The sequence below is a fragment of the Osmerus mordax genome, chromosome 17 (genome assembly GCF_038355195.1).
Source record: "Osmerus mordax isolate fOsmMor3 chromosome 17, fOsmMor3.pri, whole genome shotgun sequence".
Taxonomy (NCBI): domain Eukaryota; kingdom Metazoa; phylum Chordata; class Actinopteri; order Osmeriformes; family Osmeridae; genus Osmerus; species Osmerus mordax.
Genome location: NC_090066.1, coordinates 705,103 through 772,572, shown reverse-complemented (window position 1 = coordinate 772,572; position 67,470 = coordinate 705,103). Strand labels below are relative to the sequence as shown.

The 67,470-nt window shown below is 49.9% G+C and overlaps 4 protein-coding genes across 5 annotated transcripts; 2 read left to right on the top strand and 2 right to left on the bottom strand.

Annotated features, from left to right (window-relative positions):
* Positions 1-34,799: 34,799 nt before the first annotated feature.
* On the bottom strand, positions 34,800-44,206 carry brd1a (bromodomain containing 1a). The gene is made up of 14 exons (XM_067254510.1): positions 43,898-44,206; positions 41,190-42,466; positions 40,815-40,975; positions 40,507-40,666; positions 40,264-40,395; positions 39,990-40,118; positions 39,594-39,906; positions 38,904-39,176; positions 38,076-38,744; positions 37,458-37,635; positions 37,116-37,249; positions 36,923-37,032; positions 36,257-36,411; positions 34,800-36,136 (listed from the first exon to the last, which is right to left on the bottom strand). Exons 2-14 carry the CDS (start codon positions 42,447-42,449, stop codon positions 35,953-35,955), a joined length of 3,858 nt encoding a protein of 1,285 aa, XP_067110611.1. The 5' UTR covers positions 42,450-42,466; positions 43,898-44,206; the 3' UTR covers positions 34,800-35,952.
* Positions 44,207-44,925: 719 nt separating this feature from the next.
* On the top strand, positions 44,926-51,403 carry zbed4 (zinc finger, BED-type containing 4). The gene is made up of 2 exons (XM_067254844.1): positions 44,926-45,142; positions 46,513-51,403. The coding sequence occupies exon 2, from the start codon at positions 46,718-46,720 to the stop codon at positions 50,558-50,560; it is 3,843 nt and encodes a 1,280-aa protein (XP_067110945.1). The 5' UTR covers positions 44,926-45,142; positions 46,513-46,717; the 3' UTR covers positions 50,561-51,403.
* A 591-nt stretch (positions 51,404-51,994) lies between these two features.
* Positions 51,995-56,209, bottom strand: alg12 (ALG12 alpha-1,6-mannosyltransferase). The gene is made up of 9 exons (XM_067254535.1): positions 56,050-56,209; positions 55,771-55,903; positions 55,239-55,412; positions 54,755-54,949; positions 54,423-54,528; positions 54,062-54,283; positions 53,124-53,293; positions 52,703-52,778; positions 51,995-52,604 (listed from the first exon to the last, which is right to left on the bottom strand). Exons 1-9 carry the CDS (start codon positions 56,206-56,208, stop codon positions 52,364-52,366), a joined length of 1,476 nt encoding a protein of 491 aa, XP_067110636.1. The 5' UTR covers position 56,209; the 3' UTR covers positions 51,995-52,363.
* A 343-nt stretch (positions 56,210-56,552) lies between these two features.
* On the top strand, positions 56,553-60,359 carry creld2 (cysteine-rich with EGF-like domains 2). Of its 2 annotated transcripts, none has more exons than XM_067254506.1 (10): positions 56,553-56,901; positions 57,075-57,157; positions 57,674-57,784; positions 57,899-57,990; positions 58,161-58,337; positions 58,463-58,561; positions 58,655-58,738; positions 58,969-59,064; positions 59,307-59,444; positions 59,947-60,359. In XM_067254506.1, exons 1-10 carry the CDS (start codon positions 56,761-56,763, stop codon positions 60,012-60,014), a joined length of 1,089 nt encoding a protein of 362 aa, XP_067110607.1. In that variant the 5' UTR covers positions 56,553-56,760; the 3' UTR covers positions 60,015-60,359. The 2 variants fall into 2 exon arrangements, with proteins under 2 accessions (XP_067110607.1, XP_067110608.1); XM_067254507.1 differs by having other exon boundaries at positions 59,307-59,464; positions 59,961-60,359.
* The last annotated feature ends 7,111 nt before the right edge of the window (positions 60,360-67,470 follow it).

Here is a 67,470-nt window from a genome sequence, read left to right as displayed (position 1 = left end):
TGTAGACAGAGAGAAGGCCACATACTGTCAAGATGAGTTCATGCAAAGAAAAACCGGACATGTTTTAATTTCTGATAAAAAATGAGGGAAGATGTCATTAAATGTATTTTGACAGGCTGAAAATTATATATTTACCAGTTTTGTATAATTATGGTACTTTCTAAAGACCAGCTGTGTTCATGTGGTGGGATAGGACCCCAGCTCCCCTGTTCCATGGCAGCTGATTGTCCAGCTCTGAATACTCTCAACCAATAGCTGCTCTCTTCTTACACTGGCCATGCCCCCTTTATGACTGCTGTCTTTCCACAACTATGGAAACAACAATGGAGTATCGCTATCAGCCAATCGTGTCTCACACAGGTCCAAACAGCTGTTGAACTTTCTCTGTGGTCGGGACATGAAGAGAACAGCTGGTCTCCAAGAAACTGATCTCTAATTAATTTACGTGCTCGTGTTTGCTGGAAAAATGTTGATCTTTTCAAGCGAAGAGGAAGAGATGAGGAGGATGAAGGGGGGTGGAGGTGGAAGCATTTACATGAGACACTTTTATAACATGAAGTATTTTAAGAATAAATTAAACGTGAAAAAGATTGTGGGTTTGAACAATGCAGGAGCTTGCACACCTGCATGACACACACACTCCATCACACACACTCCATCACACTCATACTCACACACACACACATACACTCAGTCATACACACACACTGATACACACACACACACTGATACACACACACACAATGAATGTGTGTGTGAATGTGTGTGAATGTGTGTGTGTGTGAATGTTGTGTGTGTGAATGTGTGTGTGTGCCGTGTGAAGGTGTGGTGTGTTCTGCGAGGGTGACAGCCCAGTGTCTCAGTTCCTCTGAGAGGATGAAGCAGTCGACCAGTCAGGATTCAGCAGGAAGAGCTTGCTGAGCCTTGGTTACACAACTCATGAATATGCAACATGGGTTCGCCGCTAACAGACGGTATTCCATGGGGATCAATTAGCTGAACCTGTGATTGGATGAGAGCCATGAACATACTGCATGTATGAATGTTTTGGTTTCTGTATTCATACAGACAATTTATGAAGGCAATTCCCCAAAAGTGTCAATGATTCAACATAAAACACACACACACACACACTCACACACACACACTCACACACACACTCACGCACACACTCACACACACACTCACACACACACACTCACACACACACACTCACACACACACTCACACACACACACACACACACACACACACACACACACTCCAGATAGCAAGCCCCTCAGGGCTCTAAAAGCTCTTCCCAACACAGCAGGAGACCTGGGAGGGGGTAGGAGGGGGGAAGAGGAGGGAGGGGGGGGAGTAGGAGGGTGGGTGGGGGAGGAGAGGGAGAGGGGGCAGGAAAGGGGGGAGGAGGAGGGAGGGGGGTTGGAGGAGGGGGCAGGAGGGGGGGGGAGGAGAGGAAGAGGTGCAGGAGGGGGGAGGTGAAGGGAGGGGGGGGAGGAGGAGGGAGAGAGGGGCAGGAGGGGTGAGGAGGAGGGAGGGGGGAGGAGGAGGGCAGGAGGGGGGAGGAGGGAGGGGGAGGAGGGAGGAGGAGAGGGGGGGGGGACAGTGTAATGAATGTTTAACGGCTAAAAGACGTCACAGTGTGAGGAGGAAGGCATCAGATCTGAAGACTCATGTGGGGGGGGGGGGAGGGTGAGGGTGTGTGTGTGAGGGCAAGGAGGGCTGGATGAGGGTGTGTGTGTGTGTGAGGGAGTGTGTGTGTGCGGGGGTGTGTGTGTGGGGGGGGTTGGGTGAGGGATGGAGGGGGAGGTAGGGGTGAGAGGCTCTGCCTGCATGTGGGGGGTGAGTGTGCTCAGCGGGGGGGGTGATGGGGGGAGTCGTGGGTGGGAGGGCTATCTCCTTCACATCGGGACAAAACCATGTTTGAGATGTTTTAATCAAATCCTGCCGGTTCATTAGTCTAACACTGAGTCTGGAAGAGAGATGTGTGTGCGTGTATGTGTGTGGTGTGTGTGTGTAATAGCCCAAGATTCCAGAGTTTAAATCAGCTTTATGGTGTTATTATTTCTGTCTGTCTGGGTATTGATCAGTGGATTAAGACAAAGATGATCTCTCTCTCCTCCCCCCTCTCCCTCCCCCCCTCTCTCCCTCCCCCCATCTCTCCCTCCCCCCCTCTCCCTCCCTCCCTCCCCCCCTCCCTCCCCCTCTCTCCCTCCCCCCTGTCCCTCCCCCCTCTCTCCCCCCTCTCTCCCTCCCCCCTCTCCCTCCCCCTCCTCTCTCCTCCCCCCCCTCTCCCTCCCCCCTCTCCCTCCCCCCTCCTCCCCCCCTCTCTCCCTCCCCCCTTCCCAAATGTACGACATCTCGATCAGACTGCTGAGCTGATCCCTCACCCCTCTACAGACTCCGCTAACACGTCCGCTAACACCGTCCGCTAACACCATCCGCTAACACCGTCCGCTAACACCGTCCGCTAACACCGTCCGCTAACATTGTCCGCTAACACCGTCCGCTAACACCGTGTCAATACAGCAGCTGTTTCCCCGCCCCTGTCTGAGCCCCCCGGTGCGTCAGCCTCTCTCAGCCGTCTCTCGCCGTCCGTCTCCCCTCCCCTCCTCCTCTCCCTCCCCCCTCCTCCCCTCCCCTCCCCTCCCCCCTCCTCACCTCCCCTCCCTAATAGAACTCTGCAACTTCTGTTAGAACTCTGCCACTTCTATTAGAACTCTGCACTTCTGTTAGAACTCTGCACTTCTATTAGAACTCTGCACTTCTATTAGAACTCTGCACTTCTTTAGAAACTCTGCACTTCTGTTAGAACTCTCGCTCCTTGACCTACTGCTGAACCTTCTGTGGCCGTTCTCTATCTCATGTCACTTTAGATAGAAGTGCCTGCTGCCAATGGACATGTCTTGGAAGAAAGCTTCTGCTAAATGAATTACATGTACTATAAATATAATATGTGCGTATGTGCCTGTCTGTGTGTGTGTGCCTGTGTGTGCCACAATCACACACACACAGGCACTGTTACTGACCTTTGAGTGTTTGGATGAGGATGATGCTGCATGGATGATTACATGACTGTACACTCTCTGACCTTTGACCTCTCTCTCCCCCTGAGAGAGAGAGAGAGAGAGAGAGAGAGAGAGAGAGAGAGAGAGATGAAAAGAGAGGAGAAAGAAAGAGAAAGGGCTTGAAAAGGGTAAAGAGCCTGTCGAATATCAGAATCAGTGTGTGTGTGTGTGTGTGCTTGTGTGTGTGTTGGATCTTGCAGCTCAGCAGAGGAGAAGGGGTGAAGGCAGCAGCACTGTGGGGAGACACAGCCTGAGGGCTACAGCAGTGTGTGTGTGTGTGTGTGTGTGTGTGTGTGTGTGTGTGTGTGTGTGTGTGTGTGTGTGTGTGTGTGTGAGAGAGAGAAAGAGAGAGAGAGTGTTTGGTGAGTGTGTGTACGTGTGGGTGTGTCTGTGACTGTGCGTGTTTGTACACCAGTGGAGTGTCTTTCGTCTGTGTGTGTGTGTGTTTATTACTTTCTGTGTATGTGAGTGTACGTACACACACGTGTAGTGTGTGTGTGTATGTGTGTGTTCCTCATGTTGAGTGAGCAGAGCGCTCCTCCAGTACAGAACACATCCATGCATAATACATGATCCTGCATTGAGCCATAATCTGCTCACCATGAACTAATTTAATGTTTCTTTTTGCTTCACTGCAGTTTATTAGGATCAGGATGAGTGGGTGATGGAGGAAGGAGAGAGAGAAAGAAAGAAAGAAAGAGAAAGTGAGAGCAAGAAATAGAAATGGCAGGGAAGAGAGAAGGGATCGATCTCTCTCTTTCTCCCTCACCCTAACCCTGGTCTCTCATCTCTCCCTCTCTCTTCCTCTCTCTCCTTCCTCGATCTCTCCCTCTCTCTCTCCTTCCTCTCTCTCTCTCCTTCCCCTCTCTCTAGACCATCTGCTAATCTGAACCCAGGCTAGTGTCATCCAGCTCATTAGAATTTGCAGAAACTTCTTAGAAGATCTGAAAGTTTTTGAAAGGTCTGCTGAATGGGACCAGACACCGAGAAGAGAAAACAAAAACACTGGTGTCAAGCTGGCCCACCTCTCTTATGATAACCTCCTACACTGGGAAAATGAACTGGAAACATTTTAATCAAATTGTCATTCCGTCCAGACGCTGTGGAGACACGTCACAGTAAGCCAGTTTATAGTATTGACTCAAGTTTCAGCTAAAACTTCAACTTTTTTATTTATTTGACTTTTTAATTATATTTTCTTTTAGAAGGGGCTTTTAAGAAGAACATACTTTTAGCTGCCTGTGTCTCAGAGGGGGTTGAAGTCAGAGTTTTTGACACATCCTGCAGCCTGCTTTCTCTTCACGCTAACGAGAGGTAATCACCCAGGTGTGTCTGACGCTACCTGCTACAGACACACGGCTGAGGAGCTGAAAACAGAGACAGTTTCGTTACAAGCAATTTCTGCAACCAACCATCTGTGTGTCTATCTTTGGTTCAGACCTCGTCTGCTGCGAGCCAGTGAGTGTTCCTGGTCTGGTCCAGAACCTGAGAAGGTTTTAGGCCAGAGTATTTCTAGCTTCACACTAACCCGACCCGATTGCTCTCACCCTCCTCCCTCCCCTGCTCCCCCGTCCTCCCCCCCCGCGCAGGAAGGACAGTCCCAACAGCAGCTGTGTTCCAATTAGAGCGTCCTGACTCCCATGGCCTGCATTAGCATTCCATTATCCACCCCCCTCCTCCCCCCCTCCTCCCCCCTCCTCCCCCCTTACCTGGCACCACCGTCTACAAGCTGTGGATGACCACTGAGCAAAGAACAATACCTCTCCCTCCCTCTCCCTCCCCCTCTCCTCCCTCCACCTTCCTCCACATCTCCCCCTCTCTCCCTCCCTCCCCCACCTCTCTAATTGACTCTCTCGTTCCCCAGGTGGGCAGGTGAGACAGCACCACATCAGTTCTCATTACCGACCCCAGAGTTCTGAGGGTGTAGTGTGGGCCCCTAACTGGGTTACACCCTGTCGGCCATTTTGTCCAGGGGGGAGGAGGGGGGAGGGGAGGAGGGGAGGACAAGGGAGGACAAACATGAGGGGAGGCTGATCTGTCCTGGGAGGAGAGGAGAGAGACCCCTGTAGAGACAGGAGGGACACATGAGTTCTCCTTCATCACTATGACACACACACACACAACACTCACCACGCCTCTACACACACACCACACACACACACACACACACACATCACACACACAAACCCCTCTACACACACACCACACACACACACACACACACACAACCCCTCTACACAGACACACACACCACACACACTATCATAGCCTTAGAAGCTAACTGCAATTACAGCCTCAGCTGTTAGTGTGAGATGATCCTTAGCAGTTGACTGAGCAAACATAATTCACAGCTAACACAGCTAACAGACTCTGTAGCTAACAGCAATTATAGCCTCAGTAACTAACAGATAACAGCTGGTTTAGCCTCAGCAGTTATCAGTAATTATAGCCTTAGGACTTTACTGAGCTAATATGCTCAGCAGCTAGCTGTGATTATAACCTTAGGAGCTAACTGAGCTAACATGCTTGTGCATTTGCCCTAAATGGAATCACTTGGAAGCGTGTCACTAAATTAAAATCATGTTTCTTCATCCAAGAAAAAAGAGCAATTAGCCTAATAAGTAATAAGTGAGCAATGATAGTATTATATGTTATGATTCCAAGTGGATTAACATTAGTGTGTATCAGTACAGAGAGTATTCTGGCAGCCGGGGGCTGCGAGAGTAAAGTAGCACATCATAACATATAATGTAATACAGCGTAGCATATTGTAGCATAGCATTGTGTAGCATGTCATAGCATTGTGTAGCATGTCATAGAATTGTGTAGCATGTCATAGCATTGTGTAGCATGTCGTAGCATAGCATTGTGTAGCATAACAAAGAACAGTTTACAATAACATTGTGTAGCATAGCATAGTGTAACACCGTGTAAATAACTAATTTAAAATCTAGATACCCTTTAGCTGTGAATCCAAATTATAGCAAAAGCTGTCATGATCAACCATGCAAATGGAAATAATTGTGGGAGTGGGAAACACCAGTTATCTGTCGGGGACCATTAAGGATCACATGTTTTAACCCCTCTGGGGGTGCATAAAGGGTTATTTTATGTGAGTCAATCAAGTTAAATCTATTTGCTGTTAGTGTATTACGAGTTGTAGAAAGTAGAAGTTACTGTTGTGATGTTGTTACGACACAATCCCAATGATATCAACACACACACACTCCAGGGACTGTGTGTGTTTGTAGAGTTCATGCAGGACAGGAAATGAATTGTGGTGTTTCCTGTCGGGGCGGCCTTTCGTCTGGGAGCCACGCTGGAGATGAAGGTTTGATGTAGGGAAGAATTGTTTAACCCGGACAACATACCTCAGCCCTGGGAGCTACACGCACTCGCCCCACACACACACACACACACACACACACACACACACACACACGCACACACGCACACACAGCGACACACACACACGCACACACACATTCTGCTGACACTATGCCTCAGCCCCGATGCATCACTTCTTTATCTCTCCTCTCTCCTCTCCTTCTCTCCCTCCTTTCTTCCTCTCATCTCCTCCTCTCCCTTCTCTCCTCATCTCTCCTCTCATCTACTTCTACCTCCTCACTCTCTCCTCTCTCTCTCCTCTTCCTCCTCTTCTCCTCTATCTCCTCCTCTTCCTCTCTCCTCAGTTCTCCTCCCAGGAAGAGAAAGAAGAGACACGCCCCCCTCATTTGACAAATCAATGACCCTGTCACTGCTTCCTAAGGTACCGCCCCTCCAATAACAACACATCTGATTGGCTGAAACGTTAATTTAGCTCTTGGCCTTCCCTGACCAAGCCTGTGTCTCACAGCGCTCATTAGCCAAACGAAGCTGTAATGGGGGATTAATCTCACCCGGGGGGGGGGGGGGGGGGGGGGGGGGGAGTAACACCTGCACAGACACAGTAAACAGTAAACAGCAGTTTACACTTAGAGCTGGATAGTCATTAGTTACTGGGCCTCTTTATACACCAGAAATAGGTTGACCACTTGATTTATTTGTGTCCTAGTAAATATAACGAACACTAATTAATGATGGTGCTTCTAGCCTCTTGTAGCCTCTCCTCTCTGCTCCTCCCTCCTTCCACTCCTCCCCTCTCCTCTTCCTCTCCTCCTCCCTCCACTCCTCCCCTCTCCTCCCCTCTCCTCTTCCTCTCCTCCTCCCTCCACTCCTCCCCTCTCCTCCTCTCCTCCTCTCTCCTCCTCCAGTGAGGAGCAGAGAACTCCAGCCAGTGTTCCAGTACCAGCCACCATCATCTTCTCTTGTGTCACATAATCATTCCTCAGGAGAGGCAATTATCCACCAGGCCACATGACAAGACACGGCCTGCACACACACTCACACACACGCTCACACACACGCTCACACACACACTCACACACACGCTCACACACGCTCACACACACGCTCACACACACGCTCACACACACACTCACACACACGCTCACACACACGCTCACACACACGGCTCACACCACACGCTCACACACACACTCACACACACGCTCACACACGCTCACACACACGCTCACACATGCTCACACACACGCTCACACACACACATGCTCACTCAGTAGTCCAGGTCCAAGGAGAGCCTGGTTAACAGAAACAGAGAGAAGAACAGACACCCAACCAAGTAAATTTAGATATTCAATGTAATCATATAAATGTCCCTCATTCTTAATTTATATGTATATACTGTATTTACTCATTTTACATATCAAAGAGAGACTTCAAAAGAAAAGTCTTAAACAAACCAATGTCCATTAGGGGTTTGATGTTATAAAAATACAATATTTAATATTTCTGGCCTCAGCAAAAGCAAGTTGATATAACAACACTGTTGCAGCTCTGATTGTTGTGTTCACCAGAAACTTTTCTGGGCTGGAATAATTATCTTTTGTGTCGTTTATTTTGTTGTTGTTATTTTTTAGTTTTGCGCCTGAAGAATCCATGCAAATTGATGCCACGTTTGAGACATGGCCTAAATGTGTCATGTAGTTGTCATTTGTGTTGGGTTCGGTCAGGACTTTGCATAACACTCAAGGCTGATCAAATCTCCAGCAACTTGCTAACTTGTCACATTTAATCAGCTCACAGTTATCCCATCTCCAGAGAGGGTCTACAGCCAAAGTTCGACTGTTTTGTTCATTAAAATGGAAACTCAGAGAAGACATGACAGCACCAACTAATTGAAAAGTCTTAAAAAATATCTGTGTTTTTGAGCTGAGACAGACATTTGGCTGTTTCTTTCACAGTTGCAAGCCAGCGCTCTGTGATGTCATCACGACCTTGTGTGGTCGATGGGGTGTGTCCTGTGTGATGTCACAGTGATGTCATAATGACCTTGTATGGTCCTTGCAGGGGCGTGTCCTGTGATGTCATCAGGTGATGCAGCCTGGTCCACGTTCTCGTGTTTCTGATTAAAACAGGAAGGTCATAGGTCACCTCCACCTCCCTGACCTGGAACACACACACACGCACACACACCACACACACATACACACATGCACACACACAACACACACATACACACATGCACACACACCACACACACATACACACATACAGAAACACAGAAACACACACACAATGACACAAACACACACAGATGAAACACATGCAAACACGCCTTTCCGAGGCCAAGGAACACCTCATATATCACACACGCAATCTCAATCTGACACACACACAGACTTTGTTGATTGGAGCTTGTGTGTGGTTTATGGATGCAAGGCAGGAGATGTGGAGTCTGGTTCCTGGCAGAGGGATCTGGTGATGCATCCGTTCACCGGGCGTGCAGCGACGGTGTGACATTCTCACGGCCGTCCGTTAAATGTCACGAGGAGAGCTGGCAGTTCTGCTCCTAATTACAGGATGAAAGTCACCCTGAAACGTCCCTTATTCTCACTCACGCAGACGACCAAACCTGATCCTGCTCCTTTCTGGTCTCCCTCCCTCCCTCCCTCCCTCCCTCCCTCCCTCCCTCCCTCCCTCCCTCCCTCCTTCCTTCCTTCCTTCCTTCCTTCCTTCCTTCCTTCCTTCCTTCCTTCCTTACTTCCCTCCCTCTCTCTCTCTCTCTCTCTCTCTCTCTCTCTCTCTCTCCCTCCCTCCCTCCCTGGAGAGAGAGATGGAGAAAGAAGTGAATGAAAAGGTCTTCCTCATCCTTTCATGGGACCCAGATACAAGGCTGTTATGTGTTCATGGGTTCTCCAGGGTTCTCCAGAGTTCTCCAGGGTTCTCCAGGGTTCTCCAGGGTTCTCCGGCCTGAACAGTGATGTCCCACCAGGGTTCATTTATTATGGGCTGTTGGGGCATTACTATAGCAATGGACACATGTTTAACAGGTAACATTCACATGATGCATTAAAGTGCAGTGGTATACATGCAGTAAAGGTGAATGTATAGTATGTTGCATTAAAGGAACCAAAGATATGTGGTGTGGGGAGGAGTGTGTGTGGGGAGGAGTGTGTGTGTGGGGAGGAGTGTGTGTGTGGGGAGGAGTGTGTGTGTGGGGAGGGGTGTGTGTGTGGGGGGGGGCTGAGGTGTTGGGTCTGTAGGGGATGTGTGTGGGGGGGGGGGGTACATATGAAGGGTTGAGATTAATGACGTAAGGAAGACTAGAGTGTGAATGTATTCAGGAACACACGTAGGAGTGGCTGGCTGTGTTGCATGTTTGAACGTGAATGTTTGTGCAGTCCTGTTGTACTGTGTGTTTGTGTGTGTGGGTGAGTGTGTGTGATCTATTTCTCTAATCCTTATGCCTCCTTTTTCCAGGCCTCCCTTCCCCTCACTCCATCCCCCATCCCTCCATCCCTCCATCTCTCCATCCCTCCATCCCTCCATCACTCCATCCCTCCATCACTCCATCCTTCCATCCCTCCATCCCTCCATCCCTCCATCTCCATCCCTCCATCCCTCCATCCCTCCATCCCTCCATCTCTCCATCCCTCCATCCCTCCATCACTCCATCCCCCATCCCTCCATCACTCCATCCTTCCATCCCTCCATCCCTCCATCCCTCCATCTCTCCATCCCTCCATCCCTCCATCCCTCCATCTCTCCATCCCTCCATCCCTCCATCTCTCCATCCCTCCATCCCTCCATCCCCCATCCCTCCATCACTCCATCCCCATCCCTCCATCCCTCCATCCCTCCCATCACTCCATCCCCCATCCCTCCATCCCCCATCCCTCCATCCCTCCATCCCTCCATCACTCCATCCCCCATCCCTCCATCCCTCCATCACTCCATCCCCCATCCCTCCATCACTCCATCCTTCCATCCCTCCATCCCTCATCCCTCCATCTCTCCATCCCTCCATCCCTCCATCTCTCCATCTCTCCATCCCTCCATCCCTCCATCCCTCCATCCCTCCATCACTCCATCCCCCATCCCTCCATCACTCCATCCCCCATCCCTCCATCCCTCCATCCCCCATCCCTCCATCCCTCCATCCCCCATCCCTCCATCCCTCCATCCCCCATCCCTCCGTACCTGGGGGCTCCCTTGAGTCTCTCCCCTCCCCTCCTCCCCTACTCTCCCCCTCGTCTCCTCCCCTCCTCCCCTACCCTCCCCTCCTCCCCTCCTCCCTACCCTCCTCCTCCCCTACCCTCCCCTGCTCCCCTCCCCTCCTCCCCTCCTCCCCTCCCCTACCCTCCCCCTCCTCTCCTCTCCTTGTCTCCTCTCCTGGCTTGTTGTGGTCTCTGGCAGGAGAGAGATGGACCCCAGATGGATTCTGGGTAATCCAAGTGTCAGAGTTGGAGCTCAGCTCCATTTGTCAGAAGTTTATGACATCACCAGCTGGGAATATTAACAAGCACATTCACACAGCTAAATAGAGACTATCAGGATCTCACTGCTGTACTTAGCTATCATGAGGAGCGGAGGAGAGGGGGAGGAGGGGGAGCAGGGGGAGGGAGGGTGGAGGAGGGGTGGGGATGGGGCAAGAGGGATCTTACTGTGCTGTACTTAGCTCTCATTAGGAGAAGAGGAGAGGGTAGAAGTGGGAGAGGAAGGGGAGAGAGGGAGGAATGAATGAAAGAGGAGAAACAGATGTAATAGAATAAAAAAGAGGGAGGAGAATGATGGAAGAGAGGAGAGACAGGATGAAAGAGAAAGGAGAGAGGAGGAGAATGATGGAAGAGAGGAGAGACAGGATGAAAGAGAAAGGAGAGAGGAGGAGAATGATGAAAGGAGAAAGGAGAGAGGAGGGGGAGGGGGATTCAACTCCCAGATCTGCAGTTCTAGAAAAATCACCTCTCAACAGCAGAGGGATAAATGAACGACCCAAAAGATAAATGAAAATAGTTTTATGTGCTGTATGGAAATGTGTCTGATGTCATTAACATACTAATGGGTGTTTTCCAACATTAGTGATCCACACTGGGTTGTGATGCATGTGTGCACTCCTGAATTACACAAGTAGGTTTTCTGAACATGCATCAAGAGATCCATTTAGGTCAGATTTTTCATGAATAAAAACAAATGTACTGATCTCAGACACTCTCTAAGTGGACATATTGTTTTTATAAATGGAGGGATGGAGAGAGAGATGATGTTGAGAAGAGAGAGTGGGGTGAGAGGAGGGTTCCCATCTGGCCTTCGCCTGCCCTCTCTCTCTCACCCAGGTGAGAGAGAGGATGGAGAGCCAGGTGGAGGGGTCAGCTCACCTGCTGGAGGAGGAGGAGGAGGAGGAGGAGGAGGAGGAGGAGAAGGAGAAAAGAGGAGGAGGAGGAGGAGGAGGAGAAGGAGAAGGAGAAGGAGAAAGAGGAGGAGGAGGAGGAGGAGGAGGAGGAGAAGGAGAAGGAGGAGGAGGAGGAGGAGGAGTAGGAGGAGCAGTAGAAGGAGGCTCTGAGCTGGAGGAGGAGCAGTAGAAGGAGGCTCTGAGCTGGGCTGTGATCCCAGTGGGGACCTGAGGGGCTCAGGACACGGAGAACTGGGTTCACACCCCTTGGGCCAGAGAACTGGGCCATACACACACAGACAGAAGCACACCCACTTACACACACACAGACACAAATACACACAGAGACACACACACACACATTTACATGTCCTGCTTGTGTTAGACAGCTTTACCCAGGCCCTGGGTCATCATCAGAGAGGGCTGTCTCTGCCATCCATCATTAGTGACACCGAGAAGGGGTGAGTGTGTGGGTGTGTGTGTGTGTGGGTGAGAGAGGGTGTGTGTGTGTGTGTATGGGTGAGAGAGGGTGGGTGTGTGGGTGTGTGTGAGAGAGAGAGGGTGTGTGTGTGTGTGTGCAGGGGGGTGGTAATAAGAGGGATAATCCATCTTGTGACATTACAGGACAGCTTGCATGGAGAGAGAGGGAGGGAGGGGCTGGGGAGGAGGAGAGAGGGGGTGAGAGAGAGACTATACTCTGGTCTCTGGGAAATACTCTTGGATGGTGGTGATGCTAGTAATGTCAAACAGATTTTTTTAATTAGTTTATTTCTTTATCTTATAATAGAGTATGTATGGTATATTATATAATATGTATTATATACGACCATGTAGAGATGTAGAATAGAGACACTGTCCACAGAGATCTCTTTCTACTCCTTTCATCCTCTCTCTCTCTTTCCTCTATTCTCCTCTCTGTCTCTTTAATGAGTTTACACTAACTGGTGATTCGTCCAACACAATCATCTGTTTACTGTGTTCTCTTCCACCCTGCACACACACACACACACACACACTCAGATACACAACAAACACACACACATGTTGACTGTGATTGTGCACAGAGGAACAGAGAGTGAGAGAGAGAGAGAGACCAAGGGAGAGAGGACAGAGACAGAGAGTGAGGGAAAGATTGAGAGAATTTGACTTAATCTATTCTCACATGCAGAATGTCCATATGTAAAAAATAAATCATGCACATATTGGGAATTGTGTGTGTGTGTTCCTGTGGGATGTGTGTGTGTGTGTGTGCAGGTGTGTGTGTGTTCCTGTGGGATGTGTGTGTGTGTGTGTATAATCATCCTCCCAGGAAGCTTCCATCTCTCGCCCTCCTCGTCACGGTCAGAGAGGTCTGCACACTTCATGAAAGCTGCTTTCATTTGAGCCCTTTAGTCAGCATTATCAACTGAGATCCTAGGCTTTCTTTGATAAATGGTTTAATTATGTATGTTTTTCTCATTTTAAAACTAAAGTTGCTGTGTGTGTGTGTGTGCGTGTGTGTGTGTGTGTGTGTGTGCGTGTGTGTGTGTGTGCATGTGTGTGTGTGCGTGATCAAGGGCAGAGTCTGGAATCCAGTGTCCTACTTCATCAGGAGTTGAATGCTAACACATCATCAGCTGTTGTCAGTGATTATCTGTCACTCACTGAGTCAGCTAGCTGTCTGTCACACGGGAACACAGGTACACACTCACTCACACATACACACACACACGTACACACACTCACTCACTCACTCACTCACTCACACACAGGTACACACACAAGTACACACACAGGTACAGTGTAGGACAGTGTAGGACAGTACAGGACAGGACAGGACAGTGTAGGACAGGTCTACAGTGAGAGTATGACCCTATTTAGACCTTTCATATTGAGTCATACACTGCTGGTCATTGGTCAAACCAATGTTCCGGAAACGTCTTAAACCAATCAGATCTCTCGTTCTGTGAACATCAGTGCTGGATTCAAGTCACTGCTGGCCTCATTAAGGCTTTTAATTAGTGTTTGTGTGAGAGAAAGAATGTGAGGTATTGCGTGCAGGCATCTAATGAGGGTGATTAACACAGAGCAGCCCCCGCCAGGGGCTGACTGAGACCACCCCACTACAGAACAGGGGTGTATGTGTGTGTTTTTGAGTGTGTGTATGTGCATATCTGTATGTATTCAATGTGCTTCACATACATAAATACACAATGGCAACACAATGTGCTTCACATAATAAAAGCGAAAGGTCAGTACATGATCATAAAAACAGTAAATTATAGGAGATAAAAGCATGAGAACATTAAGGCATAAAAACAGTAAGGAGTCCTGATCCCTGGAGTCTGGAGAGTCCCCAGGACTCCTCTCCTGACTCCATGGCTTGATTGGCATGCAAACTACAGCCACCCGACCACTCTCCTCGCTCCCCACGACTCTCTGATGACTCGCCTGAGAAACGGTGTGGCCGCCGTTGAGCTCGGACACAAGACCTCTGCAGGCCTCCAAGAAGTGAAGCCGGGGGGTGAGCGCTGCATCAGGGGTGCCCCCATCCAGCCAGGGACGGAGGTGCCTCCGATACCATCGCTAGCAGCTGGAAGTTTGAGGAATGCTCTGTCAAGCAGAGCATTCCTCAAACTTCCAGCTGCTAGCGATGGTATCGGAGGCACCGCCGTCCCTGGTCACTCATTGAAAGTCAAATCAAAATCAAATCAAATGTATTTGTATAGCCCTTTTTACACGCAAGCATGTCACAGAGGGCTTCACATACGCCCATAGAACTGCCCCTCAACCAACCTAAACCCTCAAGGAAGACAAGGAAAAACTCCCCGAAAAACTCTCAACAGGAGAAATAATGGAAGAAACCTTGGGAGGAGCAATTCAGAGAGGGATCCCCTCCTCCAGAGACGGAAAGCCCAGCAGTGTCCTGACTTCGTGCTGCTGTCTCTCCTTCATATCTCACTCCAGCTCTGGTACCTCTTCTGTGCCCTCGTATTCTCCGCAGGAATACTCAACAGGGGAGAGCTCGTAGCCTGGTATCCTAGGAGCGTCTCTCTGGAGTAGCACAGCATCATTCAAAAATACCCTTCTCCGTGAAAAATGCTAAAGTAATCCAATCGATCTATATTGCTATATAAGTCACTGAAAAACTACACCAAAAGTATCAGACAGTATAAAGTGCACAGTACTAGCACCGTGATAAAGGTGAAAAAACTAATTAAAATAGTGAAATTATTGAAAATATTGCTAGAAAAGTAATGGAGCTACTGTAAATAGGCTGCCATCCAGGCGCTTCCATTGTGACGCATGAGGGACAGAACATAACACAGAGATGAATTAAATTAATGTCCCTAGTGAAATCAGGTCATATTACAGAAGTGTTTTTCACTTACACACACACACAACAGCACTAATGTATAATGTTGATCACATATGGTTACATTGATGTATGGTCTTACATGTGTGTCTCTGATGACACAACACACTCACACACACACGACTGACACACACACACACGCTCCCTCAGCTGACCTGGCCATGCATGACAGCCTCTCACAAACCTCTCACCCACGAGCTGCAACAGAACACACACACCGCACAACTAAGGATGGAACACACACACACACAGACAGACACACACAGACAGACACACCACAGACAGACACACACACACACTAAACAGAAGGATGATATGTTCAGCTGACAGGAAGCAGAGACACTCAGGGGTCTCCACCCAATCACAGCCTATCCCTGTGGACCAATCATACGCGACACACACCAGGACAGGAAGCAGAGAGGGAACAGTAATCACAACTTCCTGTCCGCTGGAGAAGAGCACATTACATCTCGTCCTTTTGGGAAATTAATTTGTTTTACTAAAGTGACTCTGTAATTACAGTGACATCAAGGTTAATTACAAAATCTCTGTTGCCGTGGTTGTGTCCTGTCAAAAATCCTCTTACAATCTATTGTCTATCAACACAAACACATCTGCACACATGCACACACACACTGTTGTCTACACACAAACACGCATTTGCACACATGCACACGCACACTTGACCTAAATAAAGTGATCACATTTTTGTGGAGGAGAACACACGTGTATGTATGTATGTGAGTGTGTGTGTGTATATGTGTGAGTGAGGATGTGTGTGTGTATATGTGTGAGTGAGGATGTGTGTGTGTATATGTGTGAGTGAGGATGTGTGTGTGTATATGTGTGAGTGTGTGTGTGTGAGTGTGAGTGAGTGGCTGACTGGCTGGCTTCCCCCAGAACGAAGGCCAGGGTTGCATCAGTGCAGCAGAGTAGGACCTTGATGGTAATCCTGGATAGTTCTGCTCCACAGAGTCCACAAGGACACAGAGCTCATCTTAACGATCTTAACGATGGCTGCTGCTATCCTTTCTAACACTCGTAAACATCGTCTTCAGATAACAGGGCTGTCCCGTCGCCCAGACAGCTCGGTTCATGCGAGAGACTGCCAGACGCGCTGTCAGTCAGTATCACACGTCATGTTACACAGTCATCCCCACTGCTACGTTAACGGGACGGTCTGTTTTAAGAGCAGGACTCTCCGACATGGCTCCAAGTCAGACACAATGTGCATCGTGTGCAGTGGCGCCTTAATGCACGGGCTTACCCGGGCTTAAGCCCGGGGCCTCGACCAATCAGGGGGCCTCTTAATAATAATACAAAATAATAATGATGATAAACGTCCGTATTCGCGGTGTCATTACTCTGCTCTACAGTGGCATCTGGTGGTGTATGTGGAGGCAGGGGAGGCCCCCCCCCTCCCCCTTATCTAAACAAAATGTAACAAAATGTAACAAAAACTAGAGAGGGTACAATTTGTAGGGTGTGCTTGCTTGCGTCGGTTGCAGATGGGTCCGTTTAATATGAAACAAGCTGAACCCCCTTTGAGACAAGCTATTCTAACAACGTTGTCCCATGCTACAACGTTGTTTTTCAGATGGAATCGCGATTCAAACGGTACCATCTGCTAACTGAAAATATGCCCTCAAACGCGACTTTTTGGTCTCAGTCTAGAGCCCTGCGTGGAGAAGCTGAATTATGCTACGAGCAAGCTAGCCTAGCTGCTGTTGCTAGCCAAACTTCACTGAGGGGATTGTTTAATGCGCCAGAAATTAAAAACGTTTCTTTTGACATAAAGTTTAGGCTGTGGCATTGAATACAGGGACGCACCACACAAGCTTGAGTTTAAATACATAATTTATTGTGGCATTACAAAAAATGAAGAAAAAAAGGCCATAGCCCAGGGGCCTCAAGTGCTATTAATACGCCCCTGATCGTGTGTCCTGGAAGGACGGATATCTTAGCTCTCTGTCACAGTGCGGTTGAGTGGAGCAAGCAGGACCATGACGTCAAAACGATGCGTCTGCATTGTCAATAAAGTACTAACTCCAGAGTGTTCCTGCTGAACGCACCCTGAACGCTCCCAAAACACAAAGAGCTGAATCTCAATTTTCTTCTCTTTTAAACATGAATTGCTGTTGTGTTTAGTGTTTGTGTTAGACGCCTGGGCGGCCCCAGAAGCAGCGCTTTAATCAGCACTACACATTTTACTCTCTTTGTTTTGGCTCTGGGATTTTTTATATTTTCACGTTTTTATTTCTTTGTTTATTTCTTTATTTATTTTGTTGGTTATTGAGCTGTTCCAGTGCTGATAAGTTTTTTTTTGTTAGCATTTTCTTTTTTTCATGTTTCTTTTTTTCACATTTGGAAGTATAAAGGTTTCGAACTAAATGTAACATCGGAGAAGGAGGCAGAAGAGGGGGAAAAGGGGAGGGGGGGGAGGAAGGGGGGGAGGGGAGGGAGGAGGGGGAGCAGGGATTCTTGTGAGATGTCAGACGGAAAGACAGAATTAAATAAATCAGAGAGAGACAGAGAGAGAGACATCATTACAATGAGAGAGTAGAGACAGAAAGACAAATGAGAGAGACAGAAAGTGGCAAAGAGAGACGCCATCTTCTGAGTGGGAGAGAGGAGAGCAGAGGAGAGCAGAGGAGGAGAGCAGAGGAGGAGAGATGGAGTGATGAGATTCCAATCCTCATCTCCTCTCACCCTCCCCATTTTAGTGTGTTTAAAAGTTTTTAAATAGTTTATTCTTCTCTTGTCAATGGCCTCCTTTTGATGCGAACACAAATATCTCTAAATTATTTCTATTGCTGTCATAAACCTCAGAAGAAGGGCTACAGAAATCTCTTCTGTTTCTCCTCAGTCATGAAGACATTTGTTTGTGTGTAAACAGATTTTTATCAACAAAATAATTTTGTGAGTGAGGACTATCTTCGGGAAAAGTCTAATTCTGTCAATTCATAAGCACATGATGTGATCTCTTATGAGATTCAAATTTAACAACAGAAAATATGGATTTGTTTTAGAAACTTGTTTTGGGAGAGCATAGTGCTTCTCCTAATGCTGCCGTGGTTAGGGTTAGGGTTTGGGATGTAAACACTAAAGTCGTGTCTCCTTCAGATCGCATCAGCCAGCCGAGAGAATGAACCAAATTATGATTCTTGGGTCACACGCGCACACATTCTCTCTGAAACACACACTCACCAGGGGGGGGGGGGAGTAGCCAGGGGGGGGGAGTGGCCAGTGGCCAGGGGGGGGGGAGGGCCAGGGGGAGGGGAGGGGGGGGAGGCCAGGGGGAGGGGAGGGGGGGGAGGCCAGGGGGAGGGGAGGGGGGGAGGCCAGGGGGAGGGGGGGAGGCCAGGGGGAGGGGAGGGGGGGAGGCCAGGCAGGGGAGGGGGGGAGGCCAGGGGGAGGGAGGGGGGGGAGGCCAGGGGGAGGGGGAGGGGGGGAGGCCAGGGGGGAGGGGAGGGGGGGGGGTGGCCAGGGGGAGGGGGAGGGGGGGAGGCCAGGGGGAGGGGGAGGGGGGGAGGCCAGGGGGAGGGGGAGGGGGAGGGGGGGAGGCCAGGGGGAGGGGGAGGGGGGAGGCCAGGGGGAGGGGGTAAACATGTTTGTTTTTGGGTGTGTGGATGTTTTTGGTGTGTGGATGTTTTTGGTGTGTGGATGTTTTTGGTGTGTGGATGTTTTTGGTGTGTGGATGTTTTTGGTGTGTGGATGTTTTTGGTGTGTGGATGTTTTTTTGGTGGTGTGGATGTTTTTGGTGTGTGGATGTTTTTGGTGTGTGGATGTTTTTGGTGTGTGGATGTTTTTGGTGTGTGGATGTGCTATAATAAGACGATCACAGTTGTCAACCACAAGTTTTTCTTTCCTCCGTTCTGTGTCCGGAGACAGGCTGTGCATAGACGTGTTGTGGAACCTTGTAAACATTCCAGAACTTAGTTTTCAGGGAAATGATAGAACTTCCTCTCGACCTCAAAACACGCAGGCATCTCTCTAAATGATCTCTCTCGCGTGTATTAATTAAAACTCATCTTTTTATAGACACACCTCTGAAGATGCCAGCGTCAACAGGCCTCTCTGGTTACTACGATGATCAGGATTTAATTAGTGAACCATCATTCCTGTTCTGACAAGGAGGATGAATCCAGCTCTACAGCATGAGAGGAGAGAGAGAGCGGGAGGGAGGGAGGGGTGAGAGAGAGAGGGGGAGGGAGGGGTGAGAGAGAGAGAGAACGAGAGAGAGAGAGAGAGAGAGAGAGAGAGAGAGAGAGAGAGAGAGAGAGAGAGAGAGGGGGGATGGAGGGGAGAGTGGGAGAGCCAGTACTTCTCCAGGTTACCACGGTGACATTGGGTGAATGTACATCACACCTCCCACACACTCGCACACACACACCCACATACATACTGTATGTGCCTGTGTGTGTATTTCTGTGTGCTATATCATAAGTAACACAGAAACCCACCATGAAAATAAAAAACAATTCAACAGCCACTCTTCACCTGCTCTTCAAACAGGATCTGGTAAGGGTCAAATAATGTGATCCAGTTACTGTCTGGCCTCCCCAGTCCAGGACCAAGACCCTGTCACGGTGGAGAGTTGTTAAGGCATTGATTTTCATCATTGTTTATTGGTTGTCTCTATGTACAGTAACACACACATTCTCACACACACACACACTCAACCTACTATCACCTCATCTGTGTATTGAAGTACGTCCACCTCAATTTCTTTTGAAACACACACACACACACACACGCATGAACACACACACACACTGTCTGGTCAGACTGTCACACAGGGCAGAGATAATTGGTATTGATGTTTAATGGCTGATGTCACTTCCTGTCTCAGGCAGGAAGTTCAAGGCCATGCCCACAAACCCCCCCAACCAATCACTATATACCTCAAGGGTGACAACAAGGACGGCAGCTATTGATTGGCTGTCACTCAGGTGCTGTGTAATCGAGTCATTTTACAGCAGAGAGATGGATTACTCAGTACAAAAGCAGAGGCAAGTGGTCGTGTGTGTTTATTTGAAGATTTATATATTCATCACCTGCCATTTAGCATCCCATCCTCTCCTATCCTGCTTCATCCCTCATTCACTATGTCCCCTTCTAAGTCCCCCTGTCTCTCTCTCTCTATCCTTCTCTCTCTCCCTCTATCTTTCTCTCCCTCTCTCTCTCTCTCTCTATCCCTCTCTCTCTCCCTCTATCTTTCTCTCCCTCTCCTCTCTCTCTCTATCCCTCTCTCCCTCCCTCCCTCCCTCTATCTCTCTCTCTCTCTCTCTCTCTCTCTCTCTCTCTCTCTCGTTCTCTCTCTCTCCCTTTATCTCTCTCCCTCTCTCTCTCTCCCTCTATCTCTCTCTCTGTCTATATCCCTCTCTCTCTCCCTTTATCTCTCTCCTTTCTCTCCCTCTCCCTCTCTCCCTCTCTCCCTCCCTCTCTCTCTCTCTCTACGGCCATCAGAGACCACATTGGGTCTGTGTGTTGTTTCCTGTGTCATGTTGTCTAGAGGGAGAGAGAGAGAGGGAGAGAGAGAGAGAGAGAGAGAGAGGGAGAGAGAGAGAGAGAGAGAGAGAGAGAGATGAGAGAGAGAGAGAGAGAGAGAGAGAGAGAGAGAGAGGAGGACATGCAGATGTGAATCTCTGGGTGACAGGTTAATAGAGCTGCTGTTTCTGTGTGTGGGAGCACCAAACATTAATTAGGTGGTGATTACAGAGGTAATCACTGCCTGGGGGTAACACTGTCCTTGTGCTGAATGGATGTAGGGATGGAGAGATGGAGGGATGGGAGAGATTGAGAGATTGAGGGATGGAGGGATGGAGAGGTGGAGGGATGGGGGGATGGAGGGATGGAGGGAATGAGGGATGGAGAGATGGAGGGATGGAGGGATGGAGAGATGGAGGGATGGGGGGATTGAGGGATGGAGGGATGGAGGGACGGAGAGATGGAGGGGATGGAGAGATGGAGGGATTGAGGGATGGAGGGATGGAGGGAATGAGGCATGGAGGGATGGAGGGATACCTATCAGGAAAATAACGGAACATTGTTATCTGATGAGACATGCAGGAGGATTCGAACCTGTGACCTCGTGGCCTGCAGATAAGTACTCTGCTCCAGGAAGCACCTGGGGTGGGTAACTCTGGTGTTGGGGGGAGGAAGAGAGGAAGAGGTCGAGGAGGAGGAGGGGGAGTTGAAATGAGGAAACTTGTGAAACAACAACAGTCTTATTCTGCTCTGCAAACCAGGACTAAACTATGGAGAGAGGAGAGAGAGAACGAGAGAGAGAACGAGAGAGAGAAACAGAGATAGAGGAGGAGAGAGAGAACGAGAGAAACAGAGAGAGAGGAGAGGAGGAGAGAGAGAGGAGAGAGAGAGGAGAGAGAACGAGAGAGAACGAGAGAGAACGAGCGAGAGAAACAGATAGAAGAGGAGAGAGAGAGGAGAGAGGAGAGAGAGAAACAGAGATAGAGGAGAGAGAGGAGAGAGAGAAACAGAGATAGAGGAGAGAGAGGAGGAGAGAGAGAGACAGAGATAGAGGACAGAGAGAGGAGGAGAGAGACAGAGAAGGCGGATGATCGGGGAGATGTCAAACTTCTACTCCCTGACTGTCAGAGGGTTCTAATCAACCTAGTCCCTGGATATGCTAATGACTCTACACACACACACACACACCAACACACACACACAAACACATAGACAGACACACACACACACACCAACACACACACATAGACAGACACACACACACACAAGGAATGAATAAATAATGATGAGTAATGAAGGGAGGGTAATGGTGATATGAAGGCTGGGTGTATTTTGAGCTTCTCTTCCTGCTGAAGCCCAGATGGACCTGGTGTCTAGACGGCCTGGGGGGGGGGGGGGGGGGGGGGGGAGGACAGCCTGTCCTCCTGCTAATTATCAGATTCTACCTGCTGAGGTTAAAGACCTGTTCAAAGACAAACATCGTTAATTGGAAAACAAGTCATGGACAGGGGATTGTTGTTCATCAGCACCAGTCTTGTTGTGAGCCATTACTACAGTCACTTCCTGTCCTCTTTCCTGTTTCACTTCCTGTGAGGGTCAGAGCCTGCCTCTGTGTTTTCAGCCTAAGAAGAAAACTCCAGGATCTAAGAAACAGAACATGACCTTTAGAAAAGAGTGTGTGAGTGTGTGTGGCTTGTCTCCCAAAAAAGGAGTTCATGACCTTTTCATTCTCTCTTTCCTCTCTTTCTTAAGCTCCTCTCCTCTCTCACTAGTTTTCTTATCTCTCTCTCCCTCTAACCCTTCCACCCCTCTCTCGGAGAGCTGTGTGACCCAGACAAAGAGTGAGAGTGGAGTTAGCGGTTAGCCTTGCTGTGATGGCAGAGGTCAGAGGTCAGACACATTGTGGTGTCATTTCCTGTCAGATGTTCTCCAACAGGAGAGATGTGCTGCTTGATGAATTGAGCCTGTTAACCACCTGACCCTGACTGACCTCCACATTGACCTTTACATCAGCGTGGTGACACACCCCGCCCCCTCCCCCCCCCCCTCATCCGCCTGTCCCTCCCTCCTCCTCTCCTTCTCCTTCATTCTCTCTCTCCTTCCCTCCTCTCCCTCCTCCTTTCTTTTCTACCTACTCTCTCTCTCTATGTCCTTCATTCTCTCCCTCCTCTCTCTCCTCACCCTCATCTCCTCTCCTCTTTCTTCCTCAGTGTGTGTGTGTGAGTGAGTTTGTGTGTGTGTGAGTGCGTTTGAGTGTGTGAGAGTTAAGTTCTGTCAAACCCATGGATCTCTTACTCAAATTAAGGTCAGCCAATCAGACAGCAGGAAGTATAATTTGTCATCCGTTGACAGAGTCTACAGGAACAAGATGGAAAGGTTAAGATGCAAACAACCATTCTCTCTCTCTCTTTCTCTCCCTCTTTCTCTGTCTCTCCATCTCAACCAAGTCAGCCATGCAACGGACAAGTTTTCCATCCAAGTCATTTAGTCATTTAGCAGACGCTCTTAGTCAGGAAACTTGTGTGTCGTGACACACACACAGACACACAGACACACTTACATACATAATGATGTTTACAACGCACCAAAACATATATAACTTGAACAATAATACCTACATATCATCTCCTGAACACGTGAGGTGATGTTTCAGGTTCATTTGCACACGGCGTCCTCAGCCCATTAGTGTTCCCCGCAGACTGTTCCTGGTTCAGCTGTGTGATCTCTGCTGGTCACCTAGCGCCTGCTACCGTGACAACGCTGACCTTTACATACCCCGAGGGGAGACCGGGGGGATTTACAGCCAATTAGCAGCTTCTCAGGGATGCTGGGTCCAGAAGGGTGTCACATCACTCCTGGCTCCACACACACACACACACGCAGACACACACACACACACACACACCACACACACACACACACACACACCACACACACACACGCCACACACACACACACACCACACACACGCAGACACACACACGCAGACACGCACACAAGCATGGAGACACAAACACACTAAGCAAAACACAAAAGGTTCCAGCGATCAGTTTTATCAATAAAAATGGAGATTAAACACATGAACTTAACAGTTACCAATCAATACCCTGGTTCTGGCTTGCGGCCGTTGACTTGATGTGTTTAATCCATCACTTGTGTTGTGGAAGCCATCTCCACATGTATTGATTATATTGATCTAGAATTCATCCTGAACAGAGGGAGGAGAAGAAGACATTAGTTTTATTTCCAAACCGTTGTCAGTATTTGTGAAGAGTGATTCTGCAGCGGTTTGTAGCGCAGCATTAAGCTTTCATGAAAGTAGAAGTTAATTAGAGTTGATGCTTTAGAGCCTGGGTGTAATTATCCTAGCTGCATGAAGACTCTACAGTAATTAAATGTCATATTCGCTCAGTCCGCTGAGCGTGAAAACAGCACAGCTGAAAATGTCAACCGTTACAAACTCACCTGCGGCCCGTCGCCCTTCTCTGGTCACCAGGGGGTAGGGCGTACCACTGAGCATGCTCAGTACAGGGGGGTGCAGGAAGTGTGTGTGTTGTCCTGGTGAGGGTGTTTTATGGGTGTTTGTGTCAGGGGGTCAACTGGGGTCAGACACAAGTGACTCTTATGCTGTGCTCACACCAAACGCAAAGGGAATTATTCTTTAAAATAACTAGTAACTTTAGTTACCAAGGTTTTAGAATCTTCACCTGCAGGTCAATGAGTCCACCCCTCTCTCCAAATCTCTCTCCATTCCTTTCTCCACCCCTCTCTCTACACCCCTCTCTCTCCCTCAGTTTCCACTTCATCATGGCCGGCATGTTGGCTCCCCTCTCTCCCCTCCCTCCCCTCTCTCCCCTCTCTCCCTCCCCAGCCCAGAAACTCTGAATCTCATTCATCATCTGCAGCAGTTAAAGTACCCGCTTCACTGCTGTCTTTCTGAGCGACAGAATTTCCCACTTTCAAAAAGAGCGATGGAAAGATAGAGGGCAATTTATTACTTACACAGAGAGAGAAAGAGAGAGGTGGGGGGAGAGAGAGAGATAAAGGGAAAGAGAGAGAGTGTGGGGAGAGAGAGAGGCACAGAAAAAGAGAAAAGGATTGGAAGAAAGACAGAGAAAGATAGAGATGAGAGAGAGATAAAGGTAGAAACAAATAAATAGACAGAACAAGATAAAGGCTGAACAAGATAGAGGCAGAACAAAATAGAGGCAGAGATAGAGGCAGAGAGATAAAGACTTGGGTAGAGAGGTAACTATCTGAGAGAGAGGTGTTTTGTAGACACTGGGAGTCAGGTGGCTGAGCGGTGAGGGAATCGGGCTAGTAATCAGAAGGTTGCTGGTTTGAGCTAAATGACGTTGTGTCCTTGGGCAAGGCACTTCACCCTACTTGCCTCGGGGGGAATATCCCTGTACTTACTCTAAGTCGCTCTGGATAAGAACGTCTGCTAAATGACTAAATGTAAATGTAATGTAGACACACACTAGGCCAGGCTAGGCTACGTTAGGTTACGCTAGGCTACGTTAGGTTACGCTAGGCTACGTTAGGTTACGCTAGGCTACGTTAGGTTACGCTAAGCTACATGAAGCTATGCAAGGAGAGGAGCGAAGAGAGAATCAAGAATTTTCCTTGTCTTCCTTGAGGGTTTAGGTTGGTTGAGGGGCAGTTCTATGGGCATATGTGAAGCCCCTCTGTGACATGCTTGCGTGTAAAAAGGGCTATACAAATAAATTTGATTTGAATCACTACACTTTCAAATTACTTCAAAATTCTGCTTTACAATCCAGGAATGTAAAATATAATATAAAACACAATGACACTAGAGAAGACTTTTAAAGATTACTGTTTAATATGGTGATGGATGAGGTTCAGATCAACTGATGGCATTTATTGTTACAAGCTCCCCTCCTCTCTACCCCTCCCAACCCCCCTCCCTCCTCCCTCACTCCCCCGTCTGTGTGTGTGTGTAAGTGTGTGTACCTGCCTGCCTGTCTGTGTCTGTGGGTTGTGTATTAGGCCAGTCCTGCAGCCACTGTTATTAAAAAGGAATAGGTGTGTGTGTTCGTGAACAGGTTTAGACCCTGAGAGATACAACCAGATTATCACTTCCTGGAACCATTTTTCAATTAGCCCCATATCGATATCTCTCTCCCTCCATCCCCATGCTCTCTCTCTCTCTCCCTCCATCTCCCTGCTCTCTCCCTCTCTCTCTCTCTCCCTCCATCCCCCTGCTCTCTCTAACTCTCCCTCCATCCCCCTGCTCTCTCTCTCTGTTGAGAGTGTAGCACTAAGCAAGGAGATTCTTCTTCTGTAGTTTCTACAGTCTGAAGTTATTAGAACCACTCACATGTCTGACACACACACACTTTCACACACACACACACACACACACTCTCACACACACTCTCACACACACACACAGAACTTCCCTGCTTCCACCACTAGGGAGAGACAAAGGCTCTGACAGGACATGTTAGTTTGATGGAAAACTTTTTCACCCTTTAAATGTTAATGTTCTCACTGTCAATCACAACTGTGTGTGGGTGTGTGTATGTATTTTGCTGATGAGCTTCACTGCATCAGTATAGGTTTGACAGCAACACACACACATGCACATACGCGCACACACACACATGCACTCTTATCTGAGCTAAGCAAAGTTTCTATCGATTGTTCCAGCATTGTGAATCAGTCAGCCCACCTGCCCATCTCTCCCTCCATCCATCTCTTCCTCCCTCCTCCCCCACCATCTCTCCCTTCCTCTATCCCTCTTCCATCCATCCATCTAAACCTTCACCCTCCAGCCCCCCCAGTCCCTCTGTCCTCCCCTCCGTCTCTCAATCCAGCGCTTTATTGATCCTCTCTACAGACAGGAAGTTATCGAACAGGAAGGGGTCTGAGCCTGATGCAGTGCAGGTGGTTTAGTGGGTGTGGGTGTCCAGTCATCACCTTGCATCCCCAGTTTACTACCTAGGCTTGAGTTTAGAGAGCTAATCCAGTCTCTTTCTACAGGAAGCCAGCAACTCAGAGTAGGACTGTTCTGAGACAGATCTTCTTTCATCCTTCATCCCTCCATCTCTCTATCCTAATCCATCATCCCTTCATCTCCCCATTCTTCAAATTCCATCCCTCCCTCCGTCATTGTGGACACCTTACTATAATTACATCCATGAGGGTGCATACATTAGCTGCGTGTGACAAGAGAGACGTGTGTCGCAGAGAGGAGTATGAGTGTGTGTGTGTGTGTGTGTCAGCAGAGAGGAGTGTATGTGTGAGTGAGTGTGTGTGTCAGCAGAGAGGAGTGTATGTGTGAGTGAGTGTGTGTGTCAGCAGAGAGGAGTGTATGTGTGAGTGAGTGTGTGTGTCAGCAGAGAGGAGTGTATGTGTGTGTGAGTGTGTGTGTCAGTAGAGAGGAGTGTATGTGTGAGTGTGTGTGTCAGTAGAGAGGAGTGTGTCTCCTCCTCTCCCCCCTCTCTCCCCCCTCTCTCCTCCTCTCCCCTCTCTCCTCCTCTCTCCCCCTCTCTCCTCCTCTCCCCCCTCTCTCCTCCTCTCTCCCCCCTCTCTCCTCTCTCCCCCCTCTTTCCTCCTCACCCCCTCTCTCCTCCTCTCTCCCCCTCTATCCTCCTCTCCCCCCTCTCTCCTCTCTCCTTCCCTCGTCTCTCTCCTCTCAGCTTAGCTTCTCTCCTTCTCTCTCCTCTTACTCTCCCTTCTCTCTCCTCCTTGTCTCTCTACTTTAAGATATAAACTAGCTAATCTGTTTACCGACAAAACAAAACTTAATTCTCCTTCAACCACCCAGGGCCAAAATAAAGTTTTACAGGTCAATGTGAGCATTTCTGATCAGGATTAAACTAACTTGTTTTTTCTGCTGTTTGGTTGTCCCCTGTGTTGGTTCTGGGGCTGTAAAGGTTTGCATGGGTGGTTTGCAGAAAACACTAGTCACCACGACAACTCTGTCCTGTCAAGATCACGGCCACAGTAATCCACAGATACAACAATGTCTCACACACACACACAATGTGGTCTAGTCTGTCTGTCTGCCTGACCCGTTCATCCACAGAGCCATGCATTCATTATGTAGATGTCAGCAGGTCAATAACTCAAAGAATCTTCCAGATCAATGTTGTTTACTCAGGGGTTCCATGCAGACCTTAGGGGCTGTGTGTGTGTGTGTGTGTGTGTGTGTGTGTGTCTCCAGGGAGGTTAGATGATGATGGCTTGATGGTTATGATTAGAAACATGACTAACACAGAGATTATGCGTTTTACCCCCAGCCAGCCTTAATGGGGCGCAAGCATGTCTTTCAGACGCCGTGTGTGCATTTGTGTGTATGTGTATTTATGTGTGTGTGTATGTGGGTGTGTGTGTGTGTGTGGGCATGTGTGTATCACTAAACACACACACCAACTATCATTAAACACACACACATACACACACTATGACTAAGCACACACACACATCCAGACAGGGCTCACTCAACTGTAACACACTTATCATTCTGATCAGATTTCCTCTAACACACACAAGACCTCAGAGGATCTCCTCTTCTCCTCTCCTCTTCTCATCTCCTCCTCTCCTATCCTCCTCTCCTCTTCCCCTCTTCTCTTCTCCTCTCCTCCTCTCTTCTTCTCATCTCCTCTCCTCTCCTCCTCTTCTCTTCCCCTCTCCTCTCCTCCTCCTCTCCTTCCCTCCTCTCTTCTCCTCTCCTCTCCCCTCCCCTCCCCTACCCTCCCCTCCTCTCTTCTCCTCCTCTCCTTCCCTCCTCTCTTCTCCTCCTCTCCTCTCTTCCTCTCCTTCCCTCCTCTCCTCTCCTCCTCTCCCACTCTTCCATGTTCATCTCCCTGTGTCATTCTAATTTAAGCCGACAGACACAGCTAATTATTCCAAGATAATCTTCTTCATCTGACTAATTATAATTCCCATTAGCGGGCGATAATGCTCATTAAATGAACCAGACAGAGGAGGAGAGAGAGATCTGCTGTTGTTTGGATCTGGGAGAGGGAGAGAGAGAGAGAGGAAGGGATAAGGGGAGATGGGGAGAGATAGAGTGAGGGATAAGGGGAGAGGGGGAGAGAGAGGGAGGGATAAAGGGAGAGGGGGAGAGAGAGGGAGAGGAGAAATGAGGAGAGGAAGAGAAGGGCGTAGGAGGGGTAGAGAGAAAAAGTTATAAAGTGGTTGTTCTAAATCATTTTCCTATTGAAGGAGTGGGTGGAGGGCTGCACAGGAGGCAAGGTTGTGGGAGTTGTAGGCCGAATCCCAATATTTTGTCTTACCCCTTACCCCTACCTACCCCTACCCCTTACCCCTACCCCTTGCCCTTACCCCTAACCCTTACCCCTTAGCCCTACCCCTTAGTTTTGCACGTTCACGTGAGAGTAAGTGGTGTCCCAATGCTCTTTTTGATCGAGGGCTAGGGCTAAGACGAAGGGGTATACACCCCTTAAAACCAAGTGTTTTTGCTGCTAAACTCCATTAGCAGTGAATTTTGTTTGATTTCAGTGCATAACACATAACACTTGCTTTGGAGACATCGATATACGTAACCAAGTGGTGTCTCATTTCATAGGGCTATGTAGCCCTTACCCCTCAGTTTCGAGGGCTAAGGGCTAGGGGTAAACTAAGTGCTAGGGGTAAGGGCTAGGGGTAAGATAGAGTATTGGAATTCGGCCGTAGTCTTTTAGTCAACTCTAAACTCCCACAACCCCACGCAGCTTGACACCCTTCAGGTGTGTGTGTGTGTGTACTAAATCTGCCTGTGTATATCTATGGGTGTGCGTATGTGTGTGTGAGGGCTAGTATGAATCTAGTATGAATGTGTGATTTACAGAGTGTGTGTTTGTGTGTTAAATGGTTAAAACAAAGAAGACGTCAGTAAAACCATAGCAACCGTGCAACAAATAAAACCAGAATACGATCACCACGGCGACTAGTTTTCCTACCTGCTGCTGGCCTATGAACAAACAACAACAACATCAGCCAATCAGAGAGCTGGAACACTGACCAATCAGAGAGCTGGAACACTGACCTCTTAAATCAGCGTTTGTCCAGACCAGAGACTCAATCCTACACTCAAACATTTATACTGCTGCAGGCCGAGGACTACACACACACACACACATCTTGCTAGATAGTGGTGGAAAGTAGGAGTTTACCATGGCTAGCTAGGAACTCATCCCTGACATGTACTCACACAGGCTCATCACAGACCCATAACCTGGACATTAGTCCATATTTACGACTGTGTAGCTCACTGTCTCAACGGTTACGAGAGACACAATAATTGTTTAGGGCCCAGATGTCAATTTTATCTCAGAGCGAGGTAGCTGTGAACACAGTCTGTGTGTGTGTGTGTGTGTGTGTGTGTGTGTGTGTGTGTGTGTGTGTGTGTATTGTGTGTGTGTGTATATTACTGTGAATATAGTCTATTTTTATGTGCTATTTGGCAGCTGTCATAGTATTATACTCACACTCAACAAGAACATCCCCCCACGCTCTCTTCTCTCCTCTTCTTTCCTCATCTCCTGGTCTGGTATCCCTGTGATTGGTCAGAGCAGTAACGAGGTTGGAGTCGATGCTAACGAGCTCGTTAGTCGAACTTGTTACTGTGTAGTTCTGCAGCATCAGACCAGGGCTAGTGTAAATCTGTCCCTTCACTAATTTATACTTATTACAGCTATTATTATGACAGTCCTCCTCTGTGTGAGAGAGAGAGAGAGAGAGAGAGAGAGAGAGAGAGAGAGAGAGAGAAAGAGAGAGAGAGAGAGAGAGAGAGAGAGAGAGAGGGGGAGAGAAAGAGGGGAAGAGGGAGAGAGAAAGAGAAAATAAATAGTTCTCCCATCCGTTTTCTGAACTCTATTTTCGATCCATCAGGTGTTTGGGGGACCTGCTACCATGCTGTCTGAGAATATCCCTCTGCTCTGGGAATAACACCGGAATAAATCTCAATACTAACTCAAAGTTACACAGTCACAAAGCCCACGTCTTCTCGCAACTTACTGAGTTTTCTGTGATGCTGGGAAGTGTTTCAATCACATGATCCACAAACAGGCAGTTTGGTGCACAGAGGAGAGAGAAGAGAGGAGAGAGAAGAGAAAGAGGAGGGGGGAAGAGAGGAGAGAGAGAGAAGAGAGAGAGGAGGGGGGAAGAGAGGAGAGAGAGAGAAGAGAGAGAGAGGAGGGGGGAAGGTAGGAGGGCATGTCACCAACCTATCAGAAAGTCACAATAGAACACTCACTCTGATTTCTGTCCTTCCAACATGGTCCTTCTGGGAGAGAGAGGACTATGCCAACACATTCATCTGGCATGTGAGTGTGTGTGTGGGTGTGTAAGTGAGTGTGTGTGTGTGTGTAAGTGTGTAAGTGTGTGTGTGTGTGTGTGTAAGTTAGTTATTGACACATCTGTTCCTCCGCAGTGACGAGTGCAGTTGCCAAAAGGAGTAAACATGACAGATCCAAGTCACACCTTCACAAACTGGCAACTCCAGAAAGATTAGGGTTTGGACCATTTAAAAGAACATGTATTCAAATCCCTCCCTCCCTCCCTCCCTCCCTCTAGTTAATATAAATGAGTGACGGGTGACGAAGCCAAAAGCTCTGCTTGGCAAATATAACAAATATTAGCATAACGTATGCAAACAAAGTTCAAGTTTTACCCTGCTCTTCCGAGCTGCGGTTCTATGTGTGTGTGCGTGTGTGTTTATATATGTGCATTATTTCTTGCGTGCCTATGCATGTGTGAATGAGTGCATGCATGTTTGTGCCAATTATATTATCTAACTATAATATACCCAGGAATATATGTGTCTGTTAACCTTTGTTGAGACTCCTCATGTCATCAGCATGAAGTTCTCTGGGAGAGAAACAGAGCACAAACTGCAGAACTTCTCTTTTTAAGCCAATTAAGTTAACAGAGAATCTCATTGCGGGCATCGCAGCGCCCAGTCTGTCTGGGTGGAAAACTGGGAATGTTCTTGTGGAGCAGGAGGGAGAGGGTGTTGTTCCAGACAATTTCCCAGAGACACAGGTGTCAGTTGCTTTAGCCAAACCATAATCAGGCAAACTTCCTACGTCGCCAGAATGGATGAGGAAACGTCAAGACACAAGAGGTTTATGGTATTAAATCATCCCAATGACTCATCCCAAAGCTCATCCCTAAGACTCATCCCAAAGACTCATCCCAAAGACTCATCCCAAAGACTCATCCCAAAGACTCATCCCAAAGACTCTTTGTAGAGAGGGAGAGCCACATTCCATCTCTCCTGGTTACAGTCACAGATACACACACATGCACACACACACACGCACAGGCACATGCACACTCACACACAGATACACACACACACACACACACGCACAGATACACACACACACACATGCACAGATACACACAAGCAGGAACACGCACAGGTTCAGCAGCTAGACACTGTGCTCTGGTTACAGAGCTGAGAGACTTGAGTGTAAGTGTGTGTGTGACAATATGTGAGTGTGTGCATGCTGGTGTGTGTGTGAGTGCGTGTGCATGCTGGCGTGTGTGTGTCCCAGCTGGTCAGCTTGTTTCATCTGCGATCACAGAGCCCTCAGATCCAGCCTGGTGTAGGACTGGTAGTGTGTGTGTGTGTTCAGCCGGGGATTTTGCATCCAGGGTTTGTCTGCGCTTAAGACACAAACATCTCAAAATACAATAAGTCAAATAGGATAATTTCATAATTCAATAATACATGTTCTCATGGCGGCTAACATGAGTGTTCCTGCATCTCGTCGCTGTTGAAACCAAAAGAGTTTCTGCCTCCCAATACTAGGATCAGGATTTTCTTACTTTAAAAAATATATTTTTGTTCAACCTTCAAACCCTGTTTTTTGAAACTTAATATTTTTCAATCGTTGAAATCATTTGAATATGGTTTTCTAAACTTTTGGGGGAAATATATTTTGGGAAATATACTCTAATATATATTAGTGTGAGTGGTCTGCTCTCTATGAGGAGTGTGTAAGCTCACAACATCAATATTCATCAGAACCAGCCAGGCTGCCCCTCTGCACACGCTCAGTAGAGACTGTGTCTGGGGAGGAGGGGGAGGGACGGGGGGGAGACATCACTTTCTAAGAGCTGGTTCCTGCCGGAGGTAAGCTGGGGGTGAGAGTGATGTGTAGAGGAGACTGCAGGGCTGCAGCCAGGGTTTCTTCCTGCTAATGTGGGTTTGTTTACTGGCTCATGATGGATCCTGGAAGCTCTGGCCCACACACAGCTCTCAGTGAGGTGGTGTGTGAGGGAGGGTGGGGGCTGGGGGGTGTGTGAGGGAGGGTGGGGGATGGGGGGTGTGTGAGGGAGGGTGGGTGGGGGATGGGGGGTGTGTGAGGGAGGGTGGGGGATGGGGGGTGTGTGAGGGAGGGTGGGTGGGGGATGGGGGGTGTGTGAGGGAGGGTGGGGGATGGGGGGTGTGTGAGGGAGGGTGGGGGATGGGGGGGGTGTGAGGGAGGGTGGGGGATGGGGGGTGTGTGAGGGAGGGTGGGGGATGGGGGGTGTGTGAGGGAGGGTGGGGGCTGGGGTGTGTGTGAGGGAGGGTGGGTGGGGGCTGGGGGGGTGTGAGGGAGGGTGGGGGCTGGGGGGGGTGTGAGGGAGGGTGGGGGCTGGGGGGGGTGTGAGGGAGGGAGGGTGGGGGCTGGGGGGTGTGAGGGAGGGAGGGTGGGGGCTGGGTGTGGAGGGAGGGTGGGTGGGGGCTGGGGGGGTGTGAGGGAGGGAGGGTGGGGGCTCTCCTTTTCTCTCTCCCTCTCTCCCCCCCCTCTCTCTATGTTTTTATTTATGACATGGAGTGAATAATGAAAAATTATAATCTGAACCTAGGTTTTAAAGTTACAAGAGACAAACCAAAACACAAAACCTGAAGGTCTGAAGGCTTTAAAGTGGTGCCTGTAAGCGTGACCAGCGTAAATGAATAGCATGTAACATCTGTAACACTGCATCGAGAGATGGAGGTGACACGCATTATAGATCAGGTGGCGTAGCTTTTATTATACATAGCCTACTTTTGAAAGCGGCAAATAAGGGCCTCATCCTCAATTTCTTAAAAAATCTGACAAATCAATAACATTTGAAAACGAACCTTCGCCACTGTTATAGGTCGAAGCCTTCAGTCGTTGGGCTGGAATATCAGGAAGTGGCTCCGACCATCAAAACACGACATTGCACAGCCCCGAGCGGTCCAACGTCCCGAGCCTTCCTCCAACCGCGGTGAAACATTCATTAGCTCCCCTCAACTCTGTCAAAGTCGAATGAGGACGCTGATGTGGAGATATTGATATTCAGGCTTGACTCCCCCCCCCCACACACACACACACACATACCTGTCTGTTTACCTCAACGCTCCATTAGGAGCTGATTGTTCGGTTGATAGACAGCAGGATAGACGGCTGCGGGTTTGACGCCATTAGCTTTATCCATATTAAAGATGGGAAGTGACACTTGGCGGTGGGCCGCCGTTAGCGCGAGACATTGCAGGGATATTAGCATCTCTTTAGCATATGACCGTGTCTACCTGTGGACACCGACCGAACCAAACAATTGGATTCGTGCGCCTCGAAGAAACTTCCATTTTACATATTCATCAGCGCAAATCGGCGGGAGAATGAGGTGATTTAGCGGTTAGCGTCGCCATAGCTTACAGCAATTGACCGGCGTCACAGCCATCCACCCCCTCCCTCTCTTTTGAGAAGTTCTGAAAGAGATGCTTTAAAAATATCGAACTTCACACATAGTATGTGTCGGTGTGGAGTGGTTAAACACACCTGTAGTTACGACGGGTTGTCAAACCGGAGCGACAGCCGTTGGTGAGCTGTCTTCGCAACGAGAATGGAGCAACAGCGCGTTCTTGTGGTGGCTGCTTGTAATACGAGGCATCTCCCGGAACTGGAACGGACTTCTATGGTAGAGAACGTTTTTAATATCAACGGGAGCGACAAACCAGTAGGCTATTGAATAAGGAAGGTGTGTGAGTGTGTGTTAGTTAGAGAATTGTGAAGAAAAGAGAGGATTCTGGCGTGGCTTGTTCGCCGCTTCTCTAACCGAAATCCGAATTACAAATAAAATATATTATTATTATTAAGATTCGACAAGAGACCAAACCTCATGTGACGAAACTGCCGGAACAAGTCTTCACGATTTCACATCTGGATTTCTTTATTATCAGCGTTTCCTTAACAAAAGAAACTAAGTCACGGCCAGAGCCTACATGGCCAGATCAAATAACCAAACAAAAGTCTAATATAAAGTATAAAAAAATAAGAAATTCCAAAACGATACCCAATGCTACCCAGTACATAGCCTACATCAGTATGCATTTACAATAACAAAGGTAATGTGAAGATTAAATTGTGAAATTCACCATAAGCAACTCAAAAGAAGGCAACAAAAGTTGATATTTTACTGGTTTATGAGCTCTTTTTTTTGTCCAAAATACTTTTCAATAAATTAACACATCTACCATCAAGGGCTCTGTTAACAGTCAATCAGTCAGGATGTAAAAAATATGTTTGTTTTGCAATAACGTTCTCTCTCTCACACTCTCTCTCTCACACACACACACACACCAACATTAGTATAAACAATTTTTTTTATATATTTCTGGGCAGCATTTTTTATTTTGGTTTCTTGAGAACAGCGCACTTCTGGTTTCCATAACAACGACTTCCCCTGTGACACAGTGTAACATATGGATATATACTTAATCATAAAAACACAGTATGTATCAACAAAAATATACGCAATGCCATCATTAAAAAAACGTGATTTCACTTGATGAAAAAAAAAAGAAAAAAAAAAAGGCCTAATTGAATCTTACATTTTTAAACTTTCAATAACTTTAACTTAACACTTAAAAAAACATCACATGGACGAGTATGGAAAATACTTAGAAAGCAGGGGTGTCTTCGCCATGTTTGATCATAACGGGGTGTGTGTGTGTGTACTATAAGCACACACTGACACACTGTTCAGGTTTACAGCAAAGGATACAGAGAACACAGCTCAGTCAGAACATGATTCAGCAAAAAATATATTTATAAATACTACAAAAAGTCGTTTCTCTGTACCCATCATATTGTTGCGTTCCTCAAATCAACAAAATAAGTTAGTGTCCGATATATTCAAGGGTGCAAGGTTATAAAAGTTCATCTGGGGTGGAAATGACACAGAGGAAGTGTGCGTCTGTGCGTGTGTGTGTGTGTGTGCGTCCATGTGTGTGTGCGTCCGTGTGTGTGTGTGTTAGTCCACGTCGCTGAGGTCGCTGTGTGTGTGTGCGTCCGTGTGTGTGTGTGTTAGTCCACGTCGCTGAGGTCGCTGCCAGGCTGGTCCTGGACGACACTGAGGTGGCTTCTCGCGCGGCTGAAGGCTGTGAGCACCGCCTTGCGGATGCTGGAGGAGCGACCTTCCATCAGCTTGATCTTGTCCACGGTCTTGTCCACGCCCAGGGGAACCATCTTGGACCTGGGGAGCCACTGCCTGGAGGGACAGACACACCACTCTCAGCTCAGCACGTTACCATGCGTGAGAGACAGAGAGAGAGAGACATACAGGACAAGCAGACAGACAGACAGGCAGACAGACAGGCAGGCTTCTCACCAGCTGCGTTTGTTGTCGAAGAAGAGGACGAGGAAGAGTGTATCCTCGGCCTTCTGCCGCATCTGCTCCCCCACCTTCAGCACCTCCAGGGGAGGCGTGGGGATGGACAACCCGTTATGCTGGCACCCTGCACGGGGCATGAGGGGGTCGATGATCTGGGGAGGGGGACAGAGAGGGGTGTAGGAGGGGTAATTAACTAACCAGGGCAGGGTAGGAGGGGTAACTAACTCACCAAGGCGGGTTGGGAGGGGTAACTAACTCACCAAGGCAGGGTAGGAGGGGTAACTAACTCACCAAGGCAGGGTAGGAGGGGTAACTAACTCACCAAGGCAGGGTAGGAGGGGTAACTAACTCACCAAGGCAGGGTAGGAGGGGTAACTAACTCACCAAGGCAGGGTAGGAGGGGTAACTAACTCAGCAGGGCAGGGTAGGAGGGGTAACTAACTCAGCAGGGCAGGGTAGGAGGGGTAACTAACTCAGCAGGGCGGGGTAGGACAGGTAACTAACTCAGCAGGGCAGGGTAGGAGGGGTAACTAACTCAGCAGGGCAGGGTAGGAGGGGTAACTAACTCAGCAGGGCGGGGTAGGACAGGTAACTAACTCAGCAGGGCAGGGTAGGAGGGGTAACTAACTCACCAGGGCAGGGTAGGAGGGGTAACTAACTCACCAGGGCAGGGTAGGAGGGGTATCCACTGCACTTGGCCCAGACCAGTTTCAGAGGCTCCAGCACTACAGCAGCAGCACTAGCAGGCATCCAGATACTGCTATTACCCACCTCTGGAATATATACACATATAAATACTATATAATAATACTTAAAATAAATAATAATAATGATTGTAGTGTGCCCGGCACCCTACCAGCAGCGATCCTGGCAGCGCGGGCGAAGTTGCCGTTCTGGATGCAGGCGATCAGCTCGCTCTTGTCGTCCACAGTGCTCCTGCGCACCAGCGCAGGTTTTCCCTTCCCACAGGGAGGGAGGCGCAGCAGGGAGCTGAGGGGAGAGAGATCAGAGAGAGACCAGGGAGAAACAAGATATAGATCAGAGAAAGACAAGATAGATAGAGACCAGGAAAAGACCAGGGAGAGAGAGACCAGGGAGAGAGAGAGACCAGGTAGAGACACCAGGGAGAGAGAGAGACCAGGTAGAGACACCAGGGAGAGAGAGAGACCAGGGAGAGAGACCAGACGGCAGCGGGTACCTGGTGCTTCCCAGCATGCTGCTGCTGGAGGAGATACTGGACTCTGAGGCCCATCTTCTCCGTGGCTCCAGACTCCTCCTGGACACCAGCTCCTCCTCACCTTCCTCCTTCTCCAGACTCCTCCTGGACACCAGCTCCTCCTCACCTTCCTCCTTCTCCAGAAAGCCGTTGGTCAGCCCTGGGGGAGATTAAACACTCAACTAGCCTTCTTCCCATATTTCACCGCTATCGATTTCTTACCCAAGTCGGTATCTTGTTGTACTGAGAATGTTGTTGTTTACCCGAGTTAGTGTTGTTGTTTACCTGAGTAGGAATGAAGCGATTAACCTATTTTACTATTAACCGCAATTTAAAACATCTTGGTTTTGTGAGCGTAAAGGCTCAGCTACACCGAGTGTTTTTGTCTCACTCATAAAAAGGGACATTATGGTTAATCATTTTCCTTTGAACAACAGTTGCACAAAACCTTTTCCCCCCCCAATTTATTTCAAAACGTTGAAAGCTTTTTTTCTAAACGATTTTTCCACACAAAGTTTCAAATTGTTTTTCAAGCCTTAAAAACTTAAAAGAACCGTTTTTTTTCCACACAAAGTTTTGTATACCAGAGTCAGTGTTTACCTGTGTCGAGGCGTTTGGTGGGAACCTCCCCCTGCTCCTCTCCGGCGCCCCCTGTCTTACAGGCGCTGCGTCTGCGCTTCCTTCCCTGCAGCAGGGTCTCCAGCCTGGGGATCACCACCGACAGGAAGCTGCTGCTGCCTAGCTGAGGGCACTCCTCCTTGGCCTCCTCTCCTTCCTCTCCTCCCCCTCCTCCTCCCCCTTCTCCTCCCCCTTCTCCTCCACCACCTGACCCTCCACCTGACCCTCCTCCTGACCCTCCCCCTCCTCCTGACCCTCCTCCTGACCCTCCCCCTCCTCCTGACCCTCCTCCCCCTCCAGGAGGTGGGGCCTTGCGTGGGCTGCTGCTCTTGGACTTGCGGAAGAGCACAGCGGTGCGTCTGTTGACGGAGCCTGAGGGCGGGGCCAGGGTGGAAGTGGCCACCACACTCACGTCCCCCTCTGACAGCAGCAGTGCATCCTGGGACAGCGGGTGGGAGTGGCCGTTGAGACGGCCGCGAGGGGGGGCGTTGCTGGGGGGGTCCTTCCCGTCGAAGGTGACCCGTCTGGAGCTGGGCGTGGGGGAGTGGGGGGCTATGGGCTTGAGAGTGGGGGGTTCGGAGTCCCGCTCTGAGGCGGGGGGGGGAGGTAGAGAGTCAGAGGGCTCCAGTTTAGGAGGTAGAGACTTGTCACCTGGAGGGAGGCAGAGAGAGCAGAGAAACAAAGGCGTCATAAACATGTAATATCTCCCCAGTCCCTCCCCCTCCTCCCCGGGGCATCAGCGAGGACTCTCCCCCTCGGGAGCACCTGGGTCTCTCTCCTCTCCCGTCTCTCCGGTCCGTGAGTACTCACCCTCATCATCACCATGGGGACCGCTGGCCTCCCCCTCCTCCCCAGGGGCTCTCCCCCGCTGAGGGAGGGAGGAGGAGGAGAGTGAGGGCAGCACCCTCCGCAGGCTGGCCTCACTGCGGACGTCGTTGATGGCCTTCTTCAGCAGCTTGAGGCGTCTGGAGCGGGAGGGCGAGGCCTTCACGGCGCTGGTCTGGTCCAGCCTCTCCAGCAGCTGCTGCAGCTGCTCCTCTGGGGAGAGGTGTCGCCGCTGGGATGCCACCAGGAGACGGTCCACTGAGACAGAGGACGTACCGTTACACACACACACTGATATGGTTACATACATGTACCGTTACACACACACACACTGAGGTCAGGTGGCTGAATGGTTAGGGAATCAGGTTAGTAATCAGAAGGTTGCCAGTTCGATTCCCGGCCGTGCAAAATGATGTTGCGTCCTTGGGCAAGGCACTTCACCCTACTTGCCTCGGGGAGAATGTCCCTGTACTTACTGTAAGTCGCTCTGGATAAGAGCGTCTGCTAAATGACTAAATGTAAATTATATGGTTACATACATGTACCGTTACATACATGCCTCTAATTATGTACAGTTACATATGTACAGTTTCACACGGAAGTTTCAGGCTTAGAAACCTGACTTAATACCCAACATATCCCTAAACAAGGTAGTCGGCTCCTTCGTGTCCTCACCCTCCTCCCAGGAGAAGGTGGGCGGAGCCTCCACCTTGGGCGGCGTAGGTAGCAGCATCCCGCTGGAGGCGTCGAAGCCGATCCTCTGGGCGTCGCGGCGAGCCTTCCTCAGCACGGCGCCGCCCTGGTCCCGCAGACGCACGCCGGCACGCCAGAAGTACGTGTCCTTGGAGTTGTACTTCAGGCAGTTGGCCACGATGAGGTTGAAGTCGGCCTCAAAGCTGTCCAGCGAGTGGTAGGCCTGCGCGTCCACGCGCTGTCTCATGGTGGAGAAGTCCATGGGGTTCTGGATGATGTCCAGGTAGTCTGGAACCTGGGCCAGGGGGCACACAGGGTTAGATCTCTCTCTCTACTTCCCTCTCTCTTTCTTCCCCCCCTCCTAACTCCCTCCCCCACCTCTGAGGTGTCGACGGGCTGGGTGAAGATGCGGGCCTGGTCCCGGTCCTGCAGCTGGTCCAGCAGGGCCCTGAGCAGCAGGCTGAAGGGGGCCAGCTGCATCTCCAGCAGGCTCTGCTGCAGCCTCACCTGCAGAGGGAGGAGCAGGGAGGGACTGAGAGAGAGAAAAGAGACAGGCAGGGCTCCTAACTCCCTCAGAGAGAGAGACAGACAGACAGAGAGGCAGACAGAGGCAGACAGACAGGCAGACAGACAGACAGACAGGCAGACCTACCTCCTCCCTCTTGATCTTCTCCCTCTTGTGGACCAGCTCCAGCAGCAGTCTGGTTCTCTCCAGGTCGTGTCTCAGACGATGCCACGCCTTCAACCTCTGCTTCAGCTCCTGGCACTCCTCCTCACTCTGCCTCTGCACACACACACACACACACACACATACACACAGGTCTATATTAATGAGCAGACTGGCGACTGACTGACAGGCAGGCAAACGGACAGGCAGGCAGGCAGGCAGACTGACCGGCAGCTGGGCGGTCTTCTGGCCCTGCTGGCTGGACAGCAGCCGTCTGATCAGCGGCGCTCCGTTCCTGGTCTGTCTCTTCAGGCCCCAGTAGCTCAGCACCAGCCCCACGAACGCCTTCTTCCTCTGCACCGACACCTGGTTCAGGATGCTGCTCAACCTGGCCACACGGACCCGGGACATTATGGAAGTGAAGAGATACAGAAAAAGGTTAAGTTATAGGTTAAGGTATTTTTTTTTTATACATTCACTAGATCGTTACTGAAGTTAGTTCTACGTTGTTCTAAATCTCAGCCAGAGAAACTCACCTCTCAGAGGACAAGCAAGGGACAGGAAGTGGCAATGTCACTTCCTCTGGCTCAGCCTCCACCTTCCTGCTCTTCTTCTTCTGCTTGACCTTCGACCTCCCCCGGCCCCTACCCCTCTTCACCCCGCCTCTTCTCCTACAGACGCCGTTCCTGGGCGGGATCTGATGAGTTGAGATATTATTATAGCCCAGTAGTATCACTTTTTGTTCAAACGTTTTGTTCGTGATACGTTAATTAGCTAGATACTGTAATCCAGATGTTATTGTTAACAATGCTGCCGTGCCTGGTAGCGTCTGGAAAACACTGTTACAAATACACACTCACTGATCCTTGATCTAATCGTCACGTTAAGAGAATAAACCGTGCAGTCCTGACCTCGTCATAGACGTTCAGGGGCCTGCGGGGGGCGCCGCTGGGGGAGTGAGCCCCGCAATACGCCGTCTTCTTCACGGAGAAGCTGGCGTCTCCGCTCCCCTCTCTGATGGTCTCCATCTTCATGAGCAGGCCGGCTCTCTGCGAGCAGCTGGCGTGGAAGGCTGTGTAGCAGTTGGCCTTGTGGCACTGGATGCAAGCGCCAGCACCGCGCTGCTTACACAGGTAGCAGCTGAGCTTCCAGCGAGCCGGAGGGATGTTCTCCACGCCGTCGATGGGCTCCAGGAAGGTGCTGTTGGAGAAGCCGACCTCGGGAACCCACAGGGCGCACACCACGTGACCCCAGCGGCCGTCCTCGGTGCGCTTCACCGCCCCGCCCCGGTTGGGGCAGAGGATGCAGGAGGCAGGCTGGCGGGAGGCGTGGAGGCAGTGTCGACAGAGCCACTGGCCCTCGGGGATGTAGGGGACACCGTAGCAATCCTGGTGGACCGCCATGTTGCAGGCGTCGCAGAAGAGGATGGCGTTGCTGTTGTAGCACTCTCCGTCTGAACACACGCAGCAGACGGCGTCCTCGTCCACCGCCCCCGCGCCTCCCCCGCCCCGCGCCACACTCTCCGCGTGCGCCTCCTTCTCGAAGCGGTCGAGCAGGAACTCGAAGACGCCGTGGGAGACCTGTCCCACGCCCTCGCTCCTCCTCCTCTCGTTCACCAGCTCCAGCCAGGCGTGGTCCTCCTCGTCCAGGTCGTACTCCACCTCCTCGTCCTGCTCCTCCTCCGTCTTCTCCTTGTAGCGGTACAGCGAGGAGGGCCTCCGGGGCACAGCTGGGAGGTTGTACTCCACCCTGCGGAGTTTCGGTTCAGGCAGGGCTGGGCCAGTCTGTGCTCCCCCTCCTCCTCCTCGAGAGTTCCCCCCAGGAGCGGAGGGGGCGGGAGCAGCCATGGCGGCGGCGGCGGCGTTTCTCCTCTCCTGGTTCTTCTTCAGCCGGGCGGAGCGGAGTGGCGCCCGCTGGAGCTGCTGGGAGTTCTCCTTGTTGCTGTTGCACTCCAGGATCTCCTGGGAGACGGGGTCATCGTCCGAAACAACCTCCAGCTTGTCGTAGATGCTGAGTCGGTGCGTGCGCCCGGCCACCTCCACCTCCACCTGCCGCTGGGCTTGGGCGTAGGTCAGCGTGTGCTTGTTGGGGGACGGCTGGATGGGGGAGGGGGGCCGCTGAGGGGGGCGCTGGGGGACGGGGGTCCGGGGGTGACGGGACTTCCTCCTCATCACGAAGGCGACGGCAGCTGTGGAGAGGCAGACAGGAAGTCAGGAAGAGTGAGAGGACAACAAGAAGCAAGGAGGTAAGGAAGAGTTGAGTGACAGGCCCTGATTGGTCAGGATCAGAGGACATGAAACTGAGAATTGGGGAGGGAACAAAAAGGAAGTTGGGTAAAAGGAGAGAGGAGAGACACACAGGAAGCAGAGTAAAGAAAACATTCTGATTGGTTCAGTCATGGTAGTGAAGATAACGACAACCAGGAAATAGACATGCAACTGAGAGAACACAGGGAGGCAGACAGGAAGCAGAGTAAGGCTGAGCTGAGGAAACAATCTGATTGGTTCAGTGAAGGTAGTGATAGTAAGGGCAACCAGGAAGTAGACATGTAACTGACAAGGCATGTGTACAGATAGAGCAATCCTTTTTCATTGTGTAACAGCATTACGAAGCCTGACGCCTATCACTTTAACACTTTAAATATATCATGCAAGCATTAATTCACAACTCCATAACACAGCCAAGCACCACTGACCGCACAATTTAAAAGGCTGCCCTTTCATCTCACTGCTGATCTAGAGTGGATGAAATTGCCTAAGGGGGGGGGGGGGGGGGGGTGTTGGGGGGGACTTTACAGTGCAAGGCCATTCAGCATTGATTTGCTATAAAAGCTATTAACATGTGTGTGTGTGTGTGTTGGGGGGGGGGGGTCGACGGGGGAGGGGGGGGGGCACTTAGTGACTAAAATGTGCCACTTAAAAGCATATAGGTGTGATAATGATAAGGTACATGTCTGGTTTATGTTGCAGAGATAAACATGGTTTCCTTCAGCGATAACTGCTGCCACTTCCCCCGCAGTGGATTCAACTGTCAAGATAACAGCGGAACTAAACACATTTCATTCAATCTCAGCGTCCAGGCTTTGGTCTGGATAAGGGGCGTTTTCACTCCGAGAGATTCAAAACAATCGGGAAAGTTGGGAAACTAACAGGAAATTTTTTTAAGTTGAGATGTTGGTAAACAAACAATGCAATTCCGAGGGTTACGACTACTTCTGTAAACTAATGGCAGAGTCATCTATTTTGTGTTCGAGTAGCGGTGGCATTTAACTGGACGTGTATGGATAGCAAGTCTCTGCTGTAAAGCTTTCCTACCATTGCAACACTGGTTCATCACAAAAGCGATGGATCTTTCTCTGCCCACAGCAGACACGGGAAGCCAGAAGCGAATTCCTAACAATAACATTTGCAAGCTAGCTTCAACTAGCTAGGAAACGACCAAATGGCGTCAGTAGAACGGGCAACGGGGCTTTAAACATGTAGCTAGTTTGATGTTAGCAAGTTAGCTGGCAATGTAGATTGAAGCTGGTTGGCTGTTAAGCACGGGATTTTGAATATATCTCCGCTATTTGCCCGTGAATGCATGGTACAAAATATAAACAAAAACACGCAAAGCTTACCTCGGTCCAGACAGCTTTGCTAGCCGTGGGTAGTGTGTCACCAGCAGTCTTTCAAAGCAATGGCGATACGGCCTGCTCAAAAGAGACTGGGATTCCGTACGCAATGTTCTCATCCAACGAGCAATGCTTGAGCTATTCAGACATAAAATATGAGTTCAAAGTTTAGTGCGTTTGGAGTCTCGGAAGCTGTTGAAATGCGGTTTACCATGAGCATAAACGCTGTACTTTATGACAGATTCATGGGTGTGAGATATATCCGCTTCCTAGCTCGGAAGGCTTCAATTGGTTCGTACAGGGCTGCTGCTGTCTGCTTCGCATCCCCCAACACAACAATGCGCTTCGGTAGAATGTCCCACCCGCCCCACGCTAAACGCAACATACGTAGAGCAGCGACGCTAGGTTGTGTTTGTAACGTGGTTACTAGGGGGCAGGAGGGGTGCCTTTCACACACAAAAGCCAGTGACCCCCACCCTCTCACCCACCCCGCTAGTACTGCAGGGCCCCTGCCCAGAGAGAGCCTCTGAACAAAGCACCCTTCTCGACAATAGAAAACACCGCAAATAGTAGTATGTTAGTAGTTCAATTACAAATACACCTTACGGTGTGTTTGTCCGTTTTTTGTTGTTGTCGTTGTTGACACTTTGGTCCATTCATTACTATACTATGGCGGTAGCCTCCACTATCGGTTAAATGTGTTGTACATAAATAGTGATAACCTTTAACTAAGAGTAGTCTTTTTATTTATCTCAACGCAGTCTTTGGCAGTCTTGACGCTGTGAAACTGCCGCACCCTACACTGACAACTTGATCGCCCCTGTTTCAGACCCTTGGGGTCAAGAAACCCCGTTGGTAGGAGGTGAAATTTTAAGGGCAGAGATAAGGTGAAACAAATAAACAATCATGTTGGGAAATATAGAACCTCTTTATACGATCACGGGGGTAGTGTCATTAGGCGCCTGCAACGATTTACGGTCCTCGTCGGTAGGGTAAAGTTTACATCAAAGGAATCGTCTTTTAACCACGAGTGTTTTGTTTTGTTTTTATGACACTGTCGCCATATTGTAGCTCGTAAACCGAGTGACATCACGAAAGCGTGTTCCTTCCGTCCAACGCTGTGTGGAGCTGCTTCAGCTCTGCTGCTCGGGAGACAAAGCAACGAACTGGTCCTCCTCCGGATCAATCAAATGTGTCATATTTAACTGTTTAGTAACCGAAACCTTTTGGATTACACGCCACGACCAAATGGTACGTATGCTATGTAGCTCTAATACGATTTCGGATGGTTCTGGTTGAGACAACGTCGTCGTGAGTGCTGGACTGATTCGGTTCTCCGTGTGGTTCTTGTGTTCTCCGGCCAGGGCAGAGTCGGGTTCTGCCAGGTTGGCTAACGTTAGCTAAGCCATGTCCTGTACGTGTGGCCTAGTTGACCGTGTCCAGTCACTATCACTACGCGTGTGTTGCCAAAAACACCTCTACCTCGTCCCAGTATTGAGTAGGATCGGTTTGTGAAGTTTGTGCCTTCCCCAGTTATCTGTTTTTAGGTTCCCATGTGACACTTGACAGGAGATTAGCAAGCTAAGCTAGCTAGCTAACTACGTGCGTGTTTGTTGTTGTGTGTAGACCGCTAGTAGTAGTAGCGTAGCTAGGTCAGGGGTTAGCTAAAGGCTAGGAGTCTTTCTAATGTCACTGCCGCCCCTACCAAGCAATACTATTTTTATGAAAGAAACTAGCCACTGATATTATAAAATATATGAAAGGTTACAGTAGAATTTGTACAGCCCGACCATATATTATCCGGTATTGTTTCTTATCCAATCAGTATAACCTTATAACCCGTAGTCATTTAAGGTAGTTGTAGCTTGCTAGCTAGTGGACTAGCCACTTGCTGTCCTGTCGAAAGCTAGCTAGTCAAACCCGGAAAAGTTCAAAGCTATGTCGGTGGTATTAACGCAGAGAAAGACCTTAGTTACTAGTCAGCTTTTTTGGTAATTGTAGACCTGTCTACTACACGAATCAATAAGATATCCTCATTCACCCTCAATATCAATCATAAGTGTTTATGTTACCGTGGTAGTTGGACTACTATAATCGAAGTCTATTTTGATTATTAAGACCCCTTTTAAAGTTCCAGTGTATGTCGCCCAGTCATATTATAAAACGTAGCTAGTCGTTATTGGGATTATTTTTACAATAAATTATTCTACGGGAAAAGTCTTTATTTTATACAAAAGATGGTATAAATGGTTGGTTGATATAAATCTTGTCTAAATTTCCTTCACCTCGTGTATTTTTGTATGAAAACACTCAAACTAACATTGCTAGTAGCCTAGTAATGCGTCGCAGTGGTTTTGGCTATTCGGTGTGGTATGTTTGTCCATTTATCCCAGCCTAATTGAACTGAATAACAAGCAGACATGCTGTGAATGTTTTATGTTTTTATGAATGAACTAAACACAAGTATAATTTTGACTTGGACTTAAAAATACAAAATGCCAAATTTCAGTCAGTTTTCAGAAGTTCTCTTTTCACTGTGAACCCCTTCTCTCTGCCCCTCCCCCTTCACTCTCTCTCTTTCTCTCTCTCTCTCTCTTTCTGCCCCTCCCTTCTCTCTCCAGATCCAAGAAGTTGGATCCAGCAGGGCATCATTAAATGGAGGCCATGCACGCACCATCTGATCTACACATAAAAACACTGATGGCCGAACTTGCCTGAGCAACACCCATGACCCATAAAACACTGACAAACTGCCTTTGATAGCCAAACCATACGTTCTCCCCGTCCCCCTCCACCCGACCCTGCTGAACCCCCCGGTCTGCCAAGATGGACGGCCAAGATGGCGTCTCCCACGACGGGGAGGACATGGAAGCGAGCCCAGAGCCAGAGGGCAGCGTGGAGAGCAGGAGAAGAGAAGCTACAGGAACCTGTCTGAAAATCGAAGGCCAGGAAGGCTACGTGTTTAAATCCTACAGCTTGACCCCTCGGGACCCTGCAGAGGTCAAAGCACCACCCCCTGGACTCCCTGTTGCACAGACAGGTCCCCCCTCGCCACCTGGGCCCCCCTCGCCACCTGGGCCCCCCTCGCCACCTGGGCCCCCCTCGCCACCTGGGCCCCCCTCGCCACCTGGGCCCCCCTCTCAGGCGGGGCCTTCGGACGAGGAACCCTCTCAGGTTGATCCGCAGGTATCTGTGTCAGACACGGCGACAGACACTGCCGCTTCCCCACACATCCTGAAAACGGCGATGGAGATAAAGGAAGAAGATCCAGACGAACAGGAGGGGGAGGGGGGTCAAAACGGAACAGGGGAGGATGTCGTCCGAGACGACGAAGGCTTATCTTTCGACAGCTCGGCGGGTCCCTTTGCAGCAAGAGACACCGACGATTACAGTAATCTGATGAGTGGGTACACGAGTACCCTGTACGATGTTGCTATGGACGCGGTTACCCAGAGCCTCCTCTCATCCATGAGGAGCCCAGCCAACCCCAGAAAAAAATCTCCCGCCTGGAACCATTTTTGTATCTCCCCACGCGACAGCACCAAAGCAATCTGTATGTACTGTATGAAAGAGTTCAGCCGAGGGAAAAACGAGAAAGACCTGAGCACCAGCTGTCTGATGAGACACGTGAGAAGGGCTCACCCCACTGTGCTTTTGCAGGACGGCGACTCCATCTCCTCCTCCAACCACCTGACCAATCCCCTCGCCACCTCTCTATTACCTCCCTCAAACTCACCAAAAAACGGAGATCTCCCGGCAGCTAACTCGACCCCTGCTCAGAGCCGCGCGTCGCCCTCCACCTCCTCTGCGGAGGGCTCAGATACATCGTCCAAAGACGCGTTACCAAAACTCGAACCAAAACTAGAACAGTGCGCCAAAAACGTCTCGGCCGCGGCCTCACCGTTGCCACACACCGATAGCCACGGCGATGAGGCGATGGACGTGGCGATCGAAGCCTTCCAGCCATCAGCAGCCAAAAGCTCCAGCTCTCGGCGGAGGTCGGCCGTTTGGAAACACTTCTACCTGTCCCCAGCAGACAGCTCCAAAGCAGTGTGCATCCACTGCATGAACGAGTTCAGCCGTGGAAAGAACGGGAAGGACTTGGGGACCAGCTGCTTGATCCGACACATGTGGAGGGCCCACAAGGACATTGTCATCGAGGAAAACGGACAGGGCTCCAATATCCCTCCGCCCTACACCTACCCGCCCACGCTTCTGTCCCGCACGCAGACACAGGACCCCGTGGAGATTAAAAAAGAGTCGCCCCTCCCCCCATCCTCGCCGGACACCATATCAGACGAAGTGCCCCGTCACGCTGACGACAACATGGAAGTGAAAGAGGAGTCGGAGGATGTTCTCAACCTATCAGGGCAGGAGTCTTCCCTCAACCTGTCCTTTCAAGGACTCCAAGGGGACGAATCCCTTCTCCCCTCATCGCCATTCGACCTCTCCGAAGGCTCCAGCCTCAATCCGGACCAAAGTTCGGTTTTCCAGCAAAACAAAAAGATCATGAAGCGTGTCAAGTCGGAAGTGTGGCACCACTTCATAGTGTCTCCGGTGGACCAGCTCAAGGCCTTGTGCCGGTACTGCCCCTGCGTCATCAGCAGGGGGAAACGCGGAGACTTCGGGACCAGCTGCCTGATGAGGCATCTAATGAGGCGTCACCCCGACGTCCTCAAAAACCAAAAAACCCCAGAGGAGCCGTCCTCTCATCCGTACGCCTCTGCCGGCCCCCATGCGGTCTCACCCAAAGAGACCGAAAGAAACTCAGCCGGGGAAAAAAAGACACTGGCTCTGCCAGTGTTCAGTAAAAAGACGTCAAAACTGTGGAACCATTTCTCCATATCCCCTTCCGATCCCACCAAGGTGGTTTGTTTGCACTGTAGCCGCACAATTAGCCGAGGGAAGAAAACGACAAACCTCGGCACCAGCTGCCTCTTCAGGCACATGCAGAGATTTCACGAACATGTTCTTGAAAGCAACAAAAATAACTCAGGTGATGCGCTGTCTGCTGAATTTCACGTCAAACAAGAGCTCATGGATGCCACGCCCGCGTATGAGGAAAACGGCGAGAAGTTCGACGAGTTCCACCCGGTTGCCAAAAAAATCACCACACTCGTTGCAGAAATGCTTGCACTGGATCTTCAACCATCAGCCCTGGTGGAGAACGTCGGCCTGAACCGGCTACTGGAATACCTCCAGCCTCAGTATTCCCTGCCGTCCTCCTCCTTCTTCACCAGCACTGCCATACCCGACATGTACGAGAGGGTGAAGGAGGTCGTTCTCACTCACCTGAAGGAGGCGGAGGGCAGCGTCGTCCATTTCACGACCAGCGTCTGGGTCAGCAGCCAGACCAGGGAGTACCTGACTCTCACGGCCCACTGGGCGTGTTACGAGTCCAGCGTCCGTCCCCAGGCTCAGGACTTCCACTGCTCCGCTCTCCTCAGCGTCTCGCTCATCGACGGCGACCGAGACTCCCTGAGGATCCAGAAGCAGCTGGAGTACCTCTGGGACACCTGGGTCACCTCCTCGGGGCTCAAGAAAGGATTCACGGTGACTGACGACGCCGCCGTCCGCATCGTCCTGGAGGACGCGGAGCATGAGACCCTGCAGTGTTTCGGCCACACCGTGGACCTCATCGTGAACGAAGCCATAAAGAGCCAGAGGATGGTTCAGAACCTGCTGAGCATCGCGCGGAAGATCTGCGAGCGCGTGCAGCGCTCGGCCAAAGCCAAGGAGAAGCTGTCCCAGCTGCAGCAGGTCTACCAGCTCCCGGAGAACCAGCTGGTCCAGGACGTGCCGTCCAAGTGGAGGACCTCCTTCCTCATGCTGGAGCGCCTAGTGGAGCAGAAGAAGGTCATCGACGAGATGTCGATCGAGTGCAATTTCAGGGAAATGATCAGCTGCGACCAGTGGGAGGTAATGCAGTCCGTCTGCAACGCTTTGAAACCCTTTGATGTGGCCTGCAGTGAGATGTGCAGCCGTACGGCCACGCTTGGACAAGTCATACCACTGATCCACATCCTCAACAGGAAGATAGACATGCTTTTCGACGAGACGATGGGCATCGACAACATGCTGAAGTCCTTGAAGGACTCCATGGTCAGCAGGATGTCCTCGACATTACAAGACCCACGATACACCTGGGCCACCATGCTGGATCCCCGCTACAAGACTTCCTTGTTCACGGAGGAAGAGGCGGAGCAATGCAAACAAGAGCTAATCAGAGAGCTTGAGGTGTCCCTTTCTACCTCGACCGGAACCAAGACGTTGTCCAACGGCTGCGGCGAAAGCCGTACTTCGCCCGACAGCTCCCCTTCAAACAAGGACAACCTCTGGTCTCTCATGAAAGACATCAGGCACAAGATTAAGCAAGAGGAGAGGCCCAAGTCCTCGGAGCTGGCCGTCCTGGAGTATCTGGAAGAGGACATACTGGATCAAAGCTGTGACCCCCTCGACTACTGGAACCTTAAAAAGTTCCAGTGGCCGGATCTTGCCAAAGTGGCCGTGCGCTATGTGGGCTGCCCGCCCAGCATCGTCCCGGCAGAGACCCTGTTCAGCACTGCCACCGTGAACTGTGCCCTGAACCAGCCCAGGCCGTTGCTAGACAACATGGAGGGCCTCCTCTTTCTCAAGGTCAACCTCCCTTTGATTTATTTTCAGTACTGATAAAGAGCCGTTACTTAAAAATGTCAAGGACCAAATGACAGAAAACTGTTGAATGCGGCCCTTTTTCTTTCTTTTTGTTACACAAAAGAGAACAAAATGTAAACACTGCTGGGTTCATCCGACACAAACAAGGATTTGAACTTTTGTTTTTATCTGAACTGCATTTGTGTGTACTACTGTCCAAACGCTGAGCTACTCGTCAGACTCAGTTCTTCAGGGAGGGAGGGGTTGTTTAGCTGTAGGGTTTGTTGATATTTGTTGCTGTACATTTTTTTTTTTTATGTCTACGTTTGTGCGTCTCTCTCCTTGTGCCTTATACAAACTACTTCAGGTCAAAATGCTGTAAATATTTTTTACGATGCGCAAATCATGTCATAAGTCCTTCTGATTACACAATGGCTTAAAATAGAAATGGAATTCTGTGGTGTTTTCTAAGTGAAAACATGGCGCAAAATACAAATGCTGTGATTGAAAGATAATGTTTTAAGTTTATTGTTATTTAATTCTCTCGTGAACATGTGGCTCATGGTACTGTCAATATAGAAATAGTTTTGTTGGTTTTTATTGTTTTTTTTACTTGCTGAATTTTCTCTTAAAAGATTATGTAAGATATTGCTGTATTTTCGCAACAAGCAGTTTTGTTTGAAATATACAAGTTGTCTCTGAAGCACAATTTTAAGTTTATTACCAAGGGATTAAATTATGGGTTTTGTCAAGTTGAAATATTGTACTGTACATTTTTATAAATAATGATTCTGAGCTTAATTTGATACATGTGTAAGCATTGTGAATGGAGCCAGGCAAATCTGGTGGTCATTTGTAAATAAAGGTTTTCCTAAAGTATATTTGTTAATTTTGTCTTTAAAAAAGTGCTGTATGCTAGAAGGGAAGGTGGGAGAAGAGGGTGTGTGTGTGAGAGGGGGGGAGGGTGTGTGTGTGTGTGTGAGAGGGTGTGTGTGTGTGAGAGGGGGGGAGGGTGTGTGTGTGTGTGAGAGGGGGGGAGGGTGTGTGTGTGAGAGAGGGGGGGAGGGTGTGTGTGTGAGAGGGGGGGAGGGTGTGTGTGTGAGAGAGGGGGGGAGGGTGTGTGTGTGTGTGTGTGAGAGGGGGGAGGGTGTGTGTGAGAGAGAAGGGGGGAGGGTGTGTGTGAGAGAGAAGGGGGGAGGGTGTGTGTGTGTGAGAGAGAGGGGGGGAGGGTGTGTGTGAGAGAGAGGGGGGGAGGGGGTGTGTGTGTGTGAGAGAGAGGGGGGGAGGGCAGGTGTCTGTTTCAGACCAACAGAACAGTGTCGGTCAGTTCTACAGGAAGGCTTCGTGTGGTTAAACCCCACTACCAGCACACGGTTCCTGTTTTGTGCTTGAGACGCCTTCAGAGGACAGGTACAGCTGTGGTTAAATCCTTCAAAGCCCCCCTGTATGAAATCAATACATGAAACATGCCATCATGAAACTCTGCCTTTAATTATGATGTTCTTGACATCTATCAACATAAAGACGATCCCACCTGGGTTGCAGGTGTGTAGCAGTGTGCGCTGCTTGCAGACGTCGAGCTGGAGAACGTGAAACACAGATTTGGTCCTGGTTTGCACATGGCTGACAGGGTGAGAACAGAGACCACATGTGAACCTGTAAGACTAGTTCCTTGTGTTTTACTGACAGGGGGAGAGAGAGAAAACAGGTGAGACCACCTTGAAGATCCACACCCATGCATGACTCCTACAACTAGGTCAGCTACGCTTTTGGTCACCATACAAAAAACTACAAATACCCCCCAAAAAGAACCACAAACCCACAATCCTCACGGACACATCATCCGGTTCTCCCAGGGTTCTGTATCCTCTCCATTAAGACGACTTTGTTCTCCAGCACTATGCTGACAGGAGGGAACTGGAGGAGCGAGAGCTGTGTTCTGCTGTAGCCCTGGGTGTAGGACACCGCTCTGTGAGTGTCTCTGAGCTGGGCCATCTTAGTGCTGTTCACCTCCATCAGCAGATGGGTGTACGACCTCACGTCAGGGTGACCCGGCATTAAGTCCTCTCTCTTGTCATACCTCAGAGGAAAATAGGAAGTAACATTCGGAATGAGTTGAATGCGACAGACAATAGCTTTAGAACACCAGGCTCAGGTTCCATTCTAGAACACGCTTACCTCCAGTTGGGGTTCTGTTCCAGGAAGCGTGAGATTCCGGTCTCAGCTGCGTAGGAATCAACATGGACCACAACATCTAGACAGTGGGGGGGGGGGGGGAGGGGGGGGTAGGAAGTAGACCATGATACCTACAACAGCTGTAATAGTTATGAACAGGAATAAACCTTGTTTGTGCATTGGTATGCATGTTGTGTCTAATCATGTATTCAGTGTCTATATCTCTAGTATGTATTTGCACTGTACCGTGTTTCTACAGACTATCTCTAGGTGAAGTATTGCACGTCTACCATAATAACAATAACAATGTATTAATCTGACAGACATTTCCTAGAAAACAACACACGCAGGAAGGATTTGAACCTGCAACCTCATGATCTAAAGTCAAGCATGTAATGCTCTAACCCCTGAGCCTCGCTCCCACCTGTGTCAGCGGGCAGCATGGCGTGCATCTCCTGCAGGGCGTGGCCTCCGGGGTAGTTGTGGCGCGAGGCGTACAGGGACACGCCAGAGTACAGCACGTTGACCAGCAGGTGGCCCACCACCACGCCAGAGCCCAGCTTGAACACCCATGACTTGTGGTAGTTGTTCAAGCTGCAGAGGGATGAACAACGAGCATGTCTTAATTCAGCACATTACACGGGGGGATTTGAACCTGTCAGCTCCTGATCTACAGCATATTTAGACATAACAACACAATGTTTCTCTCAGAGCAACATGCCTTCCACACACACCCAAACCCCTACAGCCATACACGGACACACCCACCTACACCCCCCACCCCACGCACACACCCACCTACACCCCTCCCCCCCCCCCACACACACACACCCACCTACACCCCTCCCCCCCCACACACACACACACCTACACCCCTCCCCCCGCCCCACACACCCACCTACACCCCCCCCACACACACACACACCCACCTACACCCCTCCCCCCGCCCCACACACACACCCACCTACACCCCCCCCACACACACACCCACCTACACCCCTCCCCCCGCCCCACACACACACCCACCTACACCCCCCCCACACACACCTACACCCCTCCCCCCCCACACACACACACACCCACCTACACCCCTCCCCCCGCCCCACACACACACCCACCTACACCCCCACCACACACACACACACCCACCTACACCCCTCCCCCCGCCCCACACACACACCCACCTACACCCTCCCCACACACACACACCCACCTACACCCCTCCCCCCCCCACACACACACCCACCTACACCCCTCCCGCCCACACACACACACACCTACACCCCCCCCCACACACACACACACACCTCCCGACACACACACACACACACACTCGTCCAGCCCGGTGGCAGCAGCACCCACATGTAGGAGCCCCCCCTGGCACCCAGAATGTTGAGCAGGGGGAAGCTGTAGATGATGAAGCGCAGCTCCTTGTGGGGCAGCAGGGAGTAGAGCAACAGGAAGCCCAGTGCGGGCAGAGCCAGCAGTCCCGCCCGCCTGTCCTGCAGCCCCAGGGGCAGCAGCAGCACAGAGCTGCCCAGCGCCCGGGGCACCGCAGAGTAGAAGTACCACAGGAAGGGAGAGGTTTACTGGGGAAGAGGGTCAAGGGTCACACAGGACGGGGGGGTAGGGTTGATCATGTGTGTTGTGTCCAGGTGTGTGTGACGAGGTGTGTGTCCAGGTGTGTGTGTGACCTGGTGTGTGTGGAAGGTACATGAAGGATATTCCCCAGTTGGAGCTCTTGTTGAGGACGGTGTTGTACCAGAGCACCTGACCTTCAGGCCACAGCAGCCTCCTCCAGAAGAACGAGTCTACAGCCACGCTCACCGCTGGGATACACCACACACACACACACACATATATATATATAAACACAGAGAGCACAACATTAGTCATGAGTCATAGCTCTTCCTGGGTGTACACAGTAAGTGTATCTATATGTGGGTCCACTGTATCAATTGTGAAAGGTGAACTGGGTGAAACTCTAAAGCAGTATGACGCAACAACAGCTGTGTAGTAACGTGTCATCACGGTGTGTCTCTAGGCAACGCCCACCCAGCGACAGCAGGCCAGCAGGAACGGCGAGGCAGAACAGCTGCACCAAGCTCAGCTTCCTGCTCAGCAGTGACATCATCAGCATGAGCCCCAGGAGGAGGCAGAGCTCAGAGCGGAACACGATGATGACCACGGCAGACAGGCCGATGAACCAGCCCAGACGCTGACTCATCCAGCAGGAAAACGCCAGCAGCACTGTTCAGAAGAGGAAGACCAGCTTTACTTGACTGATCCCACCCATTAATCACTCTGTCAATTTATCAATCAAACGCAATGAATCAATCGCTGGATCTGTACGAGAGAAAGCTGCTTTCTCCAGATTCTGGTTGAGTCAGTGAATGATTCAGGTCTGAGGTCTTTTGACTTACGTCTCCATGCAAAAAAATAGTCCTATGCGATATGTTCGTCATGTTAATGCCGTGTGTTGTGTGTCTTACGTATGGGCAGAGCGAGTCATGTTAATGCTGTGTGTTGTGTGTCTTACCTAGAGGCAGAGCGAACACGTTGGGGAGCGTTCTGCTGCTGTAGAACATGAGGTGGAACTGGGAGCAGCAGATCAGGCAGAACAGACCCGCCACCGTGGAACCAAACTGCTTCCTCACCTCCCGCTGCAGTCGCCATAGCGCCCCCACCACACACAACCCCAAACACCCCCGGACTGGGAAACACAAATGTTTACATTTAACATGTTATTCATTTAGCATACACTTTTATTCAAAGAAAGGTATGAATAGTAAATGTAGAAAACAGGATACTACAAATGCGCCAATATCTTCAATATTTAGCAACAATAACCTCAGAGTTGACATACAGAACGGGCTTCATGTGTATTATCGACTGATATCTGGGCCTGTAGTACGGTAGATAACAGCTACTTCAGAATTGTTGATAGATATCACCATTCCAGGATCACTCCAACGTGTACATTTTGTCCTGTCATAATAATCAGATAATAATAGGACTAAGACTGGCACATCGACTGACTAGCCGTCGTAGGTAACAGATGTGAACTCTACCTATGAATTGTGTGGTGAACTTCGGTGCATCGAGCAGAGAGAGGACGTAAATCAACGGCGAGCAGAGCGCTGACAGAAACAGCGGTCCGAGAAAAGTTCTCGGAACCACTCCGGGAAACTCATGGTGGTCATACTGAGAAGCAGAAAAAGAAACATCGCTTAGAGTTTAGGAGTTTAGGTCGACTGGCAGTTGGGTGTTGGTGTCATTCATTGCCTCTGTGCCAGACCTAAACGGCCTAGCAAGTTAGCTTTGTTTACAGCGAGATTTCATATCCTTACCTTTTCAAAATCGAATCTGTGATAAAGGATATCATGGACTGCTTGTAAGTTGAAACTCTCTTCGACTTTTGTGAATGGGCAAATAAATAAATGCAGGAATATGGTAGAAATGAACAATAACAGCAAAGGAATGCCAGAAACATGCCTCTTTTCAGCCATGACAGAACCTGTCAGAATCCCAACAACTTCCGGTTATTGCGGAACTAAAAGCAGTGACATATAGGCAATTTGAAAATTTAAATAAATAAGGTTATTTGATAAGGGTACAGTTCCAAAAGTGTACATGCATTCATACGTTAATTTCTTTTCGGGGGAAAAACTCTATTTCGTTACGCTCTCTCATTTTTACACGTGGGGAAAGAAAGACGTTTGTCCCGCACGTGGCGGGATACTATTGGTCGTTAATCTAATTGATGGGTCATGATAGCGAATGGTAATAGGCCACAATTGTAATAGGAAGCTGACGCGGAAATCTAAATCTTTTTTTTTGGTAGTAAAAATAACCGGCATGTAAATATGAACATACTCGTCTGCTTTGCATTGTCAATGTGGACTCAGAATGATAATTCTAACTGAATTTTACACCAACAGTTGTGTAGTTAAAGTAAAGACAGGATAGTGAGTCGGGTCGCTGTTGGTGGCTACATCTGGCGTTATTCTTGATATGATACTTCGGTTGCAGCAGTGTTACTGTTAGCTAGCAAGCTGAGAATGGCCAACATGCTTTTCACCGGTTCGAAAGGGCGGCTATTTTCTTGCATAACTTTTATTTTACTGTCACAATGCACTGTAGCTAAAGATGTAAAAAGCCTCTGTTCAACCTGTAAACAGATAACCGAGAACTTCAACAAGGTATGTATTTCCGTAGGTCACTACCAGAGTGACGCTTTTGGAATGAGAACCTGCAATGCTGTGCTTCGTGCAACATTATACTACCTTAACTGCATTCGATATAATAACCTCGTAACAACACGTATGGTGTAACGGTAAATGTGTCACGGTTTCCTGCCCGCCCGTTTGACCAGGGGTTTGAGCGGACAGCGAAGCAGAACTTCGGCGGAGGTAACACGGCCTGGGAGGAGAGGAAGTTGTCTAAATATGAGACCAGGTGAGACGCTCTCAACCGGTCCGGTTCGGCTCCTAAACACTCCCCTTTCCACACATTCGCATCCTAATCTAACCGTTTGGTATTCAGCACATGCCTACACACCGACCAGTGATGGCATGCCCATCTTAACCCTCGTGCTGCCTTCGGGTCACATGACCCAAAGGTTCATAACGAACCATCGTTGTGTTTACCCAATACAAAAACAAATACAAATTATTTTATTTTAACCTTTGCAATGTGGGGGGTCTGAGACAGCCCAACGGTTAAAAGAAAATGCTTCACTTTGTTTTTGTATGTGGTAAAGTTGTCGCAATACGACGGTGGGTCACAATGACTGATGGGTCAGAATGACCCGAAGAGAACACAAGGGTTAAGGGTCATTCAGTGAAGTCAAGAATCGCATGTGCTGCTGTTTGGTGTCATGATGACCTTGTGCAAATGTCACAAAGAACCCACCTTTTAGACTTTGATCTCTCTCCCCTTTTAATTATTTTCCCTCCCCCCCTCCCTCCCTAGTGAGATCCGCCTGGTGGAGATCCTGGAGTCTGTGTGTGACAGCAGCAGCTTTGAATGCAACCACATGGTAGAGCAGCACGAGGAACACTTTGAGACCTGGTGGTTCAAGAGGTGAAGTTTTCACTCTTTCCTCCATCCATCCACCCATCCATCCACCTATTATTCAATCCAGCACATAGCTTTTTCACAGCTAAGGTGTGTGTGATCTCTTCTCGCTGGACACAGGAAAGCCAAGCATCCTGACCTGTTTAAGTGGTTCTGCGTTGACACCATCACAGTCTGCTGCCCAAAAGGAACGTTTGGTCCAGACTGCAACGGTAAACAAACCATCGAGACCTCAAACTACACTGGTGCCCCTCCCTCTGCCTCCCCCCTCCCTCTGCCTTCTCCCTCTGCCTCCCCCCTCCCTCTGCATCTCCCCCCTCTATCTCTCTCCACCCCCCCCCTCCTCTCTGGCCCTCATGTCTGTTGCTTCCTGTGTCGTCAGCGTGCGTTGGTGGTTCTGAGAGGCCTTGCCATGGCAACGGGGCGTGTGATGGTGACGGGACCCGAGGGGGCAAGGGCAAGTGCAGCTGTAACCACGGTTACCAGGGAGAGTTCTGTCTGGGCTGCGTGGACGGGTTCTTCGAAGAGCTTCGCAACGACACTTTCTCTCTGTGTACAGGTAGGGTTGGAACATAGTTCTGGTTTAGATGTGGTCTTCTTGACATTCAACATGGTTGAGTTTCATGATGATGGTGGTGATGAAGATGATGATGGTGGTGATGAAGATGATGCATTCCCTACCAGGTTGTCATGGTTCCTGTAAGACCTGCTCCGGCCCGACCAACGACGACTGTGACGAGTGCAAGGCAGGCTGGGAGGAGGACGACCAGGGCGCCTGCATTGGTGAGCCAGCCAATGACGGCAGCTTTCGACTCTTCACTGATTGGTTGGGCGTTCGTGGTCTGAGTTCCTGTTGTGACATCATGTGACCCTCAGATGTGGACGAGTGTTCTACAGACTCCGCCCCCTGCCAGGAAGAGCAGCACTGCCTGAACTCAGACGGATCGTACTCCTGCAGAGGTGAGACTGGAGCTGCCTCTACTGGAGCTGCCTCTACTGGAGCTGCCTCTACTGGAGCTGCCTCTACTGGAGCTGCCTCTACTGGAGCTGCCTCTACTGGCTACTGTTAAACACTGGCCTGCTCACAGTGTTACTCCTAGGCATGAGTGTGTGTAAACTGCTGCATTTACATCAACAGTTTAATACCACTGCTGTTCTTTTGACCGTGTGTGTGTGTGTGTGTGTGTCAGCCTGTGACCAGGTATGCTCCGGGTGTACAGGAGAGGGTCCTGATAAGTGCAAGGCTTGTGCCAGCGGGTACCAAGACACAGAAGGCACCTGTACAGGTGAGACTATCCTCTACCTAAAGACACCTGTACAGGTGAGACTATCCTCTACCTAAAGACACCTGTACAGGTGAGACTATCCTCTACCTAAAGACACCTGTACAGGTGAGACTATCCTCTACCTAAATACACATGTACAGGTGAGACTATCCTCTACCCAAATACACATGTACAGGTGAGACTATCCTCTACCTAAATACACCTGTACAGGTGAGACTATCCTCTGTCCTCTAACTAAACAGACATGGACGAGTGTTCCCAGCTGGAGGCCGTGTGTCCGGAGGAGCGGCGGTGTGTGAACACCAGGGGGAGCTACTCCTGCCACTGCCCAGAGGGCTTCCAGGAACAGGAAGGAGCCTGCGTCAAAACACCACAACCCGGTAGCTAGCGACCCCATTCTGTTAGCTTAAGAGCGTAATTTAGCAGACGCTCTTATCCAGAGCGACTAAGTACAGGGACATTCCCCCCGAGGCAAGTAGGGTGAAGTGCCTTGCCCAAGGACACAACGTCATTTGGTTGGCATAGCCGGGAATCGAACTAGCAACCTTCTGATTACTGGCCCGCTTCCCTAACCACTCAGCCATCTGACTCCCACAGCTTGCTACCTCATTCTCTGTTAGCTAGCTACCGCATATTCTGTATACTCTGTATACATACTCTATATACTGTAGATAGCTAGCTATCTACACCGACTAGCATAGCCAGGTTGCCATGGTACGTGTTTGGCTGCCTTAGTTGATGGGTATAGCTCAGTGGGAGAGCATTTGACTGTGGATCAAGAGCTCGTACTATTTGTTACTTGTTACCTGAATTGTGCAGTAGGGTTATAGGAGGCAGTATGTATGTGGACTAAAAGTATTCTTTACTTTTCTACCTCAAAAGTTGAAGAGGGAGAGGAGGAGCCAGCAAGTGAGACAGCCAATCACCCAGAGGGACACGAGGACCTTTGACCCTGACAGGACCAATGGGAGCAAACCAGAAAGGAACTTTAGGGAGTTACTATTGGTTGACAAACCACAGCAGGAAGTCTAAGCCCTCTCCTCATGAACCAACCGCTCTAACTTCCCCGTACTGTACACTCCTCCCTGAGGAAGGACTTGGAGCGCAACACAGACGACTCACTGAGGCTGAGAAACACCTGGAGACATTTTCATGTTCAAGAAACATAAGTATTAGTTTATTCAATCATTGCTGGCCTTTGTCATGATTATTTCTCCTATGTTTTGAATATGATGTGAAATGATGTCTGGTTTTAAAAATTAAAAAAACTTTCAGGAAATTATTCAATAAAATTGGAAGGGAAGGTTTTGTTTAGATGTTTGATTTTGATCATCAGAATTATAATTCTTCTGTATGTTATAATGCCACTAGGGGGCAGGTTATACAAAGTTTTTCTCACAGCTGCAGTGCCCATTGTTGACCACACAGTGGTGCTGTAATCACACAAAACAGACCATGAGCCGTCGCGACTGGATGCATTTATGAAACCAGGGGGGTGTTCCATCAACGTTGCTAACGAAAGCCACGTTTACACGAAAAAGCCTCGCTTAGGTAAACTGCCACATTTCTTAACTGATAGGATAAATGCTGACCTTTTAAAATAAAAGGGAAATAAACCAATTATTACTATTCTGACTGACAGTGTATGGACAGCTTCCCCATAACCTAAATTTGGAAAGATTTCCAATTAACATAGTCTGCCTCCACAGGTCCAGCAGGGGCTTGGACAGTGGCACACTGGCTGTTTGAAGGGCAGGGGCGGAAAAATTTTAAGGGCAGCTACTGCACAACCTGGGGCCTTTGCGGCCCCATGCTTTGCGTACAAAAATGCTTTGCGGGCTGAAATTCACTCGACGGAACTCTCCTTTGACATTCTGTTTCTGCCTGTTTGAAATGATTAGCAACACATCTTAATTTAGCTTGACTTTTAGCCTGACACGGAACAAGCTAGTTCAGAAGTATAAGTTACCTTGGTTACTTAGCTAGAACTAGAATAAGCCTTTTTAATGGAACAGAACTGTCGCTGAAGTAAGCAAGACTTTTCAAAATAAGTCTGGCTTTTCCTTAATCTACGTTGATGGAACAACCCCCTGTTCTCATCAAACACACTTTCCTGAGGAAAACCTACCTTTCATCCACCTAGGAGGAGGGTGTCTGTGAGATAGAGAGAGTAGAGAAGGAAGAAGATGGGGGAGGGGAAAGAGTGAAAAGGAGGGAGGAATCTCTGTCTCCTGGTTCCTGCCTGTTCCAGTAACCTGCCTCTGACTGTAATCACGCTGGCAGAGTTCCTCAGGGATGAAGTCAGCTGTGTGTGTGTGTCTGTGAGAGTGTGTGTCTTCAGCTGTTTTGAATCCTGCTTGAGCAGGTCTTCTAAAGAGATGGAGTGGAGAGGGGGAGGGAGGAGAGGAGGAGGGAGAAGAGGGAGAGGGAGAGAAGGTGTGAAGCCAGTCTGAACCTGTCTAGACTAGCTCTGCTCTCCCCCGATAATAACAGTCTCCCTCCTCCCTCCACTAATCTCTGTCTAGGTCGTCAAGACTACCACCCCCCCCCCCCCCCCACCCCCCCCCGCACACACACCTCTGTGTCCCGCGCTGTGTTACCCCAGGGTCTACGAGAGTGATGTCAGACCAAGCTTTAGAACGCAGGAACATGCAGGGTCTATAAAACAGGAGCAGCCATATTGATACCACCCTTGACAGATTGTTGTGTTTGAATGATGAAGCTTCTCCATGTGAGTCAGCACATTCATACCAGCCTGGAGGTCTCTCCCAACACCACACACACACCGGACAGGACCGCTGTCTGTGTTTCTCATTAGCTGCTACAGTAGATCTTCCTTCTGCAGAAAGAGGTTACGTGTGTGTCTGTGTATGCATGTGTGTGTCTGTGTGTGTGTGTCTGTGCATGCGAGTGTCTGTGTGTGTCTGTGTATGACCTCAGCAGCCTAGAGGCTGGAAACAGAATGAAGACCTCATAATCAACACCTAGCTGACACACACACACACAGCAGCTGGGAACTATGTGTTCGTGTCACAGCATGCTGTAAGAGATTCCATCATCACCAGAGTCCTGTCTCTCTCAGACCAGGCATCAAATCTCTCACACACACACACACACACACACACGGCCTCATTGTCTGAGCAGCAGACAGTAGGCCCCCAGCCGGCTCTGATGCAGAGATGAGCGAGAAAGGCCAGGTGAAGTAGTCCCATCACCTGCAGCCAATCCCTGCAATGTTTACAGTTTCTAATCAGCAAACCAGGAAGGATTACCAGACCGCATGTGATTTAGGAAAAGGTTAGAGGAAGCCTTCTGAGAGATCAAAGTCTGTCGTACCTCATTCTTGAAGTGTGTAAGATCAGAGAGAAGGTACACACACACACACACACACAGGTGGTCAGATGAAAGAGAAGCAGAGAACATCAAACTCTGACCTGTTTGTCTGTCTGTCCTGTCTGTCTGTCTGTCTGTCTGTCTGTCTGTCTGTCTGTCTGTCCTGTCTGTCTGTCTGTCTGTCCTGTCTGTCTGTCTGTCTGTCTGTCTGTCCTGTCTGTCTGTCTGTCTGTCTGTCTGTCTGTCTGTCTGTCCTGTCTGTCTGTCTGTCTGTCTGTCTGTCTGTCCTGTCTGTCCTGTCTGTCTGTCATCTCTGTCTGTCCTGTCTGTCTGTCCTGTCTGTCTGTCCTGTCTGTCTGTCATCTCTGTGAAGAAACAACAGAGGTGTCAACACCACCACACACATGTATGCATGTTACACACATACACACACACACATGTATGCATGTTACACACATACACACACACACATGTATGCATGTTACACACATACACACACACACAGCAGCAGACAGACGAGGGGGGGGGGTGTGTGAAAGGGGGATGACCACATCAGAGAGGTGGATGGTACGGCTGAACAACACCCACTGCAGCATGAGTGTGTGTGTGAGTGTGTGTGTGTGTGTGTGTGTGTGAGAGAGAAACAGTTAAGCTAAGGTCATGAGGAGATACATTTAATCTGTGTCTCCCTCTCCCCCCCCCTCTCCTGTGTTCTCTGGGTCAGGGAACAGGGCTGTTCATCACTGAGACATGTCTGAATGGACTCACTGTCTGAATGAATCAACAGCTTGATACAGTTATATCATCAATGGCACAGTCTCTGTGTGTGTGGGTGTGTGTGTGTCTGTCTGTCTGCGTGTTTCTGTGTGTGTGTGTGTGTGCTGGTGTGTGCGTGCGTGTGTGTGTGCGTGTGTGTGCGTGTCTCCAGCCAAGACTCAGTTCCTGGCTGAGTTGATTAAGCAGTGAGGCTGCCATGGCGAGAGGCGCATTTGATCTGATGCGTAGGCATGAATGGTGTGAACCACCCACCATCCCTGCTGCTACACACACACACACACACACACACACCATAGAAGACCTTCACACAGATGCACGCAAGCATCTAGTCAGCCAGGCAGTACCAGCAGGCCTGGTCAGAACAGTGGTTATGTAAGAAAGTAGAGAAAACTCCTGAAATGGCAGATAAGTGAGAAAGGAGAAAGAGAGAGAGGGAGAGAGGACAGGGAGGTAGAGAGAGAGAGAAAGAGGGAGGACAGGGAGGGAGAGAGAGAAGGAGAGAGAGGGAGAGAGGACAGGGAGGTAGATAGACATCTTTACACCCCCCCACCCCCGAACAAGATTTGAGCCCTGCACTCTCGATGAACCCCAAAGCCTTCTGGGTAATCTCGCTGAGATTCCCAATAGCACCGCTCCTTAGTTACCAAACTTGTTCCTTAGTTACCAAACTTGTTCCTTAGTTACCAAACCTCTTCCTTACTTGCCAGGCACACTGAGCCTCTCTCTCTTTCCCCATCTCCCTCCATCTCTCTCACCCCGTCAACAGTATCAGAACACACACACACACACACACACACTGAACTTCAGGAGGGGAGGAGAGGTATAATAGTCTAGCTGCTGAGCTATAGAAGAGTATTTCCCCTTTCTCCCTCTCCTCCCCCCTCTCCTCCCCTCCTGTCCTCTCCTCCCCTCCCCTCCTCTCCTCCCCCCTCTCCTCCCCTCCTCTCCTCCCCTCCCCTCCTCTCCTCCTCTCCTCTCCTCCCCTCTCTCCTCCCCTCCTCTCCTCTCCTCCCCCCTCTCATCTCCTCCTCGCCTCCCCTCCTCTCCTCCCCTCTCTTCTCCCCTCTCTCCTCTCCTCCCCTCTCCTCCCCCCTCTTCTCCCCCCTCTCCTCTCCTCCCCTCTCCTCCCCCCTCTTCTCCCCCCTCTCCTCTCCTCCCCTCTCCTCCCCCCTCTCCTCCCCCCTCTTCTCCCCCCTCTCCTCTCCTCCCCTCTCCTCCCCCCTCTTCTCCCCCCTCTCCTCTCCTCCCCTCTCCTCCCCCCTCTTCTCCCCCCTCTCCTCCCCCCTCTCCTTCAGAGAACCTCCTGACCTAACATGGCTTCATCTCAGTCTGTCAGGCACACTGTGTTCCAGGGACTGGCAGCATCAAGCTTTTAGTGCACATCAGTTCTAAATAACCTCCGTCCTTTTCTATCCCTGCATCTCTCTCCCTCACTCTCTCTCTCTCTCCCTCACTCTCCTTCTCTCTCTCTCCCACATTCTCTTTCTCTCACACTCTCCCTCACTCTCCTTCTCCCACCTCACTCTCCTTCTCTCTCTCTCTCCCTCCTCACTCTCCTTCTCTCACTCTCCCTCACTCTCCTTCTCTCTTTCTCCCTCTCTCTCCTTCTCTCTCTCTCTCCCTCACTCTCCTTCTCTCTCTCTCTCCCTCACTCTCCTTCTCTCTCTCACTCTACCTCACTCTCCTTCTCTCTCTCACTCTCCCTCACTCTCCTTCTCTCTCTCTCTCCTCACTCTCCTTCTCTCACTCTCCCTCACTCTCCTTCTCTCTCTTTCTCCCTCACTCTCCTTCTCTCTCTCTCTCCTCACTCTCCTTCTCCATCACTCTCCTTCGCTCTCTCTATCTCCCTCACTCTCCTGCTCTCTCTCACTCTCTCCCTCACTCTCTTTCTCTCCCTCTATCTCTCTCCCCCCTCCCCTCCCATAGGAGATCCAGAACAGTCCCTGGATCAGAGGCAGACTGTAATACCAGAACATGTTCATCCCTTATTGAACAGTTTATGTTGGACATGAGTTGGGATGGCGTTGCTTTGACGACTACATGGCAATACAGCGCTGTCTCTCTGTGATGGTTGTCAGGGCATTATGCATAGCAACACTGCCCTCTTTTTGGTTGTCACGGATTCAGGTGACGGCTGACCTTATGGAACCTTCCGGAACAATAGGAGTCTGAGTCTTACTGGGAAACGCCTGTGGAATCTGATCGCCATGGACGCAAGAAGACCTGTGACCAATACAGAGGAGGGGAGGGGAGGGGAGGGGAGGGGAGGGGAGGGGAGGGGAGGGGAGGGGAGGGGAGGGGAGGGGAGGGGAGGGGAGGGGAGGGGAGGGGAGGGGAGGGGAGGGGAGGGGAGATTCCTCTTCTCTCCTCTCTCATCTTTCCCCTCCATAACAGTGTGCTGCATGTTGAGGTTGTTGTCAGGGGCTGATGTAAACAGACTGTTCCTGGAAACACCTCAGGGATCTGCAGAACACTGTGTCCTGCCTCTACTGGAGCCCTGCCTCCAGTACCCTGTCCTGCCTCTACTGGAGCCCTGCCTCTAGTACCCTGTCCTGCCTCTACTGTTATATTGGAGCCCTGCCTCTAGTACCCTGTCCTGCCTCTACTGTTCTACTCAAGCCCTGCCTATAGTACCCTGTCCTGCCTCTACTGTTCTACTGGAGCCCTGCCTCTACAGTTCTACCAGTCAGTCAAACACGCACGACTCACACCCCACCAACCCACCTACACACACACACCTACACGCACACACACACACAGTGCATCCAGCTGTGAGGGTTGTTATTAAAGTGTTGCTCGTGTCTCCTGGAACACCTGAGGTCCACTGTTGTGTTAGCAGGGGGTCATGGGAGAGAGGGAGGGAGAGAGAGAGAGAGAGAGAGAGAGAGAGGGGGGGGGGGGGGGGGGGGGGGGGGGGGTGAGGATTCTTCCTCCAGAGGTGATCCACCACCCTTCCCAGAGGGTCTCCCTCTCCTCACCCCTTAACCTTCACACACCCCCATACCCCTAGTGTCCCCCCACACACCAACCATCGCCGTGGCAGCACCCCCCAGCGTGCCGCCCACCTCTCCATCTGTGCCATCTGGCGCCTCCTCGTCTCACAGCCTCAACTACGTCTCTGCATGTCGCCACGCCAACCACCCCTTCTCCCACACTACCCCTGTCTCTCTCTCTCTCTCTCTCTCTGTCTCTCTCTCTCTGTGTTACTTCTGCTCATCCTCCCGTGCTGACTGGCCCACCTGCTCACACATCTCTTCAGCACGTACAGCTCTTCTGTCAGACTGGACATGATTCTCTTTACGGGTGTGACAGTACCGGGTGTGACAGTACCGGGTCTGACAGTACCGGGTGTGACAGTACCGGGTCTGACATGTCTCGTGTTGAGTTAGAATACGGTCAAACGAAACCTGCAACCTCCACACTGATAGATATAATCAAATCATAAATCAGATAAACTCCTCAACCAACCTGTAAGATATGACGTAGTTCTCCTTCTCTTTCCTCCCTTTCATCCTTCCTTCTTTAGATCCATCTGGGAAGACTTCCTTTCATCATCGTCAGGAGGTGAGGGGGGGAGGAGGCTGGGGGAGGGTGGAGGAGACTAATTTCTGATTATACAATTTTCTTACGCTAATCATTCAGTGGGAATTTACTATTTTACGCTAACTGAGATAATGCACACGGGAACCAAACTACGCTACCTGTTTACCGTATGCAAGTTCCTACCATAGTAACTTGGAGAATAAAGCTGATTCTGATTCTGAAAAACGCTAGCTACGCTAATGTACAAGCCTGATCTACAAGCTACGCGAACTACGCTAATGTATTGTAGCCTATGACTTTCAAGCTGCGCAAGCTAAGCTAGTGCAATTTCGGCAATTTCCCCACTTCGGGACAAATAAAGGATTATTTGATCTTAATGATACACAAGCTACAGACGCAGTGTGACATGGGCCTCTCAGCCTTAATGGGGGTTTTGTGGTGTGAGTGAGATATCTAGAGCCTGGCCACAACAGAAGGCCTCTTTAAGACAAGTAGCTCATCTCCATGTGAAAGACCTCCAGCGACAGAAACAAAAGACCTTACCCCCGGTGGCGGCGGCAGTCGGCAGATGCCCCGTCTTGAGACGAGAGAAGAAGAAAAAACGGCGATCAGCTTATCGCTGATCGACAGTACAGGAGGCTGTGTTGTGGTTGTTTACTTTTCGTAATTCGGGAGTTAGAAGACTCGGAAGGTTTTATATCTTGAAACGTTGATGATTAGAACCCTTGATTGTTTGAATGACTTTTCGTTTAA

Excerpts from the sequence above, each read along its gene's own strand:
- brd1a (XM_067254510.1), bottom strand. The coding sequence starts at position 42,449 with ATGAGGAGGAAGTCCCGTCACCCCCGGACCCCCGTCCCCCAGCGCCCC. Across the intron at positions 39,177-39,593 it reads CACCTTCTCCTGGGAGGAGG|TGGACCGTCTCCTGGTGGCA; the intron begins GTGAGGACACGA and ends CCTCTGTCTCAG. Across the intron at positions 37,250-37,457 it reads AGCATGCTGGGAAGCACCAG|CTCCCTGCTGCGCCTCCCTC; the intron begins GTACCCGCTGCC and ends CTCTCCCCTCAG.
- zbed4 (XM_067254844.1), top strand. The coding sequence starts at position 46,718 with ATGGACGGCCAAGATGGCGTCTCCCACGACGGGGAGGACATGGAAGCG.
- alg12 (XM_067254535.1), bottom strand. The coding sequence starts at position 56,208 with ATGGCTGAAAAGAGGCATGTTTCTGGCATTCCTTTGCTGTTATTGTTC. Across the intron at positions 54,529-54,754 it reads TGCTGGCCTGCTGTCGCTGG|CGGTGAGCGTGGCTGTAGAC; the intron begins GTGGGCGTTGCC and ends GGTGTATCCCAG. Across the intron at positions 54,284-54,422 it reads AAGAGCTCCAACTGGGGAAT|CTCTCCCTTCCTGTGGTACT; the intron begins ATCCTTCATGTA and ends TCCCCAGTAAAC.
- creld2 (XM_067254506.1), top strand. The coding sequence starts at position 56,761 with ATGGCCAACATGCTTTTCACCGGTTCGAAAGGGCGGCTATTTTCTTGC. Across the intron at positions 57,991-58,160 it reads GTTTGGTCCAGACTGCAACG|CGTGCGTTGGTGGTTCTGAG; the intron begins GTAAACAAACCA and ends CTGTGTCGTCAG. Across the intron at positions 59,065-59,306 it reads CACAGAAGGCACCTGTACAG|ACATGGACGAGTGTTCCCAG; the intron begins GTGAGACTATCC and ends CTAACTAAACAG.